This window comes from Papaver somniferum, chromosome 4 (assembly GCF_003573695.1).
Source record: "Papaver somniferum cultivar HN1 chromosome 4, ASM357369v1, whole genome shotgun sequence".
NCBI classification, from domain to species: Eukaryota; Viridiplantae; Streptophyta; class Magnoliopsida; order Ranunculales; family Papaveraceae; genus Papaver; species Papaver somniferum.
This window is the reverse complement of record NC_039361.1, coordinates 156,440,925-156,513,013: the sequence shown is the minus strand read 5'-3', so window position 1 is coordinate 156,513,013 and position 72,089 is coordinate 156,440,925. Positions and strand designations below refer to the sequence as shown.

Below are 72,089 nucleotides of genomic sequence, written 5' to 3'. Positions count from 1 at the left end.
AGGTTACTCTCGTTAGCATGTACCTGGAAGGTGATGCAAAATTATGGTGGAGAACTAGAACTGATGATGACCTTACTGCTGGTCGTCCAAGTATTATGACATGGGATGTCATGAAACAAGAATTGAAGAGTCAATTCTTACCAAGAAATGCTGCTTGGATAGCTAGAGAGAGTTTGTGTAAGCTGAGGCATACTGGTACACCATGGGAATACGTGAACGAATTTTCGTCTCTGATGCTAGACATTCACAACATGTCTAAGGAAGACATGTTGTTCAATTTTACATCTGGTTGCAGTTGTGGGCTCAGGATGAAGTGAGAAGGAAAGGTGCCAAAGACCTTCCTTCAGCCATTGCAATCGTGGACAACCTTGCTGATTTCAGGTCGGTTAATACCTCAACTAATGCTAATAGAAAGGGCAAGGACAAGAAAAACCATAAGAGTAAGGACAAGGATAAGAAAAGTTCTGAGGCCAAGGAGAAAAGTGATGAGCGGTTAATTTCTTACATATTTACTACCCAAAATATATATTGTTGGTGCTTATTTTGGTATTTATTGTGTTTTTGTAGGTAAATGAATAAAATGGGCTCTTCCAAGAAAATCGGCTAAAACTAGGATTTCAAGAAGAAAATATGGACTACGGAGTACAGGGGTCGTGGATACTTTTGGATCTAAATGGGATAGGCCCAATTTAAGTTAGTCACTCAATAATTAATGTACGAGGTATGTCGACATGGTTGAGGAGGAAAGGAAACTAAATATCTTTTGCAACTAAAGAAGATTGATTTTGAGCATAATATATACTTCACCACATTAATACATGACATTTGTTTTGGAATTGAGATAATGACAAAATGAGTACTTACCTCGTACAAAAGATCAGTATGTGCTCATATAATATTTTCTTTCCCATGAAAAGAAAAGCAAGTGGTCGGACATGTGGCGAGTCTTTATTAGGTGATATTGTATTCTTAGAAAAGTGGCACACTCCCATTGGACATGACATGTGGAAGAGAATTAAAAGAGGAAGGTTATATTTTGTTGAAATCTATATATTGATGTCGAGAACAAGAAGCTAAGGGGGATTGGAGAGCCGATGAGCCGGTAGCCAGTTTCACAATTTTCTTTTATTTCTTCTATTTAGTTTTCTTTGTAATAATGAGGAACTAGAATCACATGCTGGGATTATGCAGGAAGCGTTGTTCCAATAATAAAGTGGTATTTTCTTATTAATTTATTATTGCAATTTTTTATGATTATTTGCACTGAACTATAATTTATTATAAGATTTTGATTAATTAGTTGTGTTCTCTCTTGATGGTGCATGCTTAGCTTAGAGCTCTTGATGTTCCATACTTGCGATTAAAAATTAATATTTTGAAAATCTAATATTGGCAATATCTTAGAATCAAATTGAACGTATGAATTGCATAAATATTGTTGTTAACTGAATCACTTAAAAATTGGTCAATGGTGGAATCCATAATCTCAGTTCTTTCCATAATCTTAAATCTTAAATCAATCTTCACAACTCCGAGATAACGACAACCTTCTTACCACTATATAAAAATCCATCAAAAAGCTATCAAAGGGATGATAGTTTGGCTGCGAAGAAACAAGGCTGGTGGTTGTTTCTTATGCAACGGTCCTCACCTTACGCGTGATTGTCCAAAGAAAGAAAAATTTTCCGCAATCGTCACTGAGTGTAGTGGTGACAAAGAAGAAGTTGATTAAGTGGAGCATGTTAATCTTATTCAACTATGCAACATAGTAGCACAAACGGCAGCAGTACAACATGGGCTGTGTGGCGCTGGCCTGGTTTATATAAAAGTTGGCATACATAATCATCGTCTATGGGGCATGGCCGATATGGATGCGTCACATACTGTTATGAGCTTGTCAATAGCAGAGTACTTGGGTTTGGAAGTATATCAAACTGGTCACTGCATGAAGACTGTGAATGATATATCTAAGCCAATCAAGACGATGGCTGTGGTAAATGTTGAAGTTGGAGAATGGCGTGGCCAAATCAGTATAATGGTGATGCATCTCAATGACTTTGAGATGATCCTTGGTAACAAATTTTTCAAAGAAGCAGAGGCAACAATGATGCATCACCTTTGCGGGATTTTCATACAAAGTCCAAGTGCACCTTTTTTCGTGAAGGGTGTAAGGAAAGTTAGTCCGGTCGATATGAAGTGTGACAAAGAAAAGTCAAGTGAGTTTGCTCCTGTCCACTCGTTCGAAGAAAGCTTAGCTGAGATTCACATGGAATTTGGATATCCTATGGATCTTAGTATCCCTTATTCACCGTGATTGGCGCATGTATGAAGCAGGGGCATTGCATAGTTGTTTGCAAATGTATGAACCTGCAAGGTTGCTGAAGTATGAAGAATTTGGCATGATTTCTGTTTGAAGTTTAAGTTGAGTCCCTATATTTCTTTTGTAAGGCTAGTGTAATGAATGAAGAATGTATTTAAGCAAAAACCTTGTATCTTTTTGCTTAATGTAAAGCTAGTTCATTGGGGAAACACTACTAGTATACTTAGCCAAAGTATGCAACAAGAAACGCTGATAGAAAAACCAAGCAAGAAGTAAATTTGGTGGCATATGTGAGTTTGTTGTTGGGAGAGTTACTGTCACACGCCCATTTAATCTCCTAAAATTTTCATGGGACATGACCGGCAATGATTGTTGTTCAGTGAATCAACTTCACCCAAAATCACTCAGCCTTGCATACTTGCACCAAAGAATGCATCTGCCTTCACTCATAAGGAAATACACAACGGAAGTCTTTTCTTCTTTCTCTATACTCTTCATGCCCCCATAAGCATAAGAGGTTCTGCCATGCACTTCAACAATTCTCACACAAGATCAGCAACATTAGAACACAAATATTACTGCAACAAACCCATTTTATTTCACTAAAGGAAGATTACAAAACTTGTCCAACTCATGGACCAAAACAGGCCATTCACCCTATTGGTGAATGCCTAAAACTCTCTCTACACTAGTGGTTTTTATCTCAATTGAACAATACAAAAATTATTGATTCCTAAGTTATTTATACATGCTAGGATCAGGCCAAAACTCTGTACAACCGCTTGCATCTGCATGGAACAACCATGTGTCCCAAAAGTGGTTTCCATAACCGCCAACTAACAGTCACCTTTTGTGTTGCCACGCCAACTGGTGCCACACCTTTTCTTGGTGGTTATGAACCTTCCACATGGTTATAAATTCACTTTATAACCATCCTAATTCGTATCGCGTCATTGGCATGCTTGTGAATCCCGTAACCAACTCGTAACCGTCACTTGAGACGTATTGCACCACTGTTGTGCTTTACTGAATTCTGTATCGCTCTAAAGCTCAGCCATCTTGGCCATGCATGCTTATCACTTTAATCTAATGCACGGACAATCCTTGTGCTTCAATCATCGAGGCCAGCTCCTTAAGCTCACTCTAGTTACTCATGCGTCATATATGCTTCACTTCTCCAATTAGCTTGACAACAGCAATGCAACTCTTGCATTACAAACTTCTTTGGATTGTTCAAGATTTGTCCAACCTTGAACTAATACCATTGACCAACTCTTGATCTATTCTTCACTTTTGCATCATCTTTGAGTTTGGACCAACTCAATTCCATGGATATGCATCGATGCCAACATCGCATGTTGCATCTGTCACTTTGGCCTGAACTTGCCTTTCATTCAATGAAGCCTTATCGTGTCGGAAAATAAGCTTCATTACTTATCCAATGTGCTTTATAATGAAGTAGTGCTCTTACACTTCATTGGCCCTGCAGCGTTATGCCATTCTTGGCACTTGACAGTCTATACTGTATACCGCTATTATGGCTTACGTTGCGCTATTATGGCTTCGTATTGCACCATTACGGCGGAATGCTGACTTGGCCTGCAACTCTGTGATGCACAATCATTATACTCACTTGAATGACCGTAATAGTTACGTAGAAGTGCGACTGTATTTGGTAACGATAGCATGGAGTAACACAGCAAGAATGAAGATATAAGTTCATCAAGCATATGAGTTAAGAGTAACTCATAGTTACGAAGAACATGATGTTGTTTTTCCGCTACATTAAAGCGCAGAAGTTTGAAAGAACAAGTGAGGGCCTTGTTAGTTTCAAAGGAGCGTGAAGGGGAACCTGGTCTCTAAAGAGACGATGTGATGTCACGGGTATCCTAAGTCATGGATAATGTCATGCATTTCAGTCGAGTTTTCACTAAGGTATTGCAAAGTGATTGAAGAATACTTAACTTATAGTATGACCTGTTGAATTACAAAGGTGCAATGTCAGTCGGAATTGAAGACAAGTAAGCTAAGTTCTGCATATCAAAGTGATATGTTAGCTATTTTGCGTGTACACTTAGGCACGGAATGGCTTGAAGGAAATATTTGTGTGCTGATGCAAGGGGCGTAGCAACAAATTGCAAGTAGCATTTGGATGTTGAGATGTGAATGAAGTAGTGATTGAAGCATAATCGACGATGCGACAATGATACTGGAATTCATAGGCTTAATGGCAATGCAATCAAACTAAGTGGCGGCATAAAGTACAAGGCAGAAAAGTTTTGGCAAGGTTGAAGGCCAAACAAGGTTGTTGATTTCTGAGAGTGATTCAGATACGTACAAGGCCAAGGAAAGTTCAGTAGAGGCTGAACCGATGTTGCGTTCAACGAGGACGTTGAACATATTAGGTGGGGGAGGTCTATAATATGGCCCAACAGTTAAGCGCCACATTTGCGCATTACTGAGTTTGTAACCTGGCAGATGGAACTGCACAACCCGACGGTGTAGCGCCAACATGGCTGAGACAAGAAAGGTTACTTGGCACATGCAACAACTATGAGATAGTGTTGCATATCCTTATTCAGAGTTATCCCAGCTCAAGGAAAGAATTAAGAATGAGATGCAAAGTCATGGAATGATTTTGCAAAGGTCCTAAGCTTTGGACAAGGATTGGATTATGCATGTACATCAATGGCGAGGCCAAACGCGTCATTGATAATTATTGCCCGCCAAATGAGATGCAAGTGATGCATATGAAGCATGAAGCTGAACTAAGCAAGTCAAGACTCAAGTGGATGGTATTTGGATGATGACATATGTCACACGCCCATTCAATCGCCTAAAATTTTCATGGGACATGATCGGCAATGATTGTGGTTTAGTGAATGGTTGGCCCGGGGAAGCGTATAAAATTGAGCGTAATAAAAACGGGCCTACAGTAATACCGCAAGTGCACGGTCGTCGGTTGTAGCTCGTGCAAGTACGGGTCGATCCACAGAGACTGGGGGTGTTTTGTAGTGTTTAACTATTTTGGGTTCTAGTTGGCTATTGGGCTTTAGGTATCAAAGGGTTGTGGCACCAATGGGTTATGAATACCAATGGGCTTTGATTAAGCTTCTGTTTTGGACTATGGGCTTGTGTGATAATGAAGTGCTTTGGGCCTTGGGCCTTTGAAGTGAACTAGGCCTTGGACTCAGTTGGTCTTGAAGTGCACTAGGCTTGGCCCTTGAAATGCACTGGGCTTTTAATTGAGTTTGGGTTTTGACCTTATTCCCTAAGAATGAACTGGGCTTTGAGTGTCAATGGGCTTTGAGTACCCTTGACAGAGAACTAGGCCTTTAGTGGACTGAACTTGAGCTTTGATTTAGCTAGGCCTTTGGGCTTAGCTGTGAACTAAACTGGGCTTTGGAGAGGAAGCAGCAGCAGCAGTAGGAAGAGGAAGGAAAGCAATGCAGCAGTGCAAAGGGCAAGTGCACAGCAGCAGGGGGAGACAAGGCAGCAGAGCAAGGCAAGTAGTAGCAGCAATTGAAATGGAGGAGAATTGGAGTGGCAGTGAACAAAACAGTGTGAACAAGATAATGAGTAACAAAACAGTGAACAAAAACAAAACAAAATGGAACAAAATGAAAGTGACACAAAGGCAATTAGCCTAAGGCAAAGAGTGAAGAAAGAACAGGGCACAAAAATGACATGGCAAGATCCTAGGCATACAATTAGAGTGGGAAGAAAACCAGTTTGCTCACAGTCACTAGTGAGCACTAGTTTCTCCCCACTGCTCAATCAAAATAATGCTTCAAAGGCTTTAGCCTAACATTCACACAAAACAGTTATAAAAACAGCTATAAAAACAGTGATAAGAAGCCACAAAAACAGATAGATAACAAAGAAGAGCAGGAAAAAAAAATGCTAGGCAGTGGCTGTTTTTGGTTAAATCCTTGTCCCTAATGGAGCTAGGTGGAGGTTCTAGCCTGCCTATGTTCCAGGGCATACATAAATGGAATAGAAGGAGAAGAAGCTTGCTAATGAGCACTAAATTCCTCCATTTCTCAATTAGCTCAATTTACAAGAATTATAACCTAACATTCCACCTCTAACAGTGACTTAAGGCATGATTAAACACAAAACTAAGCCTAAACAAGCACTAAACATGACTCATTACCCTAAACAGTGAATTAAAACAACATCAAAAAGAAATTACAACATAACTAAACACTAAACATAACAGTGATTCAAACATGGAATTAAACCTAAACAGGATACTAACATAACATTTGCACAAAATCAAAACAATTAAAATTAAACTGACCTAACATATAACATGAAATTAAAATTAAACATTTCTGAAAATTAAATTGATTCTAAAAGAACTTCATTGAAACTTAAAGCAAACAGAAATAACAAAAAACAATTGAGAATTAAAATTAAACTAAACCCTAATTTTACTGAGATAGAAATTGAAGAAACTAGAACTGAAATTAAACCTAATTGGAGACTTGGCTAGTCCAAGCACACCCCCCACACGTTCTACAAACCCCAGTATTTATACCCTAAATTAGGGTTCATCCAAAATTCCCAAAAATCCAAAAAAAAAGTGAAATTAGGTTTTCTATTTTACCTAATTCGATTGGACAATCCGAGCCCATGCTTCTTTTCTTCTCTCTCGGTCCTTCTCCGCCTCCAATTGCGATCTATAGCCTCATCTATTTCATCAACTCTTCACGCCTAGGGTTCTAGCGAGAAAAGGGGCGTGATGGGCTGATGTAATAGATGGCTAGAGAGTAGGGGATGATGATGATTGAGACAGAGGAGTTGGTGGTAGAGAAGGTGGAGTTGTTGATGGAGAAGGTGGTGGTGATGGAAGTGGCAGGGTGATGGTGGTGGTTCTGCAACAGGGATGGGTGAAGAAGAAAGAAAGAAAAGAAGAAGAAGTGGTCGATTTGGAGGTATATGTATTAGGTTTTTAGAGTGTTGAGCGGCTTCATCAAATTTTGATGTTTTGTGACTCTGAGCTGCGGGATGCGAAGATGGTTGGTAGATCTAACGGTGAGATGAGAGATGAATCGATGCAACCGTTGGATTTTGAAACACAACGAAGTCAACGGTGTTAGATGATGTTAGGTACTGTAGTGTTAAGCGGAAGTATCGAGATTTGATGCGCAGGCAAAGGAGCGACCGTAGGATCTAAATGTGATCTAATCTGAAGGCTTGGAATTTAGGCACTATGGTGTTTTGCAGGGACTTCAGATTTTGATGCACGATGAAGAAGCGACCATTGGATGATGAGATGGATCCAATCTAACGGCTGAGAATGGAGGCGGGTATGGATATAGAAAACGGGTTTGGGTAAGGGTTTTGGGCCTTGGGTATGCCAAGCCCATATCTTCTTTAAGAACATTCTTCCTTCTTGAGCCCATTCCTAGCTTTTTGGACGTGCGCTCCATTCTTTGCGGCTTCCTTGCGTAATTTCTTCCGGCTTTTCACCACTCTTCAGCTCTTTTCCGCTCCGCAAGTCATCCAGACTTTATTTATTACCTAAAAATGCAAAATTAAGTAAGAAAAATATTTATTCTTGAAAACAATGAAAATACAGAATATGAGATAAAATGTAGAATTACTGCACAAAAGATGAGTTAAATGCCAACAAAAAGGGATAAATATATACATTATTTGGCACTCATCAGTGAATCATCTTCACCCATAATCACTCAGCCTTGCAAAATTGCATCAAAGTACGCATCTTCCTTCACTCATAAGGCATTGCACAACGGAAGTCTTTTCTTCTTTCTCTATAACTCTTCATGCCCCCATAAGCATACAAGGTTCTGCCATGCATCAAACCAATTGAAAAACTCTCACAAATCAGAAACATTATGAACACAAAGTTATACTGCAACAAATCCATTTTATTACATTAAAGGAAGATTACAAAACTCGTCCAACTCATGGACCAAAACAGGCCATTCACCCTCTTGGTGAATGCCTAAAACTCTATATTAGTGGTTCTTCTCTCAATTGAACAAAACTAACATTATTGATTCCTAAGCTATTTATACATGCTAGGATTAGGCCAAAACTATGTGCAACCGATTGCACCTGCATGAAATAGCTATATGTCCCAAAAGTGGTTTCCATAATCGCCAACTAACTATCACCTTTTGTGTTGCCACGCCAACTGGTGCCACCCCTGTTTTTGGCGGTTATTATCCTTACACATGGTTACAAACTCACTTGATAACCATTCTAGTTCGTCTCGCGTCATTGACATGCTTGTGATGCCCGTAACCAACTCGTAACCGTCACTTGAGACGTATTGCACCACTGTTGTGATTTACTGAATTCTTCCTCGCTCCAAAGCTCAACCATCTTGGCCCTGCATGCTTATCACTTTAAGATAATGCACGGATAATCCTTTTGCTTCAATCATCAAGGCCATCTCCTTAAGCTCACTCTAGTTACTCATGCGTCATATATGCTTCACTTCGCCAATTAGCTTGACAACAGCAATGCAACTCTTGCATTACCAACTTGTTTGCATTATTCAAGCTTTGGTCAGCCTTGAACTAATTCCAAAGACCAAATTTTGATCTATTCTTCACTCTTACATCATCCTTGAGTTTGGACAACCTTAATTCCATGGATATGCATCGATGCCAACATCGCATGTTGCATCTGTCACTTTGGCCTCAACTTGCCTTTCCCTCAATGAAGCCTTATTGTGTCGGCCAATAAGCTTCATTACTTAGCCAATATGATTTACAATGAAGTGCTTCTCTTGCACCTCATTGGACCTGCAGATTTATGTCATTCTTGTCACTTGACAGTCTATACAGTATACCGCCATTATGGCTTACGTTGCGCTATTATGGCTCCGTAATGCACCATTACGGCGGAGTACTGACTTGGCATGCAACTATGTGATGCACAATCATTATGCTCACTTGCAGGACCATAATAGACCTCCCTCACCTAATCCGTTCAATGCCCTCATTGAACGCAACAAAGTATACTCGTTATACTTGTTCTCCGGCCTTGTACACTTCTGACCCACTCTCAGAATTTAGCAAACTTGTTTGGCCTTCATTATTGCCAACTCTTTCTGCCTAGTACTATATTCCATCACTTAGATTACTTCCTTGCCATTGATCCTACTGACTTGTATTGTTGTTGTCACGTTGGCCTACACTCCAACTTCAACTACAATTGCATATCAACAGCCAAATGCAACTTGGAAATTATTCTTGCCAGTTCCCTGAATTATGCTGGAACTTCACATGAATAATTTTTGCATATGTGTACACAAACGATGATTCTTCCCAATTAATCACACTGATCATTGTCATTGTCTTATGCCTTCATTTTCCGACTTTAGTTGCACCACGCAACATAACAAGACTTATACAAGACTTGGTCTCATTCTTCAATCATATGCGCCTACGCCAAATCATGCCATGCCTTAAGGTATGCACTCTATGACTCAATACCACTCTTGGTATGCGCCACAATTTATAGCCTTTGCTGCACTTTGCCAACATCAGCACTTTCACTAGATTTGGCCTCCAAATCATATTGGAAACTTCACCTTCTTGGACTTGCATCATTTGTATTCCAAAGAACCTGCACCTTGTTGTTCTTTCATGCACTGTCGCAACATCATGATTGAAATGCATGACTTTTGTTTAGTCATAACTTAGGATAATCGTGACATCACAACGCCTCTTTGGGCCAGGCATCCTCTTCACGCGCCTTTGAAACCAACAATTTAAGCATCACTTGCTCTTTCAAACTGCTACGCTTTAATGTGACGGAAAAACAACATCATGTTCTTCCTAACTATGAGTTACTCTTAACTCATATACTTGATGAACCTACATGCTCATTTTTACTGCGTTACTCCATGCATTCGCTGCCAAATACCTTCGCACTACCACATAACTCCCAACAGAAAACTCGACTATGACGCTAACTCTTCTATTTGCTTCTTTTACTTTCAGCGTCTTCTATTGCATATTTTGGCTTAATATGCTTTCTAGCATCTTCCACGCGAACTAGCTTTACTTTGTACGAAAGAGGAAACATCTTTCACTTCAAATACCCTCATTTACTACTACCTTACACAGAGAGACTTCATTCCAACACCAAGGTCCACTAGACCCAAACTGAAAGTATACTCAAACTTGAGCAAATACTCGCACCAACTGATTGCAACTTGTAAGACCTAATAAGCCTTGCAATACTGACTCCATCTTCGCTTCTAAGCAATAAAGGAAGCGAGAGAGTACCTACTGTCCCCAATGTAGAAATTCACTTTGCCACATGCACTCTTCCAACTATGACACTCCCATAACGAAGCACACTATAATTGACAATTATTTGAATACTCCTTTTAGACTGAGGCTATCATTTTGCTTTAGCTTTCATGAAGATTTCTTCAAAAATGACCTCATGCCATTCTTATGCATCACCATTACTTTGTCCTTCTTTTTCCATGCATCTAAAATTCGTCTAACTTGCATCTCCAACCGCATCATGCATTCTGGCCATGACCAAATCTCATTTGGCGCATGCCACTGTTGCATACATGCTATCCCAATTAGTACCCAAATCTTGACACGAACTTGTGTACCTTTGCACAACTGGAACAGACTTAACTTGGTGATTCTGAGCATCAACATAGAGCTCAGTAAAGTCATATCACTCAATGACTTATGCGGATAAACACTTTGGAAAATTTTAACAAGGCCATAATCCTTGCAAATGAGGCGCAGCTGCCTATGTTCCATGAAGCAAGAATGCCGCTATCTTCTTCAAACTTGGAACTCATTTTTACTTCCCATACACAACTGGCAACTCTTGTCTTTCCCCTTCTCCAAAATCAGCTTTGTAGCAATACTGATTTGTAGTTGACAAGAAAACCCTCTTGTGGTTATGATCAAATGCAGGTCTTTTAACACCCTTGTTCAAGCATATTGATCTCACTCATAAACCAGGTGCAAACACACTCCTTGTGCGCATCTAGCATCAACGAAGAACTCTTTGCAAACACAAGACCATGGTGTATTGGTTTTCCCGTACTTGCGCTTTTGTCTTCAGCCTTTCCATAAGCCTTATGCTAGATAAGAATTTTCCATTCAATTCTTCCTTCATAGCATCACATTTCCACAAACATGCTGGTTCCCAACCAGACTTCGCATTACCACCAAGGTACATGCATTCAAGAGAGATTTCATTAATCTTTCATCAACTGGCTACAATGAAAACATCTTCAGTCTATCGCATAGACATGTTCTTCATCTACTTTGCCACTGCAAAGGCCAATAACTTCTTTGTATTCAGAAATTTTCGCAAAATCCCCATTAAAACATGTAATCTACGCGCTACTGATAACACCAAAATCATATGCATTCCAAATGCGTAATCTTTGCATACTTGTGATAAACATGGACTTCAACAACTGACTTGCACCGTAGAAGTCATCATACTCCTTAGTTTTGTCATTCCAACACTTGAAAACCTGGTTTTCAATGACTCTTGCACGTTCGTCTAACACTTTGGGTAGGAACTTTGACACCTTTGTCATAAACTTTCATGGCCTGCTGATACTTCAAGCTTCAAGTTCATTCCAATTGATCTTTCCACATAAGACCAACTTCTTCTAGTCTTCATACTAGTGAAACCCAAACAATTCTTCACTGAATTTGACAAACAAATGACGTTAACTTGAGTAAAAGAGAGAAAAATCAGCAATTGTGTCCCCTAACACAGCTCAGATACCAGCTGTCACACGCCCATTCAACCGCCTAAAATTTTCATGGGACATGACCGACAATGATTGTGGTTCAGTGAATCATCTTCACCCGCAATAACTCAGCCTTGCATACTTGCATCAAAGTACGCATCTTCCTTCACTCATAAGGCATTGCACAACGGAAGTCTTTTCTTCTTTCTCTCTAACTCTTCATGCCTCCATAGGCATAAGAGGTTCTTCCATGCATCAAACCAATTGAAAAACTCTTGAAAATCAGCAACATTATGAACAAAAACATATACTGCAATAAACCTATTTTATTGCACTAAAGGAAGATTACAAAACTCGTCCAACTCATGGACCAAAACATGCCATTCACCATCTTGGTGAATGCCTAAAACTCTCTCTACATTAGTGGTTCTTATTTCAATTGAAAAACACTAACATTATTGATTCCTAAGCTATTTATACATGCTAGGATCAGGACAAAACTCTGTGCAACCGCTTGCACCTGCATGGAACAGCCATGTGTCCCAAAAGTGGTTTCCATAACCGCCAACTAACTGTCACCTTTTGTGTTGCCACGCCAACTGGTGCCACATCTGTTCTTGGTGGTTATGAAGTTTCCACATGGTTATAAACTCACTTTATAACCATCCTAATTCATCTCGCGTCATTGGCATGCTTGTGAAGCCCGTAACCAACTCGTAACCGTCACTTGAGACGTATTGCACCACTGTTGTGCTTTACTGAATTCTGCCTCGCTCCAAAGCTCACCCGTCTTGGCCCTACATTCTTATCACTTTAATCTAATTCACGGACAATCCTTGTGCTTCAATCATCGAGGCCAACTCCTTAAGCTCACCCTAGTTATTCATGTGTCATATATGCTTCACTTCGCCAATTAGCTTGACAACAGCAATGCAACTCTTGCATTACCAACTTGTTTGCATTGTTCAACATTTGACCAGCCTTGAACTAATGCCAAAGACCAACTCTTGATCTATTCTTAACTCTTACATCATCCTTGAGTTTGGACCAACTCAATTCCATGGATATGTATCGATGCCAATATCGCACGTTGCATCTGTCACTTTGGCCTCAACTTGCCTTTCCCTCAACGAAACCTTATTGTGTCGGCTAATAAGATTCATTACTTAGCCAACGTGATTTACAATGAAGTCATGTTCTTTCACTTCATTGGCCCTGCAGAGTTATGCTATTCTTGGCACTTGATAGTCTATACAGTATACCACCATTATGGCTTACGTTGCGCTATTATGGATCCACATTGCACCATTACGGCGGAGTAATGACTTGGCCTTCAACTCTGTGATGCATAACCATTATGCTCACTTGCAGGACCGTGATAACATCCAAATTAACTAACTATGCAGCTAGGATGGATGTGGCACATCCCTTGCTAGATACTTGGCAGACATGCATGTGGCATGTCGCATTACCATTGCCAAAAACTTGGAAGAGGTCAAGAGTGAGTGAAGCGTAATCATTGTTGAAGGCTTGGCATAAGTGAAAGCTGAGTTGAACGAGCATGCCAAACATTAGCATGGCCGAAGTTGCATGTTGTAATATTGCGATACTTGAGTTCAAGTGCCATATGCGAGTGTGTGTGCATCACACGCATGCCAAAGTGGGAGATCAAGTTAGAGACGGTTGCAAAGTAGTTTTGTAATTGAGTTTGGCATGTCCTAACTGTCCAAGACAAGTGTGGCGTGTTTCTGAGTGCTAGCACTAAAAGTAGCAGTTAAAAAGTAAGCTGTGGCGGTTAGGGAACTTCTCATGGACAGATGGATGTTCATGGGGCGTGCAACAGAGTTGCATACGGATTGTCCCTGGTTCTTGGAATTATAAATATACAAAGAACCCCTTGTAAACAGGTTGTTCAATAGTTCAAGTGTTGAGGAACCATATTGCAACAGAGAGTCAGTTTTGATGTAGGCTTAGAGAATAAGCTTGTGAGTCCATTGGTTGGACGATTTTGTATCTTCCCCTTAAGCTAATAAAAGTGAGTTTGTTGGCTTATACGTTTGGATTTGGTTTACTGTTGATTTGATAATACTACCCCAAATCTGTGAAGCACGAACATGGAAAGAACCTCTTTGTAGTATGGACTGCATTGTTTGGTAGAGAAAATCTAAGTTAGTCTTCCGTTGCATACTCAAGGTGAGTTGGATGTTTGCATTGGTGCAAACTTATAAGGCTGAAATACGAGTAGGTGATAAGAGATCACTGAACCACTGTATTGCCAAGTTATACCTTCGCGAAAAATTGCTTGGAGCATTCGAAGGTGTGACAACACGTATTACGGTCCTGCAAGTGAGCATAATGATTGTGCATCACAGAGTTGTAGGTCCAGTCAGTATTCCGCCGTAATGGTGCAATACGGAGCCATAATAACGCAACGTAAGCCATAATGGCGGTATACTGTATAGACTGTCAAGTGCCAAGAATTGCATAACTCTGCAGGGAAAATGAAGTGTAAGAGCATCACTTCATTGTAAATCACATTGGCTAAGTAATGAAGCTTATTGGCCGATACAATAAGGCTTCATTGAGGGAAAGGCAAGTTGAGGCCAAAGTGACAGATGCAACATGCGATGTTGGCATCAATGCATATCCATGGAATTGAGTTGACCCAAACTCAAGGATGATGCAAGAGTAAAGAATAAATCAAGATTTGGTATATGGCATTAGTTCAAGGCTGGCCAAATCTTGAAAAATGCAAACAAGCTGGTAATGCAAGAGTTGCATTGCTGTTGTCAAGCTAATTGGCGAAGTGAAGTATATATGACGCATGAGTAACTAGAGTGATCTTAAGGATATGGCCTCGATGTTTGAAGTTTAAGGAATGTCTGTGCATGAGTTTAGAATGATAAACATGCAGGGCCAAGAGAGTTGAACATTGGCGCAGGACGGAATCCGGTACGTTATAACAAGCGTGCAATACGGCCCAAGCGACAGTTATGAGTTGGTTACGGGATTCACAAGCATTCCAATAATGCGATACGAATTAGGATGGTTATAAAGTGAGTTTATAACCATGTGGAAGGTTCATAACCACCAAGAACAGGTGCGACACTAGTTGGCGTGGAAACATAAAATGTGACAGTTAGTTAGCGGTTATGGAAACCACTTTTGGGACACATGGTTGTTCCATGCAGGTATAAGAGGTTGCACATAGTTTTGGCCTAATCCTAGCATGTATAAATAGCTTAGTAATCAATAATGTTAGCGTTTTCAATTGAGAGATAAACCACTAATGTAGAGAGAGTTTTAGGCATTCACCAAGAGGGTGAATGGCCTGTTTTGGTCCACGAGTTGGATGAGTTTTATAATCTTCCTTTAGTGCAATAACATGGGTTTGTTGCAATATATCTTTGTGTTCATTATGTTGTTGATATTGTGAAGTTGTCAATTGGTTTGATGCATGGCAGAACCTCTTATGCTTATGGGGGCATGAAGAGTATAGAGAAAGAAGAAAAGACTTCCGTTGTGTATTTCCTTATGAGTGAAGGAAGATGCATTCTTTAGTGCAAGTATGCAAGGATGAGTGATTTTGGGTGAAGTTGATTCACTGAACCACAATCATTGTCGGTCATGTCCCATGAAAATTTTAGGCGATTAAATGGGCGTGTGACAACAAGGTATGGCTATTACATCTTCTGGCTATTCCATTAAAACTATTGGTGATCATGCTTTCTATCTAGATAACATTCTTATAGTCCCAAATTCATCTCAGAACCTATTGTCAGTCCACAAATTCACTACCGACAATAATTGTGCCTTAACTTTTGATTCTCAAGGATTTTAAGTGAAGGACTTGACTTCGGGGAGGATTCTTTTCCAAGGGCCTGATGAAAATGGTTTATATCCAATACACTTCACCAACTCCAACAATCATCCTTCCACTGCCTCCTCTCCTACAACATTCACTACCATTCAAACAACAAGTGACATTCTTCACAAACGTCTAGGACATCCTTCTTTTCAGACTGTACAACATGTTTGCAAGTCTTCTAATATCCATAATGTTGCTAAGAAACCAGTCTTTTTTAATGATTTCAAACTAGGTAGAATTCAAAAATTACTCTTTCAACTATCCTGTCACAAAGATAGTCAACCACTTGAGTTGCTACATATTGATCTTTGGGGTCCTTGTCATACTGCTTCAGTTAGTGGTTGTTATTACTATGCTAATGTAATTGATGACTACTCAAAATATTGTTGGATTTTTACTATGACAAATAAACCTGATTTTAAGAACTTGTTCATCACCTTTGTTACACATATAGAAAATCTTCTATCTTGAAAAATTAAACTTCTTAAAACAGATGGTGGGGGTGAATTTCTACATTCTCTCTTTAAATCCTTTCTTAGTGCTAAAGGTATCTTTCATGAATTCACTTGTCCCCACACACCTGAGCAGGATGGTGTGGCAGAGACTAAACATAAGCATCTTTTAAATGTCACTAGAATACTGCTTATTCAATCCTCTCTCCCTGTCAAGTATTGGATTGAGGCACTTCATACTGCCAACTACTCTATTAATAGACTCCCAGTTAAATCACTTCAATTTGTATCCCCTTTTTAAGTCCTTTTTCACAGGTCTCCTGACTATGATTTTCTCAAAGTGTTTGGTTGCTCTTGTTTTCCCTGGCTTAAGCCATATACTACTACTAAATTGCAACCCAGAAGCAAACACTGCATTTTTCTAGGCTATAGTCTCAATCAAAAGGGATATATATGTTTAGACCCCACTACAGGTAAGATCCATATTTCTAGGCATGTCTTGTTTAATGAGCATTCTTTTCCTTATTCCACTTTCTTTCCATGTTCTTCTTCATCCACTTCCTCATCCACTGCCTCTTCTATTTCTCCACTTGCATCTATTCATATTGCTCCTTATTCTAGACACTTTGGTTCTGATCTACCCTTCTTCCCTGAGGACTCTGCTTCCTCTTCACCTTCTTTACTTCCTAATCCTCATATCATGATCACCGGAAGTAAAAATGGAATCTTTAAGCCTAAGTCTTTATTGGCTACTTCTCACAAGTTTCCTGCAGCTCTACTTGCTGATGCTTCTCAGCCTGTACCAACTTGTTTTACTCAAGCTAATAAGATTCCTCAATGGAGAGTTTCTTTTTCAAATGAACATGGAGCACTTATGGATGCTAGTACTTGGACCATAGTTCCTCCAGTTCCAGGTCAAAACATTGTTGGGTGCAAATGGGTGTTTAGAATTAAGTACAAAGAAGATGGCACTATTGATAAACATAAAACCAGATTGGATGCAAAGGGATATCATCAACAATTTGGTATTGATTTTGCTGAAACTTTCAGCCCTGTAGCTAAGCCTACAACCATTATACTCATACTATCTCTTGCAGTCAACTACAATTGGACAATTTCTCAGCTTGACATCTCCAATGCCTTTTTGCATGGAGATCTGGAAGAACCTGTCTATATGGAGCAGCCTCCAGGTTTTCAAGATGAACAACACCCTTACTATGTCTGTAAGTTGCACAAATCCATCTATGGCTTAACACATGCTCAAGGGCCTGGTATGGTAAATTATCAAATGTTCTTATCTCTCTTTGCTTTGTGGCATCTTTAGCGGATACTTCCCTATTTTTTCAAAAACTGGGGAAACGACTCACAATAGTGCTAGTTTATGTTGATGATATTTTGGTCACTGGAAATGATTCAGCTTACATCACTGCCTTTATCTCTGAATTGAATACTCACTTTCCTGTTAAAGACCTTGGAGCACTTCACTATTTTCTCGGTCTTGAGGTTTCAAGAAGTTCAGCTGGCATTTTTCTATCTCAGTCCAAGTACATAGTGGACCTACTCAAGAAGACCAACATGGTGGGCTGCAAGCCTTGCTCTTCTCCAGCTGTTGCTAATGCTCAACTCACATATGAGGGTGACTTGCTTCCAGATCCTTCTTCCTACAGATCCATTGTTGGTGCATTGCATTACTTAACCTGGAGCAGGCCTGAAAATTTCTTTTGCAGTTCAATAAGTTTGTCAATTTATGTCTCAACCCACCACTCATCACTACACTGCAGTTCATAGAATTCTGAGATATCTCAAGGGGACAATTGATTCTGATCTTTATTTCATAAAGGGCCCAATGACATTACATGGTTACTCAGATGCTGATTGGGAAGGTGTTGTTACTGATAGTAGATCCATTGGTGGTTTCTGCATTTATTTTGGTTCTAATCCCATTTCCTGGTCTGCTAAGAAACACGCTACAGTTTTCAGATCATCTACTGAATCAGAATACAAATCCTTAGAAATTGCAGCTGCAGAATCTTATTGGATTTTTCAACTTCTCAAGGATCTTCATTTTACTCTATCTTCATCACCCAGACTTGGTTGTGATAATGTTAGTTTCATTTCACTAGTTTCAAATCCTGTTATGCACATCAGAATGAAGAGTCTCAGAGTTGATTTTCACTATGTCAGAGAGCTCGTCCACCTTAAACTTTTGCAGGTCTACTATGTTGCTAAAGTGGATCAAACAACTGACATTTTTACTAAAGGATTTTATGGCCCAAGATTTAAGTTCTTAACTTCCAATTTAAAGGTTTCTTCTCCATCCACCTTACACTTGAGGGGGGTAATGGCATGGCTAGTATATCAACAGAGCAATCCAATGTTGATTGCACTTGCAATGACACTTCTACAGATAGTGGTGGTACAAAGTAATATGCTCAGGGTGCTCAAGAAAATTTGAAGTGTGCTCTACACACATGTGTAGTCTTTAAATAGATGTTATCAGAGTTTAGTCTGATTAACTTTAATTTGAATTTTAGGTTTTAGTTTTTATCTTTTCTCTCTTTGTTTCTCTGTAAAAACTTTGAGAAGATGATCAATGAACTCAAATTATAATTTATAAGATGAAGATGATATACAATGTTACTAAACCTAACCCAAAGTGTAACCATTGAAAATTCTTAAATCATTTGTGATTAAAACATGAACAATATGGAATTGGCCTAATTTTTTATTGCTTCATAAGCTGTAATTTTCTTCCTGCATAGGGAAACCCCGACAACACTTCCTGTGTCTGTCATTACATGTTTAATTTCACTCACCTATCACAAACTGACTCACGAACCTTGCGTTCATCATCGAGAGATAACATCATGTAATATAAAAATGCAAGTTGTATATGTAAACAAAAAATTAAACTAGAAGTTAACGACGCCATTATAAAGGAAAAGAGAATTGAACTAACTGATCAATGGTCACCCTTAAATTGTTGATCGTCTTTTGTTGCTGGAGATATAGTATAACGACGATCTTTTTCCTCCGTTCACTTCAATATCTTTAGGATTAAGATAGTAATCTCTGAACACTTTGAACATACTCGATGTTGTTAGGGTTTCACGGTTTCCATAGTTTGGGTAAAGGATTACACATGGAATCAAAATCTAAGAAAAATTATTGATGAGGAAGCTTAATTTTAGATCCACCCAAAGTCTAATAAGTTTGAAAAAAATCAGCTTTCCCTCTAGTAGAAGTGGCTTTCCCCCTATTAATTATCTAAATTTTATGTTATGTTGTGATATTAACAATTAGCTAGCGGTGACAATGTGTTTATAAATAGATTTCATCATGTAACAATTGATCATTCACTAGCAAATGAGCTATTTGTAATTTGAATTGGTACACAAGCTGAACGTCGGTAAATCGCTCCGCGATGAACATCATAATTTTGTTAAAATAACAAAAAAGTACTTTAAAATTGGCAATTTAGTTAAATTTAATTTAAATTTACTAGTATATAACCCGTGCTACGCACCTAGACCTATGGGATCAACTAATTTAGTGTGACGGGGCTTCGTCCCGCCGCTCGTGGTTAAATACGTTAATACATTTTTGAACAATCTTTGATTGGTTTGGTCTTTTAAAGGGATAGGGAAATCTGATACATTTTAGATATCCAAAGATTTGATGATTTAAATTTGGTATTATAATTCTAAAGTCATGTATTAATTTTATAGGCAAGTATTAAAATAATTAAAAAGAAGTTGATTCCATAAATTTAGGATTTAAAATAGTTAAATTCTCTATGTCTATGAGTATTAGCAACTTAACATAATTACACGTTTTTTTTGTCCAACTTTTTTTTTATTAACAAATTATCCTATTCAACGATTGTATATGTAAAAGTTATGGAGAATATATATCACATGCAAATTCGTGTAATGCAATTTTCAAAACAAAATAAAAAGAAACATGAAATGCTAGAAGTGTACATGCAGCGTTACTGCATAGATAGCTTTATTAATGTCGAGATTTAGAAGTCGATCAATGTAACAATACTTTGTTTAGTCCAGTTTTGGGTAGCACCTTGTCAGTATTACATGCTTGTTGGTGGTGTTTGAAATACTACTTAAGCGTAGTTCCATAATACAACTTAATAGGTATTATCCAAGATGGACGATGGTCCCCAAGAAAGAACACAATGATAGGAATGTTAATTATAAGATTCACATCCATTTAGTTTAAAATTGCCACCTTTTAAAAAATTAAATAATATACAGTCGGAAAATAATAATATGTTACAAAAGCGGTGTGTCTAAAAATAAATACTCATGCTATCTCTAATCTCTGTCAATAAGTAAACACTTCATTGCCTTCTTCATTTATCTCGACCAATGGTGGCATGAAGAAAACGCTTCATTGCCTTCTTCATCTCCATAATATCGTCTATATCATCGTCATGTTAATATAGTTCGATCAACCTTGACATGTAATCATCGTTTTCTATTGTGTCATACTTTTTTTTTACCAGGTCGTTCGTAGTAGGTATCCGGAGTTGTTCTCTGTAAGGAGTTGTATTTATCCATTTTTTTAAGATATATGCTTTCTTCAAGTATGAATCTAAAGACAGTTGATTTCCAAACTGCAATTAATATTTCTTCTACACAGTCTATCCGGCTTTCCAAAAAAAATATATTTTTTAGAGTCGCATCCAGTTTTTTCCCCCGAAAATTGTGTTTATCATAAAAATTATGGTCACCTTTACATCTACCATTATGGTATATATTAGTGCATTTAATATGACTGAACATTGATTGTACCATGACTCGCCTTTTGTAAACAACACCCAAATTTCAAATCACTTGATGTAACTCGTGTTACGCATCGAGGGTGATGGGAATTGGCCCTCATATATATAGGCACCCGCACTGGAATAGATTTCAATTGAAAACTTCATTATGTCAATGCGCAGCAGTTATATTTTATGGGATAATAGTCATAATCAACCTCACCAGTTACTATTTAAAACGTCGAAGATCAAGAAACGATCCTTATATAAATCCATTTAAAAATAAATGTTTTCTTTCCTACAGTTTTCAGAAGAAAAAAAAACATGCATGTAAATTTTCCAATGTAATGTAATAAAATAAAAATAAACTTAAAATGATAACATCATAGGACTCTGCTACTTAATATGACAACCATAGCTTATTTATCACCCCTTTTCTCTTATCGATTCCATGGGAGATACTAACTTCAAATTTTATATTGGTTACAGAGAGTCCATCTTGTTGATAACCTCTGAACCTCGTCGTCTTAAACATAAAGAGGATATTACTGGGTCCTTTGGAGTTCAGGACAGTATGCTAGTTGCAGCCACTAAAAGAATTTGGCAGCTTAAGATAGGTGATCAAATTTCCACCGACTCCTTTTCATATGCAAATGTGACATGTATAGATAGTCTATATCCACCTAGATTCTACCCACTAGATAAACCCCATAAAACATGATAAATATTTTAGAGAAAAGGTTAGACATGACTGAAGAGACAAAATCAACTTTCTCTGACTATATATGCCTATGAACATGTCAAAATATCCCAGTATGAGCTTTATAGTAATTTCCACGAATCATCTCAATAATTAGACTCTTCTTTTCCACTTAAAAGTAGATATCATACATTTGCATAAGGGTATAATTGTATTTCATAAAAAGTACTTGTTTTGTGAATGAATCTAGTGAAATTCAAAGTTTTCCATAGCAAAAATGGTGACATTTACGACCTTGACATTTAATTGAGAATCAAAGTGAGATACTATATAATTAACGCAGATTGGCAAACACTTGAAAAAATAGAAGATTTTATCATAATTTACGATGTAGGTTATATTATCAAAAAATTTAGGAAGTGAATGCATTACTTGAGCTTTCTCTCTTTACTTTCTTCATGAAGTTTGAAGTCCTAAACTGGATATTATATTTGATGGAACTCCGACATAGGCAGGTAAGGACTGGTAGAAATGATAAATTTCTCAGAGCATGGTCAAAGCAAATTCCCTCAACAGGTAATCTTAACCTCTTCAATTTGAATAGACCTGGATGACCTTGTTTGATACTTAGCCTTCTCAGTATTTATATTTTATGTATCCAGTCTATATTGTCCCTCCTTTAACTTCTATTAATTCTCCTAACTACATCTCGAAGAATGAAACAACTTTCCAACTTGATACCTCTTCCCGGCATAATATACAATGTTCACGAACACCTTGGAGTTTCCTAGCCGTTGATTCCAAAAATCATTCAACCTTTTGTTATCCATAATTTCAACTCTACTACACCTATTGCATGTGCATCCTGAAGCTCCTTTAATTCCTGCACTAAAACGAAAAAATCATGTGATTTTCCAGTACTAATTCCATGATCTCCATTGTTATTCATTCCACCAAAAAATACAAAATTGAAGACTGAAATGAAATACAATATAATACTGACCATGTTCATGTAGTAAATAACACACAACTAAGAATACATACAGGCTTATGACGTCAAAAGACGATTTTGAAGCTAAGCAATATATCTAGAAATGAATGACATGAAGCTATCATAGGGAAGTTGGTAGGGGTACCGGACATGAAAACATTTTTCCATTCAAAATTATGAAGAGTATAAAACAAATAATAATTCCTAAATTGTGCTTACGTATACTCGGGAAATATGAACAAATTGTAAAATGATGACAAATAAGTAAATCCAAAAACCGGTTTATTTGTTCACGATATTTCAAACTCTACACAATTTAAAATTTGCTAAGATACATTCATTTATGTCCTTATCAAACCTCAAATCAATAATTTGGTGCACAACAATGTTCTGAAATGAATTGCAATACCAATAATAATCAATATTCTTGAAAAGACTTACATGGTGGAAATACAATGCCAGAAACCTAGTAGAGAGCAAGGAATACAATGCCAGAGACCTAGTAGTGTGCAAGGTGAATTTTTCATTGAAATCCTTTAGACGTTATCCAAGTTTTTATCTTATTGCGAATCTACAAATTCAAAGAAATAACCCAAAGAAAACTAACATCCAAATAAGAAATAGAAAAAAAATGCTAAACAGGTCATTAAATATATACGGTTGGTCACCAAAAAAAAGCACAACTACCACGTAAAAAAGCATGACTATTTACGTTTTCCACAGTTGATGCTACCCGAGCACAAATAAATCTGGAATAGTATTAGTTTTCCTAGATTGAACTGGATTATAATTAACATATCTAACATGATAAATCTTTCAATGCAAGAAACCAAGATGTAGCAACTAACCAAGTCCATCTAGTAGCAGTAGTTTCTTCCTTACATATCTAAACCCAAATGCCTTTCACCTACGATGTGAACCATAAGTTAGGGTACCAATAAAGGTAAACCATAGAAAGATGATTGGAGCAAATGTGATTCCAACTTTTTTCATGCCAAAACGTTGAACAGAGAAGAGGAGCACGGATATTACTAAGGAAAACCCAATGACAACATCCAAGTAGCAAAGACAAAAGAAAAATAGTCAAGAAAAAATAAAGTTAAATGAGAAGGACCATTTCAATCATATCTTCCTATACCAATTACACCGTGAAATGAAGTTGAATACCATTGTCTACATGTGGTGGCAAGGGAGCTTCAAAGACAACACTTTACCGGATTGTACACAATTTGACAAAAGATCAATTCAGCCTGACTTCCGGATTGAGAGAGTTTGTTTTTAAAAGGATATAATAGATTTTGCAATTCAAAAAGGGCTTGCGGTGCAGCTTGTTTCTCTCTTGCTTGCTATGTAAGAAAATTATGATTTAAGCGATCAGAAAGGGCTTGCGACGCAGCTTGTTGCTCGCAACTAAATCAGTCAAAAACAGTTATTATTATGATTTAATATACCGAGATAGACAACTAAACCAGTCAAATACAAAAAAAAAAAAGTTTCCTATTGTGCAAAAGAGAGCTACATAATCAAAATGTTGTTTAATTATTACAGCAACACTATGTTGGACATACCTTGGATACCGATTTACACCGTTTTTTTTAATATCTTTTGGAAATATATCTTTGGTTTTGACTTGAAACTTCCGTCTCAAAACATTTCTACGAAATCAAAAAATAAAATAAAAATATTACACCCTAAACTGCAAGTTCTATTACTTTCTAATAACCTCGGTAAGTCTTTGATCACTCAGCTAGTATTTTCTCATGGCACCATGGCTGGCCATTCTTAATATTTTCGCACATGTACACATGTGTTTTGAATTATGGCACACAAAAAAAAAACTAAATTATTGATAATGAGTTATCTTTGATGGAAAAGGGGAATATACAAAATTTTACACCAGAGATTTTCTCTATACTTTCTTGGCTTAAACATGAAGATTAAATATGAACAAAACTTGTTCCAAATAATTAATTTGTTAAACAATCTAGATCGAACTTCAACCACATCTTCCGTTGGTGTTGTTCCTCATGAGTACAGTTGGCATAACCATGAGTTTTACTGTTTTATATGTTGCTCATTAACATCTTTTGCATTCCATATGATTTATATTAACATCTTTTGAATTCCATATGATTTATAAAGAAGCTAATGCTTGTGCCATCAATTATTCACGAAAAAGAATCGTAACTTCATGATCTTGCAATAGTGACAAAAATGATATAACCAATTAGTAAGTAAAAATGAAAACACTTTATACTCCATATCTTGTTTATCAAAGCAAAGTTAAACTAATGAAACTGCAAAGAAAGACCCAATACCAAAAGCATTAATAAATTTTATACTAAGATCATAGCTCGGAAGGGGAATCAAACTTGTCAATAGTAAGTTGAATTGCAGTTTCAACCAGCATAACTGGATTTTTAGTGAGAGTAGTTGATACAGTTCAATTACAATATTTTTTGGAAGAAAATTTTCATATAACCAAGTTATACTGACATTGTGAAACTATATTCATAATTCATAATTCATAATATGAAGACTTGAAGAAGCGTATTATCAAAAAGTGTGATAAAAATATAGTGAAAATCAGAAAAAGGTGCACTTCCATGGCATAAACGAACCTGACCCCACACTTTCCACTGTGCGGAAAAATGGAGTTTCCAACCCGACCAAGTACCACCATGAGAAGTTCACCACTTCTTTCTCCAGTTAAATGTAAATGGTGAACTTTTTCTCTAGCCCATTGTTACGAGGCTAGATATATGGAGCCCATAATTAGTCATAGTATTAATAGATTACGTAAATAACATCTTAACTATATTTCGATAACAATTACGGATATTTTATATAAGAAAAATTATAGCTTTGAAAAGTCAATCCCGGAAAACAGTTCCTAAATTACCGTTTGTTCCCAAATTTAGAATCATCTTAACTGAAAGTGGAAATTTTTCAAACGATTCTTAATGTTATTAATGATAATCCTCAAAAGAATCCTCCTAAAGAATCAACTTTTAACATTTGTAACTAAAAGGTGAAAAATTCAAGTTTTCACATCTGCGTGATAATTACAACTTTCATCACCCGCCCACAATTATGTAAATCAGTTTTCATAAAACAGAGTGGTTATCACGATTCAAATAAGATTTTCTAATAAACAAGATCTTAAATAGAACCCGGATTAAATCATAAAAGTCCCACATTTGATGAAGTAAATCATCATGAGAATCAATGGGAGGAAGAGAGGAAAGAGACAAAAGAAGCATTTTTAATAAACAAGATCTTAAAACATGCTACACAGCCAATTTCCCTTAAGCAACTAATATACACCGTTGATCAGGACTTTGACATCTCTTCTTCCTCGTGAAAAAATGAAAAAAGAAATGGAAACCAGAAACGAGAACAAAAATGCATGCAAATGTGATAGATAGATAGAGAGAGACTTAGACTTTTCAACGAAAAAGAGTGAAACGTGGAAAGATTATTTGATAATAAGGCGGGGAAATATTATTTGATTTATTTATTTATTTTATAGGAAAGAAGACATGTTACATTAAGAAAGTAAATTAGATTTGGATAAGCAGAGTATTTCATGAGATCTCCAAACTCGGAGACTCGATACGCTTATCTCCTACTTGAGAGTCAGACTCCTGACTAACTGGACTGACCCCTGAAAAAAGATTATTTGATACTAAGGCGTGAAACGTGGGAAGATTATTTGATAAGATGTGAAACGTGGAAAGATTATTTCACATGGCGTGGAATGTGGAAATTATAGGAAAGTAATGAAAAAGGTTAGTTCAGGTACTAAAAATGTCGCTTTTGTAAACAAATGAAACAATCTAATATGAATCTCTATTTATAGCCGTCAAAATCTTAATTACGGGTTACACAAATATGTCATCTTAATGACGGGTTTATAGAAGAAAGAGGTCTTGTTATTGGATCTTTCGGAAATTTCCACAAATGTAAATTTTATGATACCAATGCCACTGAAAAGATCATCACTTCTTCCTCCAGTTAAATGTAAATTTATTGGTACCAATGCCATTGTGCGGCAAAATTGACTTGCCAACCGAACAAAATACCACCATGAAAAGGTCACCACTTCTTCCAGTTAAATGTAAATTTATTGTTACGGGTGGTTTGGGATGTATACGTGATGTTTATAGACGTAGAACCATTCATCGGGTGTGATACAGTTCAATCATCCATGTCAACGCTACGTGAATTTTTGTTGGTATTTGTTAACTCCGCAAGTTAGTCTAAAGGGTGAAAATAACGATCAAGAAATTACATGGACTACAATGAACTAACAAAAAATAAAAATCCTATCAAAAAAATTAAGGGTGAGATATTATAATCCTAAAGGATCTAATCGGCAAGGGATTTGTAAAATAATATCATATACAAAACCAATGAAGCTCCAAATAAATTGCTCCAGATAAGTGGTATCACACCACCAAACATAAGAGTTAAACATGTTTATTGTAAGTCTTCACTACTTATTCAGAAGACTCATGCCCTCTTAACCATAAGTCTTCACTATAGATTGTTTTTTCTAATAGAATTTCTCCAGAAATAAAACCTGGTTACTCACAATTATAAATCAAGTAAGTGAATTTAAGCATATATAAATTTCTGATACAAAAGGAAAATTCATGTATTTAGATTGTTAGTTATTTTAGGTTCTATGGTTTCCAGTATGTTAGTGAGTGACAACAGACATGAATATATGACCCAACTCACAGTGAGGTCTTCATATTTGGTTTGGCTTCGTTATACGTTAGGGCATACAAACAAAATCCAATCCTTACATTTACAATGATAAAATGCTGAACTCAAATGAACTTGTATCCTTACTTTGATATTCTTATTTGTTGAGAAACTTGTATGTATCAAGAACTTATATACATGGGGAAACCTACATATGGATTACTAAGAAGCTTAACATTATGTACAGATCAAATAAGTAACTAATCACCCTAATCAACCATTTCGAACATCAAAAAATTAAACAGTATGAAAATAATACAATCAGAATAACACTAACTGTTGGGTATGAATATTTAAAAACATAATTTTGTAATATTATACCAAACTTAGAGAGATAGTGTGGTGGTATTATTTTGGGCTCCCACACTATAAACTTAGGTTCAAGTCTCACACCATGCATTTGACTAGGTATATTATATATATATCTATATTATTAATCAAAAGTTCGGGAAAGCGAGGCCTTGGGTCCTTGGAAGGTCTGGTGATTTGAAAAATAACTTTTTGCAAATTTGACTTTTTGGTTTTCAAAAACGTTTTAAGGAAATTATTTTCTAATTAATTTTCATTAGTTTTGCTATTATATTCTGCCCGTTTTCTGACTATTACGGTAGATTAATTTCTGGTAATTAATCAGAATTTATTTTCATTAAAACTTAATTGATTCTCTTAAGCCATTAAAAAGGTTGGTTTTCTGAAAAGAGAAGAAAATATGTTTTCGGTGAGATTCTGAGCAAGTGTTAGAAAGAGTGATAGTTGGTTCAATTTCTCAAGGTGCAGAGAAATCGAGCAAGAGAGTATCAGCTGTTTTATCCTATAGGGTTTTCGAAAAAAAATTTGACTGCTAGCACAATCAAAAGGCAGAATCGCGAAACACTTTAAAGATAGCGACCTAGTCTGCGACTCAGTTGTTTGAGATCCGTTTTGATTTTTGTTCTTTGTTTCCAATAATTTTAAGGTGTTTGATTTTTCTATGGAGGTTGAAAAGAAGAGCGTTGATGATACCAACAAGCCTTTCAAATTTGAAGGGATGCATTTCAGAAGATGGAAGCTGAAGATGTTCTTTTATCTCAAACTCATGAAGCTGCATATGATTGTGTCGAGTGTTCATCCTGGAACCCTGTAACCTGTTGTTGATAAGACTGCTATCGTTGATGCTGGTGTTGTTGCTACTGATCCACCTCCTACCGGTGGTGCCAAAGATGTTGTTTCTCAAACTCCTGAGGAGAAACAGAAGGTCATTGACAAATGGGTCGATGATGACTTTGATTTCAAAAACTACATTCTTAATGCATTATATGATGATTCATATGAGTATTATTCAACTTTTGAAACTGCTAAAGATGTATGGAATGCATTACAGAAAAAATATGACACCGAGGAAGCTGGTTCAAATAAGTATGTTGTGAGCCGGTATTTGAGATACCAAATGGTGGATGATAGATCAGTTGTTGCACAGGCTCATGAACTTCAAAAAATTTCCCATGAAATTCTGACCGAATGTATGAAAACTGATGAACAACTTCAAGTTTCTGTATTGATTGACAAGTTACCACCTAGCTGGAAAGATTTTCGTAATTCTTTGCGTCATAAGACTAAAGAATTTTCTCTTGAAAGTTTGATTGTTAAGCTCATGGTTGAAGAAGAAGCTCAGAAATAAGATAAGAATGAAGATATTCTCATTATTTCTAAAAATAAGACTCATCAGAGTTTGAAACCTAATAAAAGGGATATGAAACCTAACCCGAACTAGAAGAAATGAGGAAGGACTAATCAAAACAAGAACCAACACCCATTAAAAAATGGACAGAATTCTAATTCTGATGAGTTTCTTTGTTATATCTGTGGTAAACCAAACCACATGTCTAGGAATTTTAGGTTTAACAAGGAAAAGAATAAAGCACAAGCTAATTCTGTGAGTGACGTTATAATTGTCATGGTCTCTGATCCAAAATTCTACATGGTTGGTGGATCTGATGGGTGGTGGATAGACAGTGGTGCTTCGTGTCATTGTTGTTTTGATAGGTCCATGTTTAAGACTTATGCTGAAACCAGGGATAAGAAAGTGTTGTTGGGAGACTCTCACAACACTTTGGTGAAAAGTTCTGGTACGGTAGAATTGAAGTTTACTTCTGGGAAGACACTCATGTTGAAAGATCTCCTTCACACTCCAAAAATGAGAAAGAACCTTGTTTTCGGATATCTTCTCAACAAGGATGGATTGTATCAAACTATTGGGTCTGATATTTACACTATAACTAAGAATAAGAGTTTTGCAGGAAAGGGTTATGCTAATGATGGAATGTTTAAGCTTAATGTTGATGATATGAATAAAATTGAATCTTTTGCTTATATGATTTGCAATTTTAATGTTTGGCATGGTAGGATTTGTCATGTGGGTAAAAAGTTGGTAAATAACATGAGCAAGTTAGGTGTCCTCCCTGAATTTTCTAAAAATGAATTTAAAAAATGTGAATATTGTAGTCAAGCAAAAATAACCAAGACTTCACATAAATCTGTTGTAAGAGAATCAAACCACTGGACTTAATACATTCTGATTTGTGGGAATATGAAGGTATCCTAACTAGAAATGGAAAGAGGTATACCATGAAGTTCATTGATGATTGTTCTAATTATACTTATGTTTATTTATTGAGCCATAAGAATGAAGATATTGAAAAGTTTAACATCTTTATTGATGAAATTGAAAATCAATTTGGTAAAAAAATTAAGAGGTTTCGTAGTGATAGAGGCACTGAATATGATTCTGCTCCTTTTACTGAAATTTATCAAACTAATGGCATCATACATGAAAGAACTGCTCCATATAATCCTCAAATAAATAGAAAAGTTGAAAGAAAGAATCGTACACTGACTGAACGTATTGTTGCTTGTTTGCTTAGTTCTGGTGTTGCTTCCCATTGGTGGGGTGAATGTTTGTTAACTGTTTTCCATGTTTTGAACCGCATTCCTAATAATAAAACCATGATATCTCCTTATGAACTTTGGAAAAATAGAAAACCTAATGTCTCTTATTTTAGAGTTTGGGGTTGCTTAGATTTTGTTTGGAAATCTGATCCTAAAAGACATAAGTTAGAAAGTAGAGCTTATGAATGTGTTTTTATTGGTTATGCTCAATACAGTAAAGCTTATAGGTTCTTTGATATTAATAATAAGGTTATTATTGAATCTATTGATGTTGATTTCTTTGAAGAGAGATTTCCTTTTAAATCTAGAAATAGCAGGGGTAATAGTGGGGGTTCAATACCTAGTACTTTACCTAGTGTTGATTCTAAACCTAGATTAGAAGAACCTACAAGTGAAGAAACTATGATCATTGAATTTGAATTGAGATGCAGTAAAAGAGCTAGGACTGAGACAAAAGATAAAAATCTCGATTTTGAATTTTACGCTGTAGAGGAAGAACCTTCTAATTTACAAGAGGCATTTGGTTATGTAGAGTCTAGTTTCTGGCAAGAATTTGTAGATAATGAATGGGATTCTCATATGTCTAACGGAACCTGGAGTATAATAGATTTACCTCCTAGTAGTAAGCCTATAGGTTGTAAATGGGTTTTGAAAAGGAAACTGAAACCTGATGGAACAGTAGATAAGTATAAGGCTAGACTGGTTGCCAAAGGTTATAGACAACGAGAGAACGTAGACTTGGACAATTGGTACAATGGTTCGTAAACCGTTAGGATTGTTCATGAGTCAGGATGCAACGGTTCGTGAACCGGGTTCGCCAACCCTACAAGACTACCAAACTTAGTTGATCATGATTCGTGAACCGAGTTCGCCAAATGCTAGCCTATAATACCAACTTGAAAATTTAGTTCATAGAGGTTCGTGAACCGAGTTCTTGAACTGTTCCCAACTGAACTCACGGTTTGCGAACTGGTTCGCCAACCTTCCTGTATTTCTGAAACTCATATATTTATGGTTTGCGAACTGGTTCACTAACCTACCATGAGCATAAATATTATATAGCTAAAATTTCTCTCTTATGATATTTGAAACATTTCAACGTGATAAAATCATTTGCATGGGCAATTTTCAATTGATCCATAGATTAATTCAAACAATAAGTTGCTTACAACTAATAAATTTTAAGGATCGTTGAGCATCTTTGCTAAAGTCATATTTCGAGATTTTTAACAAGAGAAGCTTGACTCGAAACTTCTGCTTTGTAAATCTACTATAAGTCATACGACATCGTCTCAACAGTAGAATGGTAAGATAGTGAGTAAAATAGAATGGTTCAGTCTTCACATACCTGATATAGAAGTTCTTTAAATGTTTTCATTGATGTTCAGTCCTCGACGGTGATTCTGATACTCAATTACCAAATTCTAACCCAATCCGAGACTTGACTTAGTAGACTAGAAGTCAAGATATAATTTTGATCATTTAACATTGACAACAATCTTGAGATAGCAAAACTTATGGGTTCAACCGGGCATTGCACTAACACATATAACATAATTAAGTGACGACTTTGCTTCCTAAGCTATGAAAACTTTAAGTGACCATTTTGGGGGAAAGAAGTTGGCATAAAACTTTTACAACTCTCAGGTTTCCAAGTTTCTCATATGAGCACAAAAATTTCAGCTTTGTTAGAAACATTCAATAAATCATTGCGCGCTGATACCCATGATCAGAGGTCGTAATTTGTCTACATATTAAATTATCCATCGTAGAAACTGTGTTCAAAAACGGCTGATACTCTATACCATATAAAATGCACCCAAGTATCGAAATTTCAAACTTAAACGGGATTGAGAGGAGATAATATCATATAAAATTAGCATGTTTTGGATTGAATGCGCAAAATACAAGATTGCATCTACACATTTTCCAGAACCCAATTGAACAACCAAACACCTAACATTTCAGTTAAATTTTTTGCATTTTTTGGGTTAACTAAGAGTCAGAAGTTTGTTGATCCACATACCCCTGCTCATCTAAATTGGCCGCTTGCCCGGTTGTGCCACCAATGTTTCCATATGGCCCTTCATCTGATTGCCAAACTGATTGCCACGCCTGCGACGGTTGATGAACGTACATATTCGGATCCATACCAGGCATTGCTGGCCGGCCCATCATAACGCCTGGTGCGGTCTGCCCAACCGGAGGATAATAATAAGGGACTCCGCTAGCAGTAGCACCTCCCATAAGCCCCAACCCTGCTTCCTCTTTCATCTCTTCCCTCGGTACAATATCAACTAAGAAATCAAAAATATCAGTACGGGTAATTGCAGCTGCAATATCATTCTTCTGAAGTGTCCGACGCTTGTTTTCCTCGGCGTGTAGCCAAGATCTTATAGTGAGCTCAAGTATGAAAAGTTCACAAGCTTTTGCAAATAAGATTGGTGCTTCAGCTGATATCATGCGTACATCTTCATCCGCTTTCATGATCTTCTTGATTCTAGCTAAAGGAAGTTGATGGTTCTTGAAGTCATTCACTTGTTCAATCTCTTGTCTTTGGTAAGTCCAAAACATTTGAAGCTGTTGTTGCTGCTGTTGCAAAAGATGATGAAATGGTGGTTGTGGTGGAAATGGTGATGGCTGACCTTGTTGGCTGTTGCTGCTGTTTGTGTTGTTCTCCATGTTTCTTCCTTTTCTCAAAAGCTTTGCTGTGGTTGGGTTTTTGGATTGCACTGAATTCGAATTAGATTGAAATTCAAATTGGGTACTCTTGAAAATGTTGAGAGATATTTAAAGGTGGTAAAAGCAGGGGAAAACAGTGTAAGCTAGATAAGGTGCAGATTCTCTTGCCGGTTGTCTGCATCAAATACTTTCTTTTGAAGGGTCTGGATTAGCTTTTGCTTCAAATACCTTATCTCGCACACTGTTGCGAGATTCCGAGGTTTTATGGGCTTTTTGCATCCGTTGGTCCCCAACATATCATATACCTTATCTTGCGGTCTTTTCTTCTTTTGACCTCTAGCAAGCAAGAAGGGGTGGATATCTAATATGACCCCTGACACTCGAGTTTTAGCAAGAAATCAACAGTCTAGATTGTCAACGAGTCTGCTTCCATTTGGTTGAGGATCTGGAACTTGCATTTCACCAGTACCTGCTGAGAGGGTGAAACTTGCATTTCACAGTACCTGCATCCTGACAATGCCAGGACTGACCAAACTGGATTCCAGTTGAGCTGCAATCAGTAAAAACCTCGTGCCAGGGATATGTTGCACCTCATATCTCAGCTATAGGGTCTGATCCAAGAGCTCGTTATATATTTAAGCTCTCAGTGATCCCATAATTTCATATGGTGGCTTGCTAGTAACAGAAGCAAGACTGAAACGACTAGAATTATACACAATCTTAAATGTGAATATCATCAACTTATGTTATCATCTACAACATTGGCATCCTTTTTCTGTTTGAAAGAAGAGCCAACAAGAATATAAACGAAACTATAAATGAAACAATGTGAAGACGGGTTTGCCTCACCATCTGAACAAAAAGAAGAAGAAAATTTCGACAAGGTTGATACAGTATTTCTGAAGATACGTGAGCAAAAGGGTATTATTAGTTTGATTAGCTGCAGATTGCAGTTATACTTGTATGGGGTTACTATCAATCTAACATACTCCTTGTAGCAAAGCGACACGAGTCAATCCTCACCTCCATAGATATTCGAAGAAGTCCACCACGACTGCTACAGAACTCTTTAGAATCAGTCACATTCCTTGGAGATATTCAAACAACCAAGAATCATTCAATGCCCCAATCACTAACATCCTCATGTTGTCAGTGTGATTGCTTAAAATCAAGACAGGTTACCAACAAAAGTAACTTGCTACTCTGCAATATTGCAATCCCAGCATCAAACAGCAATGGATAACCCAGTAAGTATCAGAAGGGTTCAGATACTTCTTAACACCTATCCATGTCTGATGCACATAGATCCAACATATCCATTTTCTTAACCATATCTTATCCTTCTCCATTCTATACTACAGAACTTTGAGCCATCTCTTCACTTGACCGCAATCTGACCTGCTCCATCTCTTCCCGAGCTTCTGACACTCTTTGTTGTTCACGGTTCTTCATGCTCTGATTGTCCTTAGGTTCAGGGGTTACCTCTTCACCGGTCTTTGCATCCTTCAGCTGATCAGAAACATTCTTCACAATCTCCTCCTCGGTTTCTTTTATTATACCTTCCATATCGTCTCCTGCCCTCTGTTTTTCTGCATTCTTAGAAACTTTTTCCTCCTTAGGCTCCCCTACATCAGGAATCTCAACAGAATGTTCTTCCATGGGTTCTTCTTCTTCATCTATAATTTCTTTCTCCTTAACTTCCGCCATCATTTCTTCTACAGCTATCTCGATAGTGTCTTCTTCCTGTTCAAACAATGATCTGATCATTCTGTTTCTGCTTGAATTATAGTCTTTAGTCTTATGACCTTCACCTCCTAAAATCATAATCTCGTCTTCAACAATCTCCATAACATCCTCCTCCTCAGGTAGTTCTATGTCTTGATCAACAATCTCCATAACATCAGTTTCCTTAGAATCTTCTATTATCATTTTCTCCTTAGCTTCCATCATCATCTCCTCTTTAACAATTTCCACAACATTTTCCTCATTTTCTCCTGCAGGAACCATCTTCTCTTTTGTATCAACTGTGATCTCTTCTTCAACAATCTCCACAACATCCACTTCTCTGTGTTTTGCCTTAGTCTCTTCTTCAGCAGTATCCACCATTTCTTCTTTGGCTTCTGTTACTATCTGTAGAAGTTCCACAGGAGTAGCTGCAGGGTCCAGCTCCCGGCAACCTTTTGGAGCGCCTGGCGCTTCTGAACCTGTAAGTAAGCAAGACGGAACTTGATGAGAGAACCGGAACATCTCTTCTCTGTGGATATTCCTGACTTCCCTGGTGTTCAAGTGCCTATGAAAAACTGTCTTGAAACCAGCAACCTTGACTAAAGGTATAACAACCACACCTTGATCCTCCGTATAATCCTCGAGTACCTCCACCATATCATACTTATGTATAACTTCATCTGGGGTAAGCTCATTCCAGTCCGGGGACCAGTTACGATATACAGCCCACACATCACCCTTTTTAGGAAATATAATGACCACCCCGCGCGGACCTTTAGTCCATCTAACTTTATGCGAGAAAGAATTGAGTGAGCTATTAAACTCATGCTTACCAACCCTGAAATCTCCACAGGTTTTGGAAAATCCAGAACCAGTCCAATTTAATGGGCCCAATTCAGTGTTGGTTTTGGAATTGAGCCAGCTTATCCGCATTTTAAATGGATTTACAGAAATCACTTTGTGAATAATTGCGTAGTAGCGAGGCATTCCGTCATCATCATCGTATGCAGCCCAAACTTGGTTAGTTCCAAAACATTTTTCACATCTATCCCTGTCGAAGTCGTGAAAATCCGGATCTGGAACTGTAATTGACATGGTATTACGAGCTACGGTTTCAGAAACAACACTATCTGTATCAATAGAGGGTGATCCATTTGATAATTTATTGACATCCACAGATTCAACACCCTTGCTCTGATCACTGGCGTCAACTTCTACACTAGCCGTTTCTTTCACTTCCACTCCCTCTTTCTTCCGATCTTTAATGACTTCTGGCTTTCCTTTCTCTTTCTCTGTAGCCATGCCTGCAGCAGCTGACTTGCATTCATCTAACTTCTTACAAATTTGCCGCCTAGCCTTTTCTATCAGCATATTCCTGAGCTCAAGCTGCGACAAGTCCCTTGTGCTGTTAGGCAAACTATTAGCTCGATCCTTCTCTAAGAAATTGCGCATAATTCCTGACCCACTAGCCATGCCAGCTCCTGATGTTGTTTGCTTCCCTGCATTTTCATCTCCATTCCTCCTCCTCTTAGCTTTCATGTCGTGAGTACCAGCACCAGAATTGCTAGCTGTCCTCTTTGAACCATGGGTGTTCTTCTTCCGAAGGGCTTCTTGTCTTCGGCCTGCTGCTTGAGCCTCCTCACGCTCTCTTTTGACTTTTTCATACGCCTGCTGAACCACACTTGCAGCTTGGGCAGCAGCAGCAGCCGAGGCAGTGGCACTTCCACCACTAGCTGTTCCAGAAAATGGACTCCATTTTGATTGATTGGATGGATCTGATCCCATATTTGCAGCAGAAGAAGATGATTTCCTTCCTGATCCACCAGAACTCTTGTTTGAATTATGATTGGAATTCTGACGTTGCTTAGGAGGCTGCCAATGGCCAGATGCATTAGAAGCATTTACTGGTGGGGCCTGTGTTTCTACTGCCAAAAAGGGTTCATGACAATTGGGACAAAGGAGTTTGTGATTTTGATAAACCCGAAGATACTCGTACTGCATCTTGCATCTATGGCAAGCAGTCCAGAATGTATTGGGTTTTGAATGACGAGGCGGTGCAGGAGCCGGAGCCGAAGCTGGAGCTGGAGCTGCAGCTGCTTTAGTAGTGGTCTTATGAGCCTTCACATTGGAAGAAGGGTTGGGGAAATTATGAAAGCCGTTTGCACCAGGTGGAGTCGCCGAAGAAACTCCACTTGCCGATGGGACCTTTTGCTGGGATGTTTTCAAAGACCTCCTTTGATCATACATGGTTCTTTTGGTTTTATCAGACAGTAAACTCCACGCTTCTGAGATGAGCTTAAACGCTCCTTCGGCTCCAATTGACTTGTTCTTGTCGGGGTGGAGCATCAGAGCCAGTTTACGGTACTTTTTCCTGACTGTATCATCATCAGCCTTGGGATTCACACCTAGAATCCCATACCAATCTGCTTCGTCGCCTATTTTATTATCCCCAGAGAGGTGCACATCAAGTGTCGATAGCATCTGTGAAATACCCTCGAGGCCAGGGAACAAATTTTGCGCTTTTAATGCGAACTTCTTAGCACCTACGACATCTCTAGCTGTAAACTTTCTCTCTGCGATTTCTTTTGCCCTATTGGCCTCATCTCGGTTACACTCCATTGTCTTTCACCGTCTGCTGTCTAATTCCTATTTAATCCTCAACCTTTCTTTCCTTTTTTGTAAGAGCTGCGGGGAAACTGGCCGACTTTATGTTACGAAGAACTGAATCACCATTAACCAATTCCACATGACATAACCTCCTCATACTTCCAGCAGTGACTTAACTCTTAACCTGCCCATGACCTAATATAAAGAGAAAAAAATGAGAAGAATTAACTCCTTGAATAACATATAGCATCAACGGGAAATAAACCCCCATTAAAAGTAGAGTATCAATCCATCAAAAGAAAAATTCATAAATGCTTGACACAAACACTTCCCTAGCCCCTATTATGGTAACCCACTCCTATATAGAAAACTTATAGATGGGTCTTGATACTGCATGCCACTTCCCGCAAAACTATATAGAACTAAAACGCACAACAGAAAAAGAAACTCGGAAGGTTTCGATCCAATTTCAAAATACCGTTGAACTACGCAACTGTCGATAAAACCAATGAACCGCGTAAAATAACGACAATTTGAAAAACTAACAACAATACATGAACTAGTCTAAAACAATTCAGTCTAGTCGGTGGGAACTAAATTGCCAGTAAAAACTAGTATCAATCCAACAAAATAGAAACTTTCATAAATGCAAGACACAAACAGTTCCGTAAACACCTACTTCGGGACTGAAATGCACAACAGAATCGGAAACTGGGAAGCTGTTAATCCAATTTCAAAATACCGCTACAAAACCGTCGACAAAACCACCGAACCCAACCGCGTAAAATAACGACAACTTGAAATACTCAATTACAGAACTCAACAACAAAACTAAGAACAATACATGAACAATACAGTCTAGTCAATTGTATATCTCAAGCATGACAATCCCAATTCCCAAACCCCCCCACCACCACATTGTGGCAACAACAATTCACACACCCAGCACCTGTAAAACCCCAAAACAGTTCCACTGCAACCAAATAGTTCTTCAAACCAAACACAAACATCAACACCAACACAACAATACTATTTCGACAAAAACAAGGTGCAATCCCAACTGTTTGAGGAAACGTATATCACAACAAAATTAAATAAAACCACTTCTAAACGACCATAGATCTACAAAAACCAATTCCATGAACTCAGGGTTTCACCCATGAATTTTGAAGTTTCAGTAGCGAAGACTGAAACCCTAAATTGTACGCATGATCATGTTCATTAATTTAATCAGTAAAATTCAGAATTGATAAATAGACAAAGCAGAAAAGAAAAGATAAAAAAGTTTACCTATCTCTGTTTCAGAATTTAAATCAATCTCAGAGCCGCCATCAAAGTACAAAAAATCATGAGACGGAAATTGTTTTAGCCCTATTTTTGAACCTAAGTCCAAATCCCAAATACAGGACTTTTTTGTCAAAACCCCGCAAAATTCTGAAATTACTAGATCAAAAAAATTATTATGAAAAAAGAATATGAAGAATACCTTGATTTTTAAGTAAGGCCTTTCTTCTCTTAAACCATAACCTAAAACTATTTATTTATTTATTTATTTATTTATTTATTTATCATGGTTCGATTTAACCATGGTTAAATTTTTAACTCTACACACATCAGGTAGCTAATTTTAGGAATTTTAAGAGGTGGGAAACAAAATGAAATTATTTTTCATTAAATCTGTTTTCCCCTAATTAATATCGAATTAAGTAGATAAAAACTTGATTTTATTCTATTAATTTGCATTTTTGTTTAATTTATTTTATTTATTTGGGCTAATTTTATATAATATATTTTTGTTTTATTTTTAAGTTTTGCATGTGCACAAAAAGAGTACAATTTGTATTTTTAGTTAGTCAATTTTGATATTTTAATCAGAAGAAGTGGGTCCCAAACAAATAACATGATTGTAATTAAGAAAGTGGGTCCCAACTGCTAAATCCTAACCACATACATGAGTTAGAATTAGGCATGCTTTGGTTTAGGTTTGCCATAGTCCATGGTTAAGTTAACTAACTCTATGAGTTAGTTTTAATCAGGGTTAATGGTGGTGGTGGTGGTGTAGTCAGTCACTTTTTCTATGGTTAAAAATCATCAACTTGAATCAAATTACATGGACCACCTAAAAGATACTAACCTTAATCAAGGTTCACTGCTTATGGACCTACCTCATATCATAGAAAAGACTAGGCATGGTGCAGACAACTACCTAACCAGGATGCACTCGTTTGTCTTATCCGTTGAATGTAGGAACTTATTCGCGTGTTTAGAATTACATCGTCAAAGAAGTTGTGTCGTACAAGTTTTTCCTAGAGAGCAGTGTCTTCTTTTAAAGCTTTCCTTAGCATGACATTGCATGCTTGCTTTCATTTTAGGTAATTGATTGTTTGATGCATGCTTTGGATTCTTTGCAGGAAGAATTGCAAACTACTACAGAAACTGTTTACTTTGCCATACTTGAACTAAAGGTGCATTGGGCCAAAGGATCGCGAAACAGTCCGGTGTTTAGCGGCCTTCACAAACCACATCGGCAACACACTGTGAAGTTCTCCATTTCAGGGAAACTTCATAGAACCAATGAGCACAATTTGCGCTTTCAGGTGGTTAAATCTTAAAAGTCAACATAAAGCTAAAAGGAGGGACAAATAGAGAAACCAACATCATGCTCTTTAGTCCCAGATGACCTGTATTATAAATGATATTCATCGGCGATGTCCAAACTAATAACAACAAGTGACTCGATATACAAACACAAAAAATCGGATTCTTAAAAACTTACACAACACTGCCTTGATTATCTCCAAGCCTCCAACCCAGCTGCATAGAGCAAACAGAAATCCAACAGTTAGCCTCACTGTCTGTGTTTGTATGTCTTTCTGAATCTCATCAGGGAAAATGTGCTTCTACTTTCTCTCTTTAAAAGCTGCCCTGCCCATGTCCGATGTTTTTGTTCTTCCTTTTCGCGGAAAAGAGACAGCTAAGAGGAAATTTTCTCTTCTCACAACCTTTTACATACATATTACAAGCCTGCCAAAACAAAACCATAATCTCCTCACAGAAACAATCTTACACTCCATGGAGTTGTCAAAACGTCCCAACTCATGTACGGAAACTTCCAGTTTTCCCATATAAACTGGCGTACACAACCTTGGTCCTGTGAACAAGAATCAAGCTCAACACAACTGCGACGATGCAAAACCCAGACATTATCATGGAAGTAAGGAAGAAGCAGATAGAGCCGTCACATTTCAGTGGTTCATCTGCTGCCATTATAACATCTGTAATCCTTTGGAGCATGCCTCTAGAAGTGTGCGCTAGGTTGCTGTGCATTTGAGCTTGTTTTTCAGCTTCATGGTCATATATAGAACTAGCTATAAGACCAGAGAAAACCAAGGATCCAGCGGGATTTGCAAGTGTGAGGAAATTGTACAGAGCTCCGAATTTCTTCAATCCAAAAAGCTCTGATGCAGCAGCTGGCACAATAGCCCAATGGGCACCATACCCAAGTCCGATCAGTAGCGTACCAATGTGCATGGCTCCAGGCCACCCCATAGCAAAGAAGAAGTGCCCAATTGCCATTATGACTTGTGCCACAGCCATGCTAACTGGTCTTGGGTATGCATAATCCCTGGTAATAAGATTGCAAATAGATCAAGCATCGGACAAAAGGACATAACATAAAATCAATATTAAGCCATGGACAGCATGAAGTGAAAATAGGTTGTACCTTACAACAATCTCGGAGAAGAAGCCACCACCAATACGACCAAGGAAATTCCAGATGCTGATCATGGATACAAATATATGTGGGTTATCATATCCTAAAGACGCACTCATCTGACCGAGATTATCAATAACAGTCAAGCCAGATCCAGACCCCAAAAGAAGGGAAATAAATATGAGCCAAAAATCTGCCTTTATCAATGCCTGCGTCAAGGTAAAATCCTCGCCTCTATGTGGACCCTTTCGCCTCTTAACTCTCACTGCTCCTTCTGCTGCAGCTCTATTAATTTTTGCTTGCAACTGTGCAATTCTTTTTTTCCTATCATTCACTGAAAGCGACTCTTCTTCTGAGGACTTCTCATCTTCAAGTTCACTGAAAATTATTTCAGTACTTAAATCCTTGCTAGATATGGTCGCTAATGGAGCTTCAGGTAGAAGTCTTTCTTCCACAGAAGATCTCTGATCCCAGAATGTCAAAGTCACAGGAATTATGATAGGCAGAATTAAGAGAATAAACAATATTGCTGTGAATATCTCGATCACGGAGTGGCTAACATCAACTAAATCTTCAACAAGCATGACCCCCATCAAATAGGCAGCCAAAACAAGGCACACGCTGTAGATAAATGTGAAGCTTGAAGCATCAGAAGGCCGAGGTTGTCTATGACCACCAACAGGTCTGACAATGAACATGAGAGCAATGACTACCATGGTTGGCCCAACAGCAACCATGAAGATGATTCCTGCATGATCAGGGTCATAAATCAGAGCATATACCTGCGTCATAATAGCACCACCCAAACCTGCAAACCCCTTAAGTATCCCAACAACTGGACCTCGACTTTTAGGGAAGTTCTGAACGCAAGAAACCAGTGCTGCAGTATTGAAGTAGCACTCTCCATTTGTTCCGACAAATATAAGAATGCACATCTGTATAACAAAAACTTGGTCAAAAACTTAAACCATTGTAAAGTGACTTTCACATTAAGAAAATTAAATCTTGATCTTGTAGCAATATCCTAGTTTTGCCAATAAGATTTTACACTTTCAGGTTTCTCAATCATATGTATGAGCTATTTTAGAAAATATCATTGCAGGGTGAACAACTTGTGAATAACTGTATGTGAAGACAGTCACTTGAAGAAAGTACCCAGTGAAGTGCTAGACATTGCTTCACCGTTAAGGTTGATACTCTCATTGATCCATGCAGCTGAAAGTTAGTTACTAAATTGCCATGAACTCATCCAACGAGAGCAGAGGATACGCAAACTTTTTGCATTTTAAGTGCTCATCCCTCATGTGATCATTTATCCAAAAATAGTACATCATAAGCCAGCTTAAAACCCATTAGCAGTTACTTCCCTAAAATCTGCAACCAAAGACTAGACACAAAATCTTTTCAACTATTCAAGCAGGCATTGAGCACAGACGACAAAGACTCTGGAAAAAATAGAATGTGAGAAACATTTCCATAACAAATATACTTTATCCCCTAGTGCCCCAACAAGCTATATTCTACTACCACAATCATATCATATGACTTGGTCCAGTCTCAAATGATCAAGGATATACCTAAAAAGCTCCTAGAAAAAAGAACCCAGTTTTGAGCCATGATTCAGCCATGTTTATACAGTTGTCAGTATACAAATGAAAGAACATTTTAAGAAGATCGGTATGACCAGATGCTCTAGCTCATTCGGAAATTGATAATATTCAATGACCTCATTTCTGAATGATCTGACTGGAATTTGGAAAACAAATCCACCATCTGATTGCATTTATTCATCCAAATATTCAAAATGAATACAAATACAAAAGGACTCAAATTAACTAATTTGAATCAAAATCCGAAAAACACCAGACAAAATCCCTAGCTCATATTCATACACCTGTACACTTAAATCATTGAAACAAAACACCAAATCACCATTTTCATATCTAAATTAGCTCAAAATTAAAATCACCAAATACTTAGAACTGTAAAATTGAATACGAAGAAGAGGATGATGGAGTAAATTACCGCCCATAGAGGCAAAGTAGGAACCCTATGAGTAACAATAAGCCAGACCCAACCATAACCAATCATATTCTGCATAGCACCAATCAATAAAGCAGCCCAAATAGGCAAAACTTCACATAAACTACCAGCTAAAAATCCAACACTGTCACCAAGATCTTTAGCTACACCCAATCTGGCAATTTGTTTTTGATTGTAATTCAATGAACTTTTGATTACTGGTGATATACTTCCAAATAAATAACCAATCCCTGCTACTGATTGTACCCACATTGCTGCTACAAATACTAACCATCTGTTAGCAAAGAAACCTTCGAATTTCCCTTGAAATCGATTCATTTTGAAAATTTAAGATTACCCCAGATTTGAAAATTGAAGCTTTTGAAAAACCCAAATCTCTGTTTCTCTTGATTCAATCTGTAAATTGATTTCTACAAAGAAAAATGAATCAGAAAAAAATGAGGGATCTTTTAATGAAAGAGATATTTGTCTGGGTTTTGCTTTGGTTTGCTCTGTTTTTTTCTGAAACAGAGCAGGATAGGAACACGTATCGAAAATGGTCATTTGGTATGTTGTTTTTATATAGGAGAAGATAGAGATTCCATTAATGAACTGTAAAAACATTTTAATACTGAATTTAACGGTGAGGGATTTATCAATTAAAGATTGATTAAGATGATAATTGTAATTTAATATAATTAATCTTGTGGTCACCAAAAAAAATTAACTGAGTGAATGTGAACTGTTCGATGTAACAGTTTTACAGATATCGAGGTATTCCTACGAGAATGTATTTAAGATCTTTTAAGATTTGTTGTTCATATTTGGTGATCCAATTGTCGATTGGATTTATTGGGTTTACATGAATACTGTCAAAAGGACTGCACCTTGGTCCGGTCGGGTACTCTCCATACAAACCAACCAACTTGCCGTAGTGATGGGGTTATTTAGACCAAGTCTTACAGTATCCAACCTATTCAAAATGTGGAAAATTGTGAAATGTCAAGTTTAGTGACGTTCAAGTTGGTGTTTTCTACAAAAAAAAAAAAAAAAAAAAAGAAACAGTTTTCCATGATTTCGTGGGAGGTCTCGTGGAATCCATTGAAGCGCTCGTAAAATTAGCGTCAAACGCTATTCAGAATAGCGCACTAAAAGACATAAAGCGCCAATCAGTATAGCACTGAACGTTATTGTGAATAGCGTAAGTCAACCGCTATAAAGAATAGCTTTGAGCGCCAATCAGAATAACATTCCTACAACGTTATTATGAATAGCGTTGAGCGCCAATTAGATTAGCTATGAGTGTTATTTTAAATGGCATCATCTATAATTTATTTTAATTACACTCTTCTCACTTCAGGGGAATGATTTCTTTGTTTTCTAGTTATGTTTTGTTATAAATTGAAATTAAAAAATACCACTTAAATCAAAACTTATAGATTTGGAATTAAATATTTAAAAATTAGCTAATTTGAACCAATAACATTACGTGAACAGAATTTCATTTCATAGATTAAAAATAACTTAAAATTACATGGATTGAAATAACTAAAATTAATTTAGACTTAAACATGATCCGATTTTCAACCTCAAGCTTCATCATCGATATGATCGCGGCATTTTAAGCTCCGGGAAGGTTCTTAAGAATTTGGTAGACACGATCATATACGAAATTTTTGCTCTTAAGTTCGAAATAGAGAGTTTTGGCATGCGCCTCCTACAAAATAAATAAACATAATCTCTCATGTTTAGAAAAAGATCAATGATTTAAAATACGTACGTAATTGAGAATAAGAGGTCACATTGAATAATACTTACAACTTCTTCTAACGCCCATCCTCTCATAGGTATATTTGCATAAATTGATTGTATGATGCCCATATAAATTTTGGTTTCTTTTTTCTTCACAGCCCACCTATTTTGTATACTACTCCTTGTTCTTCCGTTTTCATTTCCACCATCTTCTACAAAGGCTTGAAACACCCTCTCCCAAGAGTTGTTGATTGTATTATGTCCAACAATCTGATTGAGGCTAGCTCTCGAAAAAGCTCTTGTGATTGACAAATCTTCACTTGTATTGTATGTCATACTTTCAATGAATTGAAAGAAGGTTTGAAATTAAAAAAAAAAAAAACGAGATAGAAAGCAAAAATTTTGAGATCTTGGGATACTTTGGTTTGAGCTGAAAAGGCCCATTTATAGGGAAAATTCGAATTCGAAAAAATAGTCGTTAAAACGCTACTTTTAATAGCGTTTTTTTGTGATCCGTTGATTAGAAGGAGTCGTTGAAAATCCAATGGTTCAAGAAAAAACCGCAATATTATGCATACCATCAACAACCATATCATCTGAAAAAGCGAGGGTCTAAAACCACCACCCAATATTTCGCTTAGCAATCTGTATGGACTAACTCCGAAATACTTTCTAGAGAATCAACTAGACAGTCAGACTCAATTTAGCTAAAAGTATCTCAAGGAGTTAATATCTCTCTCTTGTTTTGATTTACTCAAGCTAATAGAAATCAACGAGTCAATAATCAAACACAAGGAATAACTTAGACGGTACCAAAGACCAATGTCCAAGGATCAATAAATGATAATTAAACAATCAAAGGTTGGATTATTCTAATTGATGATTTAAACGCACAACCTGTATTATTTCAATTATAAAGATAAAACAATATAAGGCGGAAATTGAAATAACACAGACACTAGAAATTTTGTTAACGAGGAAACCGCAAATGCAGAAAAACCCCGGGACCTAATCCAGACTGAACACACATTGTATTAAGCTTCTACGGACACTAGCCTACTACAAGCTAACTTCGGACTGGACCGTAGTTGAACCCCAATCAGTCTCCCACTAATTCTAGGTATAGTTATGCTCATATGCCTCTGATCCCAGCAGGATACTGCGCACTTGATTCCCTTAGCTGATCTCACCCACAACTAAGAGTTGCTACGATCCAAAATCGCAGGCTTTGAAAATAAACAAATTTGTCTCACACAGACAAGTCTATCAAAGGATCAATCTGTCTCCCACGGATAAACCCTAAAGGTTTTGTTCCGTCATTTGATAATAATCAAGGTGAACAGGAACCAACTGATAATCCGGTCTTATATTCCCGAAGAATAGCCTAGATTAATCAATCATCTCACAAAAATATTAATCGTATGGAGCGAAACAAGATGTCGTGGAATCACAAACGATGAGACGAAGTGTTTGTGATTACTTTTTATATCTTTCCTATCGGAGATATCAAATCTCAAGCCAATCAATCTGATTGTACTCGTACGATAGAATATGCAAGATCAGATCACACAACTACGATAAAAGTAGTATCGGTCTGGCTTCACAATCCCAATGAAGTCTTTAAGTCGTTAACCTGGTTTAAGAAAAGAAAACCAGAGGATTAAAGGAGAATCGACTCTAGTATGCAAAATAGTATCACACGTAAGGTGTGGGGATTAGTTTTGCACAATATTAGATGTCTCCTTTGTATAGTCTTTCAAATCAGGGTTTGCAATCAATGTTAGCTTAGTAATAAAGCATTCAATATTCACCGTTAGATGAAAACCTGATTTAGATTCAAGCTAATATTTCTCAACCATTAGATCGAAAACTTATCTTGCTATACACAATTGATTGCACGCTTCTAGGTTTGTTAACCGTACCCAAACGTGTGCATTGTTGGTTCCATAATAGTCAACCAAAAGGTTAGCCATATGAGCATTTCATATCAACCATGTTCTTCTTCACCATAACTAGTTCAAATGACTTCAAATGAACTAGTTAAGAGAGTTGTTCAATTGCAAGGAACTCTCATGTACTACATAAGACACAGTTGAAGCAAAGATGATTTGATTCACTTGAATCGGTTCATGAATTTTATAGCCACGGTTTGAAAACTGCATTCCTTAGTCTTTATAAGTTTAAGTTCAGATTCATCTTCAGATATATAACCTTCTCAAGTTCGCAGACTAGGTTCGCGGACTTAAGCAACCGATCAAAGTTTGCAAACTCCAGCAGAAATTTTCGGGATGAGAACTACGTCGGTTCGTGGACTGGGTTCGCGAACTTGGCTCACGCAAGTAGTTTGTCAACTCCAGCAGAAATTTTCGGGTTTGAGAACTTCGGCGGTTCGCGGACTTGGCACTTGCCATACTTCCGGTTTCTCTTGATCAACAAAGTTCGCAAACTTTGGTTCAAGGAATAGGACTTATACATAAATGTGTTTCAACAACAATGTTTATGTCCACCATTGGTTATGTATTCTAAACTCTCATTTCAATCATTGAAACATTCTTAGAGGACGTTATGCAGTTGTTACACCATTTCTCGTCAAAGCAATTTTCAAGATGGTTGAAACATATTATGACTTTCGTCACTAGGTAAAGATAAACTTGATCGAAACAAAAAGTTTACCAACACATATTTCGAGATATAGATAGGCGAGGTATACTCGACTCGAAATACCAAATGTATATATATAGCATACGACTTCTTGTCTCAAAGAGTATGAGATAGAGTAGATAGAGTTTTGAGTGATAGATAAGTTCAACTCTTCACATACCTTTTTGTCGAGAAGTTCCACCGGTTCCTTGAGTAGTTCTTCTACTTGTATGATGAATCTCCATGAAGTCCGTGAGCTCAACTACACTTTCTTTCTTAGTCCGAGACTTAGCTATAATAGACTAGAAATCAAGACTTATAGTTTTGATCACTGACATTGACAAACATGCTTGAGATAACAACGGATGCGAGTTCGACCGAGCAATGCTCTAACAATCTCCCCCTTTATCAATTTTAGTGACAAAACTATCAATACATATGGAATACAAAAAAGATAAAGAAACTTTAGTAGCTCCTATTCTACATGTCTAATCTTCAACATTCCTCGAAATCTTCGTCACTTCCAAGTACTCCAATGATCCCAAAGGTTATAAGTTTAGTATCACCATTGTTGAATATTCGTAGCTATAACAATGAGAAAACATCGGTCTCGATCATTGTTATACAATGTCATAGTACTATTACACAACGTCAAAGTTCAATTGTATCATAACTTCAATAATAATACTATGGTGATATATATCACTCCCCCTTAGTCAATACTCCATCTCACATGGAAACCACTCCCCCTTACATAATGATCCGACAACCATATGTATTTGTGGTATGAATTACATATTAATTCTCCCCCTTTTTGTCAATAAAATTGGCAAAGGTACAAGAAAGAGATCATAATGAAATTTCCTAAGAGACATTTCAAGACACAAGAAAAGAAATACATACCAACTAATTTAGATGCAATCATAAAGCCGAAACTAAATGCATTCATCAAAGAAGTTTAAACATACAAGATAACCCCTCTAATATTCCATAGCCGCACTCCCCTCAAGATATGACCATTAAGCACAAGTTCAAAAGAACTCTCCCCCATTTGATGTCATTCCCGAAAGAACAACAAGAGCGACCTTAATTTCTAAAGAAAAAAAGGATTTTAATTGGACACCAAAAACCATGAGAGTGATTTTCTATATCCGAAAACTCAATCAAATTAATCACAAGTAAACTCATGATTAATTTAATCGGAATACGCAATCAAATTAAACACACAAGGTGGTGAACTTAATTGATTATGCTCAACATAAGTAAACTTACGGAACATACGACTAACATAATCACTAGAAAATGATTAGTACAGTCGTTCATATACTCAACACAATAAAACTTATGGAGTATATGAATACTCAACTAGACTAATTACAAGAGAACTCATAATTAATCTATTGGATACACAACCAAACTAATCACAAAATTAATCAATTTAATTGTCAATTGTTTTGCTCGACATAAGAAGACTTATGGAACAAAAACTAAATAACCACACAAGATGATTAATTTAGTTCAATATGCTCGACATAACATATCTCACGGAACAACCAACAAAGCTAATAATAAACATAATCAAAGCTTCGTTGTATCGTGCTCAACATAAGACACATTACAAAGCCTCACAGTAATACATAAAATATGGATCAGGGATGATCAATACTGCGGAATACACAAGGATTCATTCTATCTTCAATCAATATTTGCATAACGAGATTAATAGACATAATCCTTGAAAATAAAAGATTTTAACCTATCTTCCATCAAAGAATTGACAATATAGGCTTAACATTTGTATTTGTCAAAAGTCTATTCATCCTTAAATCAATACCGATCATGAACGACTTTACTTTTGACAAAGTATGGGACCTTCAAATTCACGGATGCAAACATACATATCCCATAAAAACTTGCAATATAACAGATCATAAAGATTAAATACTGCAAAAACATCATCCTCCAAATATTTTTTAGAATATTGAACCAAAAAGCCTAAAAACAAGAAGATGAAAAAATAGCTATGTGTAGTCACAATCATCGCTATTCAAGCACTAGTTATTTTTCCAACTAAGCCAACAAGAAGACATACTAGGCAACAATGTATTTGAGAAATTCCTTATCGTTCCCGAACTCCTTGTCGTCAACAAACATTGGAACATAAGGTTCGTGGAGGAAGGAGTCAATACCAACAAACCGTCTTAGCTGATGATGTCGAACCAAGGCCTTATGAATTTCCAAAGATCTTAAAACGCAAGCCTTTATTTCACTAATCTTCATTCTTACATCCTTCAACTCATCAAGAACATCGGAAAACTTCTGTGAGTTAGAAGGGATAGCCCTTGGCTTTCTTGTATTCCTCCTCTTTCTTTTGAAGGAAGGAGTTACTGGAGATTTCTCTTTTTCCTTGATTGATTGCGTAGAGAACAATTATAAGCAATTGGTTTTTGTGAGTGGAATTCACAATCATATTGACATACTTTCCATCCAAAGACATGATACTTAGAGAACAATTATAAACAATTGGTTTTTGTGAGTGGATTCACAATCTCATCAAGCAGTCTTAAGATATAAAGGATATCAGAGAGGAAAAAAGAATGTAGGGTTCACAACCTGTAAACAGGTGCGTGGACGCCCAACTTTAAACCCTATAAAGAGTATAATTATCGATAATAACCCTTTACTTTATTTGATATACAGGAAAAACAAACCAAAAAACTTTTCCTAAAGCCCGAGTGATACTCAATCATGAGACAAGATATACCAAACAACACAATCAATTTGTGTTGTGGTGAACAACAATTTGTCCACCATTTTCCTCTAGAGAGGAATCCTCAGACCTTTGTGTATCAAAGAGATTTGACCATACCTTCTTCTCTAATGGTCTTATTTTGCCTTTGGAAACCAACTTCTTCGACGAATATTAAATCCTACATACCTCAGCAATCTTCTGAGCGAGTTTTAGCTTCCTTGCCAAACGATTTTCTCTTCGTTGAAGTTTGTTGGCGTGCCTCACTTGATGTTTGTACTTGTAACATCTTGATAATTCATGACCTTTTTGAGAACAAAACGAGCACGTCAAACTTGAATAGTATTCAGGCATCTGTAGTGTGAACGCAGCTAGATATATAGTAGATCCTGAAACATTACAACCAGAGTTTCCAAAGGATGGGTCAATAGATTCTTCAAGCTTGATTGGATTTTCCTTTACACCGAAAGCATCAAGGTTGATATATGTATTGGTACAGTTATCAAAATCAATATTTTTACATAGGAGATCGACACTTGATTTCTTGTCTTCATCAGAATCATAGATCTCAGGTATCTCATCATCAAGTGTTATAGCAAGACCTTTGTTCCCAGCGTATTTTCTACGATTTGGACACTCATTTGCAAAATGACCAAAACCTTTACACTTAAAGCACTGTGGCATATCCTCATCATCAGCCTCGTCAGTATCCTTGTATTTAGGAGGAACACGATTGTGAGGTTTATCTGATGACCTAGGTTTGTCTCTTGAAACTGTTTACTTCTCTTCAATAGAATATCCCTAAACTGTCTTGTGATCAAGGAGACTGATTTGTCAAGATCTTCATATGAAAAATCATCCTCAGACAAATCATCCTCAGAGACATAAACACTTTTACCTTTATCAAGTAATTTAGTATTCTTATGTGCTTTAAAGGCAACATCCTTTCCGATTTTGGATGTTTTCTCATGATCAAAGATCTTTAGCTTTCCAACCAATGTATTTATGGAAAGATTATTAAGGTTATTTCCCTCAACGATGGCATGATTCTTAGACTCGTATCTAGATGGCAGCGATCTGAGAATTTTCATCACAATGTCCTTTTCAGGAGTACTCTTACCCAATGCAAAAGATGCATTCACAACTTCAGACACTTTATGATTAAACTCATCAAATGTATCTTCATCTGCCATACGAAGGTTCTCCCAATCGGAATTAAGATTTTGAAGTCTGGCTTCCTTTTCACTGGAGTTACTTTCAAATACTGTTTCTAAGGTATCCCAAGCGTCTTTAAACCTAGTGCAATTCGACACATGGTGCTAAAGATTTGGGGTAATGGCATGTATGATTGCATTCAAACCGTCTGAATTTTGCTTTGCAGCAAGTATCTCGGCAGGACTGTATTCACCAATATTCTTGGGAACGTTTACATCTCCGGCTGCCACAACGGGAGCATCATAGCCATTAAAAACATATACCCATGATTGAAAATCACTTGCTCGAAGAAAAGATCGCATAACAGTTTTCCACCATAAGTAATTAGAGCCATCGAAGACTGGTGGTACGTTAATAGAGATAGCACCTCTGTCCATAGAGTCATATCGCTACAAACACAAACTTGTCATGTCTTGAACGTGTTTGCCTGCTCTGATATCAATTGAAAACGCGGGGATCTAACAACACTACCCAGTATTTCGCTTAGCAATCTGTATGGACTAACTCCGAAATACTTTCCAGAGAATCAACTAGACAATCAGACTCAATCTAGGTAAAAGTATCTCAAGGAGTTAATATCTCTCTCTTGCTTTGATTTACTCAAGCTAATAGAAATCAGCGAGTCAATAATCAAACACAAGGAAAAACTTGGACGGTACCAAAGACCAATGTCCAAGGATCAATCAATGATAATCAAACAATCAAAGGTTGGATTATTCTAATTGATGATTTAAACGCACAACTTGTATTATTTCAATTATAAAGATAAAACAATGTAATGCGGAAATTGAAATAACACAGACACCAGAAATTTTGTTAACGAGGAAACTGCAAATGCAGAAAAACCTCGGGACCTAGTCCAGACTGAACATACACTGTATTAAGCTTCTACAGACACTAGCCTACTACAAGCTAACTTCGGACTGGACCGTAGTTGAACCCCAATCAGTCTTCCTCTAATTCTAGGTACAGTTATGCTCCTACGCCTCTGATCCCAGCAGGATACTGCACACTTGATTCCCTTAGTTGATCTCACCCACAACTAAGAGTTGCTACGATCCAAAATCGCAGGCTTTGAAAATAAACAAATCTGCCTCACACAGACAAGTCTATCAAAGGATCAATCTGTCTCCCACAGAAAAACCCTAAAGGTTTTGTTCCGTCTTTTGATAATAATCAAAGTGAACATGAACCAATTGATAATCCGGTCTTATATTCCCGAAGAATAACCTAGATTAATCAATCACCTCACAAAAATGTTAATCGTATGGTAGCGAAACAAGATGTTGTGGAATCACAAACGATGAGACGAAGTGTTTGTGATTACTTTTTATATCTTTCCTATCGGAGATATCAAATCTCAAGCCAATCAATCTGATTGTACTCGTACGATAGAATATGCAAGATCAGATCACACAACTACGATAAAAGTAGTATCGGTCTGGCTTCACAATCCCAATGAAGTCTTTAAGTCGTTAACCCGGTATAAGAAAAGAAAACCAGAGGGTTAAAGGAGAATCGACTCTAGTATGCAAACTAGTATCACACGTAAGGTGTGGGGATTAGTTTTGCACAATATTATATGTCTCCTTTATATAGTCTTCCAAATCGGGGTTTTACCTTGGTAACAAAGCAATCAATATTCACCGTTAGATGAAAACCTGATTTAGATTCAAGCTAATATTTTTCAATCGTTAGATCGAAAACTTAGCTTGTTATATACAATTGACTGCACATGTGCATTGTTGGTTCAATAATAGTCAACCAAAAGGTTAGCCATATGAGAATTGCATATCAATCATGTTCTTCTTCACCATAACTAGTTCAAATGAATTCAAATGAACTAGTTAAGAGCGTTGTTCAATTGCAAGGAAATCTTATGCACTACACAAGCCACAATTGAAGCAAAGATGATTTGATTCACTTGAATCGGTTCATGAACTTTATATCCACGGTTTGCAAACTGCATTCCTTAGTCTTTATAAGTTTAAGTTCAGAAATCATCTTCAGATATATAACCTTCTCAAGTTCGCGGACTTAAGCAACCGGTCGGAGTTTGCAAACTCCAGCAGAAATTCTCGGGTTTGAGAACTTCGGCAGTTCGCGGACTTGGCACTTTCCATACTTCCGGTTTCTCTTGATCAACAAAGTTCGCAAACTTTGGTTCAAGGAATAGGACTTATACATAAATGTGTTTCCACAACAATGTTTATGTCCACCATTGGTTATGTATTCTAAACTCTCATTTCAATCATTGAAACATTCTTAGAAGGCGTTACATAGTTGTTACACCATTTATCGTCAAAGAAATTTTCAAGATGATTGAAACATATCATGACTTTCGTCACAAGGTAATGATAAACTTGATCAAAGCAAAAAGCTTACCAACACATATTTCGAGATATAGATAGGCGAGGTATACTCGGCTCGAAATACCAAATGTGTAATCCAAGTCTATATATGTAGCATTCGATTTCTTGTCTCAAAGAGTATGAGATAGAGTAGATATATTTTGAGTGATAAATAAGTTCAAGTCTTCACATACCTTTTTGTCGAGAAGTTCCACCGGTTCCTTAAGTAGTTCTTCTACTTGTATGATGAATCTCCATGAAGTCCTTGATATCAACTACACTTTCTATCCTAGTCCGAGACTTAGCTATAATAGACTAGAAATCAAGACTTATAGTTTTGATCACTAACATTGACAAACATGCTTGAGATAGAAACGCATGCGAGTTCGACCGAGCAATGCTCTAACGTCATCTAAACCAATATTATGGATATACACATCCATATCCATAATCTATACAAAATCATCAAATAAAATCAATATAGTCACACAAGTCACTCAAATTGTTTACATAATGTAAACTAAAACATGTTAATTCATTGTAATTTCATTATCTCATGGTAATTTCATACAATACAATCTTAAAACTATGTTCATCATCTAAACCCTAGATTACATGTCAAATTTGTCATAGGTTCAAATTGATTATCATCCATTAAACAATCAACTATTATGTATACAATCAACAATCATATCATCTAAACCCTAAGTTTTTATCATATCATGAAATAAACTCAAATTCCAAGTAAATTACAATTCAAGTAACCTTTCTTTGGATTCTCAATCAAATTGAGAAATTAAAATATGCTATCTTCCTTATGTTGCAAAGAACAAACCCTTTGAAACAATTTCACGGATTTGAATCATCGAATGAGAAATCAAAAAGGGGAAAATTGAGTTTTTTTTTATGAGAAGAAGAAAGTGTGTGCTCGAGTCTGGATATATATATATATATATTCTTGAGCTATAATCAGAATAGCGTTGAGCGCTATTGTTAACAACGTTTAACCGTTGACATGGTCAAGCGCTCTTCATAATAACGTTTTTCTGGCGTTGTTTTGATTAGCGTTTTACGCTATTTTGAATAGATTTTCGGATATTCCACCACTACACTTGCACTTCCATCCACAATTCCAACTGCTGAGTTGGTATGGAAGATGTTCCACCATAAGATTTGCTCTTAGAGGCAGCCCTTGGTTGGGGTGGTCATTTACCAACCACTCGATTTCATAGTGTGAGTGACCGCCATCTATTTCCGGTGAGAAATAAATCAAAAATGTGGTACACTTCATACTCGGATACTATTGATGAAAACTTTAGGAAATTTAAGTATAAAATTTGAGGAATTGGAGTTTATGTTATTTTTTTTCTATATTTTACATGTAGAGATATTTTATTAAAGTGACTTGCGGAAAAAAATATAATAACTTCAAATAAGTGAATAACTAAAAGATAAATTTACTATAATTTTACACTGATGAGGAGAATTTTAGGTTTTTCTGCAAACCTTTCTATGTGATTTGATTTACGCCATAAATACGATGGATCAATTGGCCCAACATTTTTAAATTAGTGCTTGAAATCTTTATCGGGAATTTTCGTAAAATTTCATTTCCTTGATGAGGAATGATTTAAGTTTATTATCCGATTTTAATAAATGCTATAACAACCTCAAGAAGTTGCGTTGTCATGATTATGCATTTTTGTTGATAGCAGTATTAATCAAGGTTTCGAATTTTATTTCAAAGGTAAATGAAATTTTAATAGTTCAATAAAGTTTAAAGTGTGCAATAATATATCCCTTATCATTAACTTTCTCCCTTCGTACAAATCTAAAAGATATTTATCAGCTATTGTTGAACATATATGAATAGTGATTATTTTTTTCATAAGTTCTTTCATAGTTGACCTTTTTAGGATATATTTTATTAATTTTAATGTTTTTCCGTTATTAGAAAGATTTTTCCCGATAGTTTCATGTTCTTAATTTCTTATATTGAGATATCTTTGTAATTCGCTCTTTTGATTAAAAGTTGTGTGTACCTAAATATGATTAGGTAGTTTAGTGTGATTTAGGGTTTCATATGAGTTATGAAAGGCTGATTACAAATAGACCTCGCCTAAACCAAGATGTTGGTGTTTTGAAGAATGGCTATATAACTTTACTGGCACAGATCTTCATTGGCGGATCACCAACGCAAAATGGCCAATTTACCGAAATTAATCTACCAGAAATTCTGGATATAAAGGATCATGATAGTTCAAATTGGAATTTTGACTTACTGGATTTAGCGGTTGAAAGAACTGGGAAAAAGAGAAAAATTCATTTGGAGAATAAAAATATTGCATCAATTACGACAGATTATACAACTTAGACTCGTCTTCTATAATGACTAAGTTTCTCAAATATGGTACAAGAAAACCCTATCATCATTTATCGAAAAATACACCTAAAAGAAGACGAAATCCCAAACCAAAAATAAAATAAAACTGAACCCCAAGCAAATCTGAAGAACGATAACCAAAACAAACATTCCCCAAGATTCTATTAATTCAGCTACTGATATACCTTCAAATGAAGCTATTAGTATGGAAGTTGACTCCCTGGCTCCATATGCGTCTTTCCAAGTCTACATCGAAGAAAACCCATCTCCAACTAAACCAATCCCACTTCCATCTTATTCCACTACACCTCACATCCCGACACCCACTACTTCAAATTCTAATATTTATGTCCTATATAAATTTTTCCAACCCATCTGATAACTGATTCATCCTTTTGTTTCAATATCCATTGTCTCATCATCTGTACCCTGGCACTATATCCCAATACTAGATACCTTGTCCACAAGACTCCTAGATACCCTAAACATCATCTTACGATGCAAATCCCTTTATAGATCATAGATGAAGTCCATAGACTGTTTAACTTAGGAGTTCACTTGGGAATCAATTCCACTGACATGTCAAACCACACAAAGAATTTTCTTTTGAGTAAAATCACGACCAAGGGGCCTGTTTTAAAACCAATATCTAAGAAAGCTTCATTTGGACCTCGTTTGAAGAATGATTTTTTTGTGCAATCCATAATTTCTTTAAAAGGTATATATATACATTAATTCTCAAATTTATGAATCTAAAGAAATAACAATACCACTAACAGGTCTAGAGAATGTTTTTATTGTGCAATTTGATGGTGATATGAGTGCAAATACCTCATTTACTCCAATATATCCACCTAGTTCTGAACCTAATTCTAAAAATATTGTTGATGAGGTTTCCGTAATTTATGTACCTACAAGTAAGAATGTTGTACCGAAGAAATTGATTAAATAATGTTGAATACTTGGAATACATGTGGAGGATGCTAATAATCTAAATCTAGGAGATCATACAAAAAAGAGGGAACTTATAGTGATAAATGAGCTTGCGATTTCTATGACAAAATATCAGAGGGATGTGTTCCAATATTAGAAGAACTAGCGTGAAGAAAATGATTTATTCAATAAAGGCTCCAATTATAATCTTACATGAGACAAAAAATAATGTATCATACATCTTTTGATATACAACAATTTGTGGACATACAAATTATGGTTGGACTTACTAGCAATCTCTTGGCAGCTATGGTGGCATGCTAATTGTATGGAACAGATACTTTCCTGAAGTTACTGACTCTCTTGTTGGGGATTATACTTTATCAATTTTTTGCATTAATAAGATGGATAATTTTGAATGGATGTTGACCAATGTATATGGTCCTAATAAACCTCATGAAAGATCAAATTTCTTGGAAGAACTTGATAAGATTGTAGATATTGGAACTTACCTTGGTGCTTGGGAGGTGATTTCGACATTATTAAGAACTTCAATGAAAAAATAAAGGTTATAACAGAGTGACTAAGAGCATGAAAAAGTTCTTTAAATTTAAATCTCAACATTATCTTATTGATCTTCCATTGAAAGGTGCAAGATACACCTAGTCAAATGGCCAATCCGGTTTTGTTATGTGTGGACTTAACAAGTTCCTTATTTCCCCTTCTTTCAAGATCAATTCCCTTTTGTATGCCAATTAGCAAAAGCTAGACCTATTCAAGATCATATTCGTATTATTCTTGATATCCCGAATCCCTCTTGGGGACCTAGTCCCTTCAGGTTTGAAATTATATGGTTCTTGAAGAGTAGTTTCGTCAATGTTGGAAGAGTGGTGGATGTCTTTTTGTTTTGCGGATACCCCAAATATTGTGTGTTGGCTCAAATTGAAAGATCTAAAAGAAAATCTCAAATTCTGGAATATAGACATTTTTGGTCATACAGATTCAACGTTAAAGCAAATTCCAGCGTAATTACAGAAATTTGATTTTATTGTTGGAAATAATATTTAGTATGACATGCAAAATTGCAAATGGAAGAGAAATTGAAGTACAAGGCTGAGTTTAAAAGAGTGACCCAATCGAACGATATTGCATGGATGATAAAGTCCAAATAGATGGTTAAAACAAGGGGACGTGAATACTTCTCTATAGATAGAGCAACTGCAAGAAAAAGATTCGATAAAATCAGGCAGCTTTACATTAATGAGGAGCTTGCTTCCGATAGATTTAAGTTGAAAGATCACAAAAACGGTTTTATAAAGATTTATTTATGGAAAAAAAAATCATAAGACCTTAAAACTAAAAAATATCGCATTTGACAGCATTGTCCCATTGGAGTTTGATATTGTTGATGCATCTTTAATGAAGAGGAAGTCTTACAAGCTATTAAAGAGATAAGACAAGACAAAACTTATGGTCCAAATGGTTTTCAAATCATGTTCTTTCTAAAATATTACAATATCATCAAAGTTGATATTACGTGTGCAGTTTCTAAATTTCATCAAAATGTAAAGCAGAAATCCACTTTTATTACTTTTATTTCCAAAAAAATCATGCTAAGTCAATCAGAGATTTCTTACTAGTTTCTATAAAATCATTATTAAGGTGTTAACTTCAAGATCGTTGGTAGAAAAAGGGTGAACATGATTTTTTTTTTCAAATTTCGTCAGTAATTGGGTACTGTTTTTAATTGTTTTTTTATTAACCCGGTAATTTTTTTTCTTAAACCTCTTGTAAGTTTCTTGTAAGTTCTTTTCTGGTTCTAATAAAATTTCTCCCTCTTAATAAAAAAATTAAAAAAATAAATGTTGTAACACTAGATTTACTAAGACAAAACTCTAGTTTATGGGCCGTTTCACGTTGTAGAATAGCAGCATAATTCCCTTGTGGAAGGTTGAGAGAAGATTTGAAATCCAGACCGGACATCCACCCAGTAAAATTACTGGGTCAGGATCAACTGGTTTCACCAGTGGGTCAATCCGGGTCACTGGGTCAAATAAACTACATGCTACTGATTTTCATGAAGACCTATTATATAGCCACCGATAAGAAGCGTGAGACAAAATTATCATCAATCTGAGAGCAAGTGTTTCATATATTTAGTCCTTCATAATTACCCCTAACATAATCTCAAATTTACGTTTTATGCCATTGAGCCCTAACAAACTGTTTACATCTCTCTACAATTGTTTCTTCCTCTTTTAGTACTCTTTTCATACAACCGATAGTACCAACCACCAACATCTTCATGCGAGCGTGTATGGGATCAATGAAGATTTATTGATTCGCTATTTAATTCTCTGTAATATTTTCTATTAGGATTTCGTTTTATGCTTTTCCACCACCAGGACTCATCCCAAATTTCCAATATATATATTTTTTCCTTTTTTTCGTTGTTTAATTTAATGAACTTAACAAATCTTAGTTATCGTTATACTTATCTTTTTCTGCAAACCAATTTTTTTGTGATTCATGATGAATAGGGAGTTTGGTATCCCTTCTCTTAATGAAAAAATTTGACTCAAAAACAAAAACTCAAAATTTTGACAAAGAAAAACTGGGTGAATCGGCGGAAAACCCACTGGGTTAGTTGGTTCGCTGGTTGGACCGGCCGATTCACTAGGTTTTTAACAGATTAGTGGGAGAAGGGTGACCCAATCCTTTTTTTTCTTCTGGTTCACCGGCTTACTGGGTAAACCGGCCGGTCCGGACCGGATTTTAAAACACTGACTCTGTAAATGAAGCTGCACGTTCCAACAAACAAAATTCTTGATCAAAGATTGTCTGTGTCTCATTTACACAAAAAAACGACTCTTGGAAATTGAATTGAATACATAAAAGAGGACGTCTCTTTATTCTCAAGTTTCTAATTCAAGGACTGGAAAATTAAATGTCTTCCCGAGAGTCGGCTCCTTGACCCTTATTCTTGTTTAGAAAAACTTACTACTAAATGCAAATTGGATATGGTCTTCTTAACGGTTAATGTCAAGGCTGCCAATAGGGTTGTCAAATCGCTCGGGATATACCAATTCCTTACTAATATAAATTTTATCACGCGTGCATATTACTACACCTCCAAATAATTTGGCACCCCTATTAGCTAATATCATCTAAAGCATTATCAACTTTTTCCATCCGAATTTAATAGCCCACCTACTGTCTCCAAAAAAGTTTGTGGCGAGCCCTTGACCACTCGGACAGATATTATGCATCTTTTCTTCTTTTTTTTTTTTTTTTTTTTTTTGCCAGGGCCAACGAATGATCGTCTACGTAAGTATATTGTATAACCGAACCATCAACCTCATGGTCTCTTCCGTATAAATAAATCGGAAAATTGGTCATTTGTCCAAATATTTTTAAAACATGATTTAAATGGACGGGTAAAAATTATTATGATGAAATGAACACAAAAAAATAGCAAGGATGAAACCGGATGCATCCTGATGTAAATTGAAAATAAGAAAAAGTATTTGAAAATGGGCAGGATGAAACTTTTTGCATCCTGGCTATTTTTACATTTTTATCCATTTAAACAATATCAAAATCTAAGGGCCTGTTTGGTACAGTTTTGAAAAACAGTTTTCAAAAATAGTTTTCCACTTTTTTAAGAACATACCCTTTTTTCCTTGTTTTCATTTTCTAAAAATTGTTTGGTAAACTGTTTTTGAAAACAAGGAAAACCAACTAAATCGGATCAAATGTAAAGATTCGTCTAAGAGATAGTGATATTAACCATGACTCACTTGCAGTCATTCCCCATCTCTTACTTTGTTCTGAAAAGAAGAAAAGAATAAAGAAAAGAAAAAAAAGAGAAAACACAGAAAACAATAATTTGTTGTTTTCATTTTTTTGTTTTTAAAAACAGAAAACAGATAGAAAACATTTTCTGAAAATGTCCTTACCAAACGCGTTTTCTCCTGTTTTCTGTTTTCTCTGTTTTTAAAAACAGAAAACTGTTTTTGAAAACTATACCAAACGGGACCTAAATGTCTTTTTCATCCCGAAATCGTTGATTTTGGTCTTTTTAATCAAGTTTTTGTAAATAAATGAACCCACTAGTACAACTTGATGTCACATAGCAGCAATTAATTGGTTAGAAAGACTAAAATCAACAATTCCTGGGTAAAAATGACATTTAGATTTTGATACTGTTTAAATGGACAAAAATGTAAAAATAGTGAGGATGAAAACAATTTCATCCTACCAATTTTTAAATACTTTTTCTTATTTTTAATTTACATCAGGATGCATCTAGTTTCATCCTTGCTATTTTTTTGGTGTCTATTTCACCGATAATAATTTTTTTAGTGTCCATTTGAACCATGTGTTTAAAAATATTTTGACAAATGACCCATTTTCTGCTTACACAACTGGTGTAGATTCAGTTTAACCGGTCTAGATGATATAATTCAAATCAAAAACATGCAGTTGATATTGAAACGTCATGTAAACGTGGTTTGGCACGTAACAGGCAGGAATCTGTCGCTGAGTTTCCTTTCTCCAGAAATGATCTGTCAGTTTAAGAAAATGGAAACCATGTTATTTATTTTCTTCTTCTTCTCCATGAATATAAAATTTTGATTTTGTAAATCTTGAAACCTGACGACCACGTAATGCTTATACGCCCGTTCTTATCCACCTTAAGTTTTGTGTCTATGATTGATTGAGAAATGGACTTGCCTCTTTGTACTAAATCCATCTGAATTTGTTGATCATTTCTTAAGGAAAAAGAGTCGAAATTAAATTTGGATCGCCAGAGTCAAGTAGCAATCAAAATCATATTATCGTATGGGGGGGTTGTCTAACTAGTGGATAAGAGCAAATATATTGACATGAGTAGAAACAGTAGCGGTGCTGACTACTTTGAATCCCAAGTGGCTAAGCTAGAAGCCTGTTGCCATTATAAATAGCGGTCGCTGTTATTTTCTTCTCATTTATAATAAACACCAAAACAAAATCATACACGGCAGACAAGCTGCAAGTTGCATCTCTTGTTGTTTTAAGCATGCCCGTAACTTTAAAACTTGACTACAGTAAACATCAGCATTAACTCCTTCTGGTATGAAGGTTAGCAGAGAAAGGAATTTGTCCACATGATGGTGCAGCTGATAATCCATATTGGAGCAATAAACATCATCATCACTAGAAATAAACATGTGCCGCGGTTCTTTCATCTTAGCTTGAAAGAAACGATCCTCTGTATAAAAACCAGGCAGTACAAGCTGATGCTTTTCAGATCGCATGTTGTGAACTTGAAGATAATTCCCATTGAACCAGTAAAGTAATATCTGATCTGAGTAACTGAAGATACGAGTGGGAGGTGCACTAGTATTGCCGAAGCAAAAACAGCAGGGATCTGATGCCAGGTGACCCAGCCATGTGCTGCTACAACTTGTGCGAACATGAAAAGTCTCATCCTTAACCCACACTTCCTTGAATTTATCCTTCATTACGTACAAATGAACTTTACAGCAACTACTACTACTACAATGATGAGAATAATCACTTCCATTCCCTGAACTTGTTTTCTCCATGCGTGCAATACAAGGAGATCCCTTGAACTCCAGAAGATGAGGATAATCGACAAGTAATGATTCTGTTGCTCGTCAGTTTTAGTTTTAGTCGGGAGTTGAATGAACTGAAACTTCTCATCATGGAGATTGAACGACAGTAACATCTCCATCTCATTATTAACAGCATTGCTATTATCATGTTGGGTACTGCTAGGTCCTCCTGCTCTCCCCAAAGTTGTTAGTACCTTCCAAACCAAGCACCCACTGGCACTACTAGTACTGCAGAAGATTGCTGATTTGTCACTGCCCGTTGGTGCTCTTATCTTTATAATAGGACGACCGCCATGACCTGATATGGTCGTGCTTGTAACAGTGACGTTTCTCCATGATTTAGTTCCCAATGTAAATACCACAAAGTTAAGCTCCTTTCGAGCAGTACGATAAATACTTACCAACTTGTACTCATTTTCCAAGGAATCGAACCCAAATCCGTGACAGATGATGTGTGCATTGGAGATGCGTTTCCCAACAATGGCTGGATAAAAGATATAGAGATAATCGTCCCTGTTTGGGTCCAAGACTGCGTAACCAGTTGTGTAATTACCCACTTGTGCCATACAAGGTAGACCATTACAGTATCCAACCAGTGTTGGGTATATTACTAATAAAGTAACTGAGAAGAAGATACTTAGCTCAAAATAATGTTGCTGATGTTGCTGCACAGAAAATGTAGAGGCACGTAGACTACGGTGTCCTAAAGGCAATATCGCCTGCCACTCCTCTGAGATGCTACAGCAGTTGGCGAGTCACCTCCAGGATACAACTACAGTTAGTACCCCTCAATGTAGCATACAATGAGGGTACCCTTAGAGCTTGGCAGAATTTAAAACAGTAGAAGAGATGTTTACAGAAAAACTGAGGGAGAGTAGAAGAGATATTTCTCTGTGGTGTATCTTTTCTGAGATTACAACTACTCTCTTATATAGTGTTTGTGTAGTTACAAACAAGAAAGAAAACCCATGCGTATGACAGAAAAAACTGGTTATGTTGGGTTAAAGATAGTGCAACAAAAGTTGTTTTGTCAGGCATGGAGCAGTGTGTTGCTGCCAAGCCAAATACGTACATACAAGGGAGCCAGGACAAAACACGTACAAACAAAGAAGCCAAGACAAGCACGTTCAGACAAAGAAGTCAGGACAAAACTCGTGCAGACAAAGAAGCCAAGACAAGCACGTTCAGACAAAGAAGTCAGGACAAAAGAAAAGATTCTTCTACTTGTGTGGAAAACACGTACCAAAAATTTCAGCAAAAAGATAGGATCTAATACACCCACACCCACACCTGAACCCGAACCCGAGCCCGAGCCCGACCCGACCCGACCGACCGACCGGACGGACGGCGGCGGCGTGCATGCTTCTGTGCGAAGCACCGCGCGTACGGGAAAGGCAACCTTGCCCTAGTCTAAGCCTCCCCCCCAAGCACAAAAGTCTAATGACCCAAGGGCCATGCCCTTATAGCCAACTCTATGGTATTTATGTCTAAAACTCTTTAGATTTTAGTCAATGTGGGACTATTGTTTTATCTATTCAAAAGAAAAAACAATTAATGGGCAATAGGTCTAGGGATCAAAACATAGTCCATGGAAAAATTGGTAATTTTAAAGCGTTTTTTCTAACAATCCCCCACATGAATGATAAAACATATCGACGAAATACGAGAAAACATAATACATCAATATTAGGCTAAGGTGTCCCAGAGATTGAACCTTAACATAGTGAGAGGTTACCGGAACTGCTTGTTGTTTCGGTGAACACAATGTCTTGAACCGTCAACAGTGAGTGCAATTCAGAAATAACAACCACACTTTGATGTCTCAAAGAAAAAGAAAGCTGCCAAGCTCTTGCCGTTGTGCCCGTTTTGGCCGTGGGCTAAATCCCGGACTTAATGAATGTCTCTAGAGAAAAAGCTCAAATTCTCATAGGAAGCGGCCCCACTTCCAACATCCACATAGGTGAGTCCATTAAGAGTGTCCTGCCACACTCCGCTTTAAGCAAAGCCATGGAACTCATTAAGATCCTGACAGATCATCCTAAAACATGCAGGCAGCACTATCATAGGTTACACCATAGGGAGGGACAAAGATAGTGCTTTCTCTCGACATCACCAAAAATTAGTTATCTCATTGAACCTTGATCTTGGAGCTCCATTCACAAGGTTGAGTGTCCTTCATGGCGATTTATTCTATGAGCTTGAGTCCCATCCCCTTCGATGTGGATCTAACTACCTCTCTAGATAACCCTTTCGTCAAAGGATCTGCAATATTCTCTTTAGACCTTACAAAGTCTATAGAGATGATGCCAGTAGAGAGTAGTTGTTTCACTGTCTTGTGTCTTCTTCGAAGATGTATAGACTTTCCGTTGTATACACTATTCTTTGCGCATCCAATAGCAGCTTGACTGTCACAGTGGATTGCGATCGAAGACACAGGCTTGGGCCAGAGTGGAATTCCACCCAGGAAACCTCGTATCCATTCAGCTTCCTCTCCAGCTTTCTCCAAGGCTATAAACTCAGACTCCATGGTGGATCGGGCTATACATGTCTTTTGGTAGACTTCCATGACACAGACGCACCACCAAGTGTGAAGATGTACCCGCTAGTGGATTTGCACTCATCTGAGTCTGATATCCAGTTAGCATCACAATACCCTTCTAGCACAGCAGGATACTTCCCAAAACTTAGGCAATAGTTTGAAGTTCCTCTCAGGTACCGTAGAACTCTGTAGAGAGCATTCCAGTGATCCTGCCCAGGGTTGCAAGTGTACCTGCTTAATCTACTCACAGTATAGGCAATATCAGGTCTTGTACAGTTCATTAAATACATAAGACTGCCAATAACACGAGAATACTCAAGTTGATAAATACCCTCACCCTTGTTCTTTTTCAATTTGCAATTGGGATCATAAGGAGTAGTTGCAGGTTTAGCATTTTCATGATTAAATCTCTTAAGCACAGTTTCAACATAATGAGATTGACTAAGACTATATCCATCAGACATCTTTCTGATTTTCATCCCTAAGATTACATCAGCAGGGCCTAAGTCTTTCATGTCAAAGTTTTCGTTAAGCATGCTTTTAGTGGTATTGATACTTCAAGGTTACTACCTAATATGAGCATATCATCAACATATAGGCACACAATAACATGAGAATCATCCACAGATTTAATGTAAACACATTTATCAGATTCATTAACCTTGAAGCCATTAGATATCATTACATGATTAAATTTTTCATGCCACTGTTTAGGTGCTTGTTTTAAACCATACAAAGATTTTTTCAGTTTGCATACTTTCTTCAAAACCTTTCACAACAAAACCTTCCGGTTGGTCCATATAAATTTCTTCATTCAATTCACCATATAAAAAAGCAGTTTTAACATCCATCTGATGTATATGCAAATCATAAATAGAAGCAATAGCAATCAGCATCCGGATAGAAGTGATTCTAGTGACCGGTGAATAGGTATCAAAGAAATCTAATCCTTCCTGTTGTCTGTACCCCTTAGCTACCAACCTAGCTTTGTGTTTTTCTATAGTTCCATCTGTTCTAAGTTTCCTTTTGAAGACCCACTTGCAACCTATGGTTTTACTACCAGGAGGTAAGTCTACAAGCTCCCAAGTTTCATTTTGTTGAATGGAATCCCACTCATTATTTGAAGCTTCTTCCCAGAAGGGAGCTTCCGGAGAAGTCATAGCTTCCTTATAGGTTTGGGGTTCAGACTCTACCGTAAGAGTCACAAAATCTGGACCGAAACCTTTCTCGGTTCTGACCCTCTTACTTCTTCTAGGTTCGGTTTCAGCATCTAGAGACGGGGGTTGACTAGTCGAAGGAACATCTGAGAGATCATCGCGGACCCTTTTATGAGGTCCAGACCCTAAAGGGAAAATGTGTTCGAAAAACACTGCATCTCTGGATTCCATTATGGTGTTCTCACCAATTACCATGAACCTATAAGCACTAGTGTGCTCAGGATATCCTAGGAAAACACAATCTACAGTTTTAGGTCCTATTTTGGTTTTCTTGGAACGAGGAGTGGCCACCTTGGCCAAACACCCCCACACTTTAAAGTATGCATAGGACGGTTGTCTTCCTTTCCATAACTCATATGGAGTTTTGTCGGATTTCTTAAATGGAACTCGGTTCAAGATATAGCAAGCAGAGAGAATTGCTTCCCCCCACAGGTTCGAAGGTAGCCCTGAACTAGCTAACATAGCGTTCACCATATCTATGAGTGTTCGGTTTTTCCTTTCAGCTACTCCATTCGACTCAGGTGAATAAGGTGCAGTAGTTTCATGAATGATGCCATTAAGTTTGCAGAATTCTCCTATAGGTATCACATACTCACCGCCTCGGTCCGACCTAAGAGTTTTAATAGTAACACCTCTTTGGTTTTCTACTTCAAGTTTATATAATTTGAAAGCGTCTAGGGCTTCATCTTTACTTCTAAGAAGATAAACCTGACAGTATCTTGAGTGATCATCTATAAAAGTGATGTACCATTTTTTCCCACCTCTAGTTGGTGTTGATTTCAAATCTCCCAAATCGGAGTGGATTAGTTCTAGGGGAGTTGTACTACGTTCAACCTTTTTGTTAAAGGGTTTTCTAGCATATTTAGATTCAACACAAATTTCACATTTATGACCTCTGTCAAAGTTTATTTTAGGAATGCAGCCTAATTTAGCAAGTCTTTCAATAGATTTGAAATTAACATGTCCTAGTCTATCATGCCAAACATGTGAGGAGTCACAAACATAAGCAGAAGAAGATGCATTATCATTCAAGTTCAAAGAAAGTACACTAAGCTTAATCATGTTATCAGTGACATATCCTTTTCCTACGAAGTCACCACCTTTAGAGATTACAACTTTGTTAGACTCAGCTACAAATTTAAAACCTTTCCAAGTAAGATGGTTTCTGAGATAAGATTCTTGCATATGTCCGGGACGTGATACACGTCATTCAATGCGAGAGTTTTTCCTGAGTGAGCTTCAATTCAACCTTGCCTTTTCCTACCACTTTAGAGGTAGAAGAGTTTCCCATAAACAATTTCTCATCGTCTCCTACTTTGTTATAGGAGGAGAAAGCATTTCTGAACTTACAGACATGCCTAGTGGCTCCAGAATCAAGCCACCAGTCTCTCACATTGGTCACATTAGAGACAAGGTTGACTTCAGACACCATGCCAGTAAAATATCCAGAATCATCTACTACGTTTGCCTTATTTTTCTGTTTAGGATCATTTTTGGTCTTTTTAGGTGCCCTACAGTCCTTGGCCATATGACCAGTTTTCCCACAGTTATAGCAGTCGCCTTTGATGGTGTTTTTGGAGACACCACCCTTTGGCTTAAGATGGTTACCTTTGGAGTTACGCTGTTTGTTACGTTTACCATTTTTGCTGGATTCTCCGTGCCTTTTCTTTGACGCAGCATTATCGTCCAGGACATGAGCTTGTTTGACATGTCTTTGCTCAGCATCAGGCTCTTGTCTTTGCAGCACAGAAGTTCCTCCACCTGGATCTTTTTCCCCAGCTCCACCATGGTGATTTCACGATTCTTGTGTCGCAGCCTCTTCTTGTACTCGTTCCATGAGGGTGGTAGCTTTTCAATCACTGCAGATACTTGTAGAGATTCATCAATATGCATGCCTTCAGCAAGAATTTCGTTGATGAGTAGCTGGAGTTCGACGAATTGTTCTACAACAGGCTTTTCATCAGTCATCTTATATTCCAGGAACCTAGCCACCAAGAACTTCTTGCTTCCAGCAGCTTCAGCAAGATATTTTTCTTCTAGGGCTTCCCATAAATCAAAAGCAGTAAAATTCTCTTTTGCATTATAAAAGTCGTACAAGGAGTCATCCAGACAGTTAAGAATATGGTTTTTGCACATGTAATTTTTCCTAGTCCACCTATCCAGTCTATCTTCATAACCACGGTCATGAAGCCTTCTTGAGGGTCTTTCTAAGGCAACTTCATCTAGCCTTTGGTCTTTTAAGAAGAATAACATTTTGGACTGCCATCGTTTAAAGTCTTTGCCACTAAACTTTGGGGGTTTGTCTACAGTACTCTTTCCCATGTTGTTACAAAATATAGTAAAGAGGATATTGCCTTTAGTTTGTTGGGTATATTACTAATAAATTAACTGAGAAGAAGATACTTAGCTCAAAATAATGTTGCTGATGTTGCTGCACAGAAAATGTAGAGGCACGTAGACTACGCTGTCCTAAAGGCAATATCGCATGCCACTCCTCTGAGATGCTATAGCAGTTGGCGAGTCACCTCCAGGATACAACTACAGTTAGTACCCCTCAATGTAGCATACAATGAGGGTACCCTTAGAGCTTGGCAGAACTTAAAACAGTAGAAGAGATGTTTACAGAAAAACTGAGGGAGAGTAGAAGAGATATTTCTCTGTGGTGTATCTTTTCTGAGATTACAACTACTCTCTTATATAGTGTTTGTGTAGTTACAAACAAGAAAGAAAACCCATGCGTATGACAGAAAAAACTGGTTATGTTGGGTTAAAGATAGTGCAACAAAAGTTGTTTTGTCAGGCATGGAGCAGTGTGTTGCTGCCAAGCCAAATACGTACATACAAGGGAGCCAGGACAAAACACGTACAAACAAAGAAGCCAAGACAAGCACGTTCATACAAAGAAGTCAGGACAAAACTCGTGGACAAAAGAAAAGATTCTTCTACTTGTGTGGAAAACACGTACCAAAAATTTCAGCAAAAAGATAGGATCTAATACACCCGCACCCGAGCCCGACCGGACGGCGGCGGCGTGCGTGCTTCTGTGCGAAGCACCGCGCGTACGGGAAAGGCAACCTTTCCCTAGTCTAAGCCTCCCCCCCAAGCACAAAAGTCTAATGACCCAAGGGCCATGCCCTTATAACCAACTCTATGGTATTTATGTCTAAAACTCTTTAGATTTTAGTCAATGTGGGACTATTGTTTTATCTATTCAAAAGAAAAAACAATTAATGGGCAATAGGTCTAGGGATCAAAACATAGTCCATGGAAAAATTTGTAATTTTAAAGCGTTTTTTCTAACAACCAGTTCCCATATATAAGGTTGAGTAAGACAGGTTCGAAACCTTTCAAACCTTAGCACATTGACATGTTTGTAAAGTCCAGTAGTAATTTTGAAAAAGCGACACCCATAATTAGCATCACCAGCCTTTGTATCAACCGAAGCCCTAACATTTGAAAGACGGAGGACAACTTGGGGCTGTTTTTCTGATTCAAGGAAATGAGAATAAGCTAAGCGTTTATGATCATTATGAATTGAGTTATACCAGAGTTTCGAGACCAGGGCAGAAAGCAGCAGTGTTGTGACTGGAACCTTGGTTAATATTTCTTCCATAATTAAACCATGAGGAAGGTATATCTTTCTTCTACATGCTCTTTTCTTCTTCTCAATCACAGTTGGAGATTTTGTATCACCACAATCTTTTCTTTTACGTGCTCTTTTCTTCGTCTTCATCACTGTCGTAGAAATGGTGGTTATATCAATTCAGTTGGGCTGTATGGTGCTCATCACCATAACTTAAAACAAATAATTACTGATGCAGCTAGCTGCTTCCTGCCGTGGAATTGATACCAAAAGTTGAATGCAATATTGTTCTTATTTGATGATATACTAGAATGCAACACAAACTGATGTGCAAAAAATAGCAGCAGTTCAACATGGAGAAGAAATAGAAATTCATACCAAAAATAATGAGAGCTTACAAAAGGAAAAGTTGAAAGGTTGGTTGTATTCTTTTCTCAGAGACCCGGAAACAAATACCTTTGAGATTTAAAGATGCCATTTCATTTTGAGTGAATCCTCCTCCTAAATCTAAACCAAACTGATATTGGAGTTTGTTAAGAATTTGATATCTCTTATTAACTTGTTATCTCTTTTACAATACGTTGATACATATATATGATTCATACTTGGGAAAGAAATAACTTCCTAACACGACTCTAACTCTTGACCAATATAAAGAGTCCTAATCAAAGTACATTCCATATCAGTCTCGGATTCTCGGATTTGTTACCGAGCTTAGAAGTCTTATTATATAAGACTTTCCTAAACAATCTCTAAGAGACGTACATAACTGAGACTTTCCTAAACAGTCTCAGTCACGTGTCTCAATACCCCCCCTCAAGACGGAGCATGCAGGTCACAAATGCCCATCTTGGATAAAATAGCATGGAACTGAGCTTTTCCCAACGACTTTGTGAATATATCCGCCAACTGCATTGTGGTAGGAGTATAAGAAGGTAGAATAATCTTTTGTATTACCGCATCCCTTACTAGATGACAGTCCACTTCAATATGTTTTGTTCTTTCATGAAAAACAGGGTTCTTCGCAATATATAAAGCTGATTGACTATCGCAAAGAAGACTCATCGCTTGTGTATGATAAACCCTCAAATCACTGAGTAATTGTTTCAACCATTTCAATTCACATGTAGCCGCCGCCATGGAACGATATTCTGCTTCAGCCGAGCTACGAGACACAGTTGGTTGCTTCTTAGTCTTCCAAGATACTGGCGAATCTCCAAAACAAATAAACCATCCCGTCAGTGAACGCCTAGTTAAAGGACAACTTGCCCAATCTGAATCACACCAACCTCTCAAGGTTAAACTACTATCAGAGCGCAACAGAATTCCTTGTCCAGGATTCTTTTTCAAATATCTAACCACACGAAGTGCTGCTTCCCAATGCTCCATTCTTGGTCGTTGCATAAACTGAGATAAGATATGCACTGAGTAAGCAAAATCTGGTCTGGTGACAGATAAATATATCAAACGTCCAACCAATCTTCTATACTTTTCTACATCATAAAGCAAATCTCCTGTTGCTAAAGCAAGACGATGATTGGTTTCAATAGGAAATTCTGCAGGTTTCGCACCCAATAAACCTGCCTCCATTATAATATCCAACGCATATTTCCTCTGGCATATGTAGAAACCTCGTTTACTACGAGCCACTTCCAAACCTAGGAAGTATTTTAATTTTCCTAAATCTTTCATCTTAAAACATTGACCCAAGTACGCTTTAAACTGTGTAAGCGCAACTAGATCATTCCCTGCAATAATTAAATCATCAACATACACCAGCACATTAAGTTGCATCTTTCCCTTCATCATAGTA

The 72,089-nt window shown here is 37.0% G+C and overlaps 3 protein-coding genes across 5 annotated transcripts; all 3 read right to left on the bottom strand.

The window, feature by feature from the left end:
* Positions 1-32,366: 32,366 nt before the first annotated feature.
* On the bottom strand, positions 32,367-33,382 carry LOC113271688 (nuclear transcription factor Y subunit C-1-like). The gene has a single exon (XM_026521589.1). The coding sequence runs from the start codon at positions 33,222-33,224 to the stop codon at positions 32,538-32,540; it is 687 nt and encodes a 228-aa protein (XP_026377374.1). The 5' UTR covers positions 33,225-33,382; the 3' UTR covers positions 32,367-32,537.
* A 550-nt stretch (positions 33,383-33,932) lies between these two features.
* Positions 33,933-39,089, bottom strand: LOC113271687. 2 transcript variants are annotated; one of them, XM_026521588.1, is made up of 3 exons: positions 38,847-39,089; positions 34,567-37,751; positions 33,933-34,536 (listed from the first exon to the last, which is right to left on the bottom strand). In XM_026521588.1, exon 2 carries the CDS (start codon positions 37,566-37,568, stop codon positions 34,575-34,577), a length of 2,994 nt encoding a protein of 997 aa, XP_026377373.1. In that variant the 5' UTR covers positions 37,569-37,751; positions 38,847-39,089; the 3' UTR covers positions 33,933-34,536; positions 34,567-34,574. The 2 variants fall into 2 exon arrangements, with proteins under 2 accessions (XP_026377373.1, XP_026377372.1); XM_026521587.1 differs by having other exon boundaries at positions 33,933-37,751.
* A 1,112-nt stretch (positions 39,090-40,201) lies between these two features.
* Positions 40,202-43,852, bottom strand: LOC113271686 (protein NUCLEAR FUSION DEFECTIVE 4-like). 2 transcript variants are annotated; one of them, XM_026521585.1, is made up of 4 exons: positions 43,297-43,436; positions 42,427-42,658; positions 41,281-42,206; positions 40,202-41,181 (listed from the first exon to the last, which is right to left on the bottom strand). In XM_026521585.1, the coding sequence occupies exons 2-4, from the start codon at positions 42,472-42,474 to the stop codon at positions 40,653-40,655; spliced, it is 1,503 nt and encodes a 500-aa protein (XP_026377370.1). In that variant the 5' UTR covers positions 42,475-42,658; positions 43,297-43,436; the 3' UTR covers positions 40,202-40,652. The 2 variants fall into 2 exon arrangements, with proteins under 2 accessions (XP_026377370.1, XP_026377369.1); XM_026521584.1 differs by lacking the exon at positions 42,427-42,658 and having other exon boundaries at positions 43,297-43,852.
* Between the last annotated feature and the right edge of the window lie 28,237 nt (positions 43,853-72,089).

What these genes read in the sequence shown, in the direction of transcription:
- LOC113271688 (XM_026521589.1), bottom strand. Translation starts at nt 33,224, where the DNA reads ATGGAGAACAACACAAACAGCAGCAACAGCCAACAAGGTCAGCCATCA.
- LOC113271687 (XM_026521587.1), bottom strand. Translation starts at nt 37,568, where the DNA reads ATGGAGTGTAACCGAGATGAGGCCAATAGGGCAAAAGAAATCGCAGAG.
- LOC113271686 (XM_026521584.1), bottom strand. Translation starts at nt 43,632, where the DNA reads ATGAATCGATTTCAAGGGAAATTCGAAGGTTTCTTTGCTAACAGATGG. An exon ending in CTACTTTGCCTCTATGGGCG is followed by an intron (nt 42,207 to 43,296) that starts GTAATTTACTCC and finishes TTTGTTATACAG; the next exon opens with ATGTGCATTCTTATATTTGT. An exon ending in TTCTCCGAGATTGTTGTAAG is followed by an intron (nt 41,182 to 41,280) that starts GTACAACCTATT and finishes TCTTATTACCAG; the next exon opens with GGATTATGCATACCCAAGAC.